The 70,865-nt window shown below is 34.3% G+C and overlaps 10 protein-coding genes and 1 non-coding gene across 12 annotated transcripts in view; 5 read left to right on the top strand and 6 right to left on the bottom strand.

The window, feature by feature from the left end:
- LOC107851848 (serine/threonine/tyrosine-protein kinase HT1) overlaps positions 1-931 on the top strand; it is a 5,383-nt gene extending 4,452 nt beyond the window's left edge. For both annotated transcript variants that reach the window (XM_016696947.2, XM_016696946.2), the window contains exon 3: positions 494-931. In XM_016696947.2, coding sequence (XP_016552433.2) covers positions 494-742 — 249 coding nt within the window. In that variant the 3' untranslated portion in view covers positions 743-931. The remainder of the gene's footprint in view (positions 1-493) is intronic.
- A 12,996-nt stretch (positions 932-13,927) lies between these two features.
- Positions 13,928-15,313, bottom strand: LOC107851258 (GPI-anchored hemophore cfmA). Its single transcript, XM_016696206.2, has one exon. It carries the CDS (start codon positions 15,159-15,161, stop codon positions 14,121-14,123), a length of 1,041 nt encoding a protein of 346 aa, XP_016551692.1. The 5' UTR covers positions 15,162-15,313; the 3' UTR covers positions 13,928-14,120.
- A 5,348-nt stretch (positions 15,314-20,661) lies between these two features.
- LOC107851401 (probable carboxylesterase SOBER1-like) lies at positions 20,662-26,952 on the bottom strand. The gene is made up of 6 exons (XM_016696398.2): positions 26,549-26,952; positions 22,919-22,971; positions 22,427-22,550; positions 22,219-22,340; positions 21,051-21,158; positions 20,662-20,967 (listed from the first exon to the last, which is right to left on the bottom strand). The coding sequence occupies exons 1-6, from the start codon at positions 26,814-26,816 to the stop codon at positions 20,878-20,880; spliced, it is 765 nt and encodes a 254-aa protein (XP_016551884.1). The 5' UTR covers positions 26,817-26,952; the 3' UTR covers positions 20,662-20,877.
- A 1,419-nt stretch (positions 26,953-28,371) lies between these two features.
- On the bottom strand, positions 28,372-33,313 carry LOC107851845 (retrovirus-related Pol polyprotein from transposon RE2). The gene is made up of 2 exons (XM_016696944.2): positions 31,177-33,313; positions 28,372-30,597 (listed from the first exon to the last, which is right to left on the bottom strand). Exons 1-2 carry the CDS (start codon positions 31,773-31,775, stop codon positions 30,543-30,545), a joined length of 654 nt encoding a protein of 217 aa, XP_016552430.1. The 5' UTR covers positions 31,776-33,313; the 3' UTR covers positions 28,372-30,542.
- Positions 33,314-33,801: 488 nt separating this feature from the next.
- LOC107851453 (mitochondrial pyruvate carrier 4) lies at positions 33,802-38,540 on the top strand. Its single transcript, XM_016696477.2, has 5 exons — positions 33,802-33,967; positions 36,381-36,479; positions 36,684-36,736; positions 38,113-38,186; positions 38,323-38,540. The coding sequence occupies exons 1-5, from the start codon at positions 33,913-33,915 to the stop codon at positions 38,369-38,371; spliced, it is 330 nt and encodes a 109-aa protein (XP_016551963.1). The 5' UTR covers positions 33,802-33,912; the 3' UTR covers positions 38,372-38,540.
- A 1,630-nt stretch (positions 38,541-40,170) lies between these two features.
- Positions 40,171-44,989, bottom strand: LOC107851594. Its single transcript, XM_016696664.2, has 3 exons — positions 44,502-44,989; positions 41,793-41,951; positions 40,171-40,552 (listed from the first exon to the last, which is right to left on the bottom strand). The coding sequence occupies exons 1-3, from the start codon at positions 44,826-44,828 to the stop codon at positions 40,394-40,396; spliced, it is 645 nt and encodes a 214-aa protein (XP_016552150.2). The 5' UTR covers positions 44,829-44,989; the 3' UTR covers positions 40,171-40,393.
- A 1,681-nt stretch (positions 44,990-46,670) lies between these two features.
- LOC107851330 (phosphoribosylglycinamide formyltransferase, chloroplastic) lies at positions 46,671-53,264 on the top strand. Its single transcript, XM_016696301.2, has 5 exons — positions 46,671-47,168; positions 48,719-48,830; positions 49,759-49,935; positions 52,060-52,186; positions 52,878-53,264. The coding sequence occupies exons 1-5, from the start codon at positions 46,796-46,798 to the stop codon at positions 52,989-52,991; spliced, it is 903 nt and encodes a 300-aa protein (XP_016551787.2). The 5' UTR covers positions 46,671-46,795; the 3' UTR covers positions 52,992-53,264.
- An 867-nt stretch (positions 53,265-54,131) lies between these two features.
- Positions 54,132-56,283, top strand: LOC107851002 (60S ribosomal protein L6). The gene is made up of 2 exons (XM_016695881.2): positions 54,132-54,746; positions 55,962-56,283. Exons 1-2 carry the CDS (start codon positions 54,198-54,200, stop codon positions 56,115-56,117), a joined length of 705 nt encoding a protein of 234 aa, XP_016551367.1. The 5' UTR covers positions 54,132-54,197; the 3' UTR covers positions 56,118-56,283.
- Positions 56,284-56,388: 105 nt separating this feature from the next.
- On the top strand, positions 56,389-56,477 carry LOC124889965. The gene has a single exon (XR_007048876.1). It is a non-coding gene; the product is annotated as a small nucleolar RNA snoR109 (small nucleolar RNA).
- A 2,109-nt stretch (positions 56,478-58,586) lies between these two features.
- On the bottom strand, positions 58,587-61,186 carry LOC107849634. Its single transcript, XM_016694189.2, has 2 exons — positions 60,620-61,186; positions 58,587-59,543 (listed from the first exon to the last, which is right to left on the bottom strand). The coding sequence occupies exons 1-2, from the start codon at positions 61,023-61,025 to the stop codon at positions 58,888-58,890; spliced, it is 1,062 nt and encodes a 353-aa protein (XP_016549675.2). The 5' UTR covers positions 61,026-61,186; the 3' UTR covers positions 58,587-58,887.
- An 8,070-nt stretch (positions 61,187-69,256) lies between these two features.
- The window catches only part of LOC107849741 (F-box/kelch-repeat protein At3g23880), a 1,824-nt gene continuing 215 nt past the window's right edge, over positions 69,257-70,865 (bottom strand). Inside the window, exons 1-2 of the mRNA XM_016694303.2 lie at positions 70,750-70,865; positions 69,257-70,462 (exon numbers count right to left, since the gene is read on the bottom strand). The exon at positions 70,750-70,865 is cut by the window's right edge and continues 215 nt beyond it. Of these exons, the coding sequence (XP_016549789.2) occupies positions 69,458-70,462; positions 70,750-70,767 (1,023 nt within the window). The 5' untranslated portion in view covers positions 70,768-70,865 and the 3' untranslated portion in view covers positions 69,257-69,457. The remainder of the gene's footprint in view (positions 70,463-70,749) is intronic.

The raw sequence follows: 70,865 nt of genomic DNA, 5'->3' as shown, positions 1-70,865 counted from the left end.
TAACTCTTGTCCGGTGCGGGTAGCTATGTTGTTCAGACTATTCAAAATGTGGGCAGATGCGTGTCGATCCTCCAAAAAAGTGTTCTGGAGGATCCAGCACGAGTGCAACAACATTTTCGGAGAGGCCTAATAACATAGCCGGTTGAACTATTTTCATTTGTATTCCGAGGCAACATTTTTGGAGAGGCCTAACAACATAGCCGGTTGAACCATTTTCATTTGTATTCCGAGGCAATGTTCTTGATATTAGTAGCGGTATGACACTTGTGCCTAACTCAACCCCAAAAGCTAGCTTAACGAGGGGAGGATTACCCAAGTCGATATAAGCAAACCAGCCTATTCCCCAACCAAATGTGCGACTCTAACCCCCAACCTAACACTCCCTCCACGCCTACGCCCAACTGGAGCGTAGACCAGGAGCCCAAACGTGGATGGGCCTGGCTCTGATACATGTTCTTTCATCTGTCTTATAATGTTCTTTCTTATTTTGCAGAACGAACGACCACCTTTGCCAGCCAGTTGCCAACCAGCACTTGCACACCTCATAAAGCGCTGCTGGGCAGCGAACCCCTCGAAGAGACCAGACTTCACTGACATTGTTTCCGCTCTAGAGAAATACGACGAATGTGTCAAGGAAGGCCTCCCTCTGACTCTCCATTCAGGACCAGTTAGTCGAAACGCCATTCTTGAACGCTTGAAAGGCTGTGTATCCATGAGTTCATCTGTAATTGTACATGTCTGATTCTCTTTTTTTTTTTCACCAAACAATAATTGTCAATTTGTATTTGATCATCAAAACCTTTTGGTTCACCAATAGGTTTAGTAAATTACAAGTTGTGTATATAAAAATATTAATGTGTACTTAATCACATTTGATGTAATCCATGTTATAGGATGTTTCAACATTGTTGTCAATGGTCTGTTGGTGGCACTTCATATGTATATATGTACCTAATTGTGTTACATTATTTTGGACTAAAAAAGGGTAGGCCGGTGCACTAAAGCTCCCCGCTATGCGCAGATTCGGGGAAGGGCCCACCACACGGGTGTATTATACGCGACCTTACCTTGCATTTTTGCTAACCTGTTGTTCCATCTTGTTTCATGTTTTTTTTATGAATTTGTTTATTACTCATTGTCTTGAGCCGGGGGTCTATCGGAAACAGCCTTGCTACTTCTCCGGAGGTAGTGGTATGGACTGCGTACAGGTTACCCTCCCCAGACCCCACTGTGTGGTAATACACTGAGTTTGTTGTTGTTGTTATGTGACCTATTGATCACATGCAACAACTTTACTTTACCCTTTATAGATACAACAACAACAATATACCCAATGTAATCCCACGAGTGGGCTAGAGAGACTGCTTCCGAAAGACTATCGACAGAACGATGCATTACTAGAAAAGGCGGGAAAGAAGAAAATAACGACAATAAAGTGACAAGATGAACACATCCAATGTAGCAAAAGGTAGTACATATACATTATATGGATAAAAACTATTGGATTCACGTGAACTCTAGACAAGGGCGGAGCTAGCATATACTCAAGGGTTCGACGAAGAATTACACTATCTATCTATATATGATTAAAATTATTTTTTATGTATATTTAATAGATGTTAAACCCCCTTCGACTAGTTCATGTGTGCACTTTTGAATCTGCTTAATACTAGCAATTTATATTATCATGTTAACTACAAACTATTAAATAATAGATCAACGAAGAATTACAAACAAAGATTGTGATGGAGCGATAAGTACTTCTTCATTCTTGATCAGAGGTCTTGTTATGATCGGATAGAAATAAGCAAACCACAAGTAAAAACAAAATAAGAAGAACACAATGGAAAAAACCAGAGCCGGAGGAATTTCACTATAATGGAGAGGAGTACAACGAGGAGAATGACGTATTTTCTGAACGTCCAAAAACGATCCATTAATTACACTTATATAATACGTGCGTACAAATAAATCCTAGGCTAAAAAACATGCAGGTTCATACCGCCCGATCCCAGAGCCCACCACTGACCCCATGAAAAATCACAAACATAAGTCGCACCGCAAAACTTTTCAGGATCGGATCAACAGAATTTGGGTCACAAACTCTAACAGGTCTCGGCTTTGAGTCTCCTTGGGTATGGAGTTGCCTTTGTTAGGGAGCGTTTTACTCTCGAATGTGGGACTTTTTCAATAGTAAATGAATTTAATCGGACTTCAATATGAGTGTCGGTATGAAAAACAAATTAAGTAAGAATCTTGTCTTGTAGATAAGACATGTCATTTAGGGGTTGGTAAACTCTTTCAGTTCAGCTATTAGAGTTGTTGAGTGGTTGGATAGACTTTTTTCAAACTATTAATGACTCTTGTACTATTATACTAAAATATCATTAAAATTATTTTATTTGCATAATTGAAGATTGGCTTATTTTAATTTGAGTGTGCCAATAATAGGGGTGTACAGATCAAACTGTCAAGTCAAATTGAACCGATGAATCAAATTGAACCGAGAAAAAAAACCAACTTATGGTTTGGTTTGATTGATTTGGCGTTAGAAAAAAAACCGACCATTTTTTGTTTGATTTAGTGTTGATAAAAAAAAAATCAAACCGAACCCGAATTAAATATATATATATATATATATAATATTTAAACTTTTTTATACATAAAATATTAATTATAATCTACTTTTAAAATACTTTTTCAACTAGTTTTAGTAATTTTCAATAATTTGAAAATAGATGCAGATATATATTTAAATTCGGGCTTTTAAATTGTAATATTTGTCCATTAATTGTTAATTAAATGATCCAAAACCCAATATAAATTTAAAACCTAAACTTTTCACTCTTAATCTCACTTTTTAGTTTCAAGAGAGTTTTTTCGCTCCTCATTTTTTCATAATTATGGTTTTTCATTAGCACATGAGTGAAAACATATTTGATCTAATCTTCGATCACAATATAATTGTAAAAACTAAAGATTATAAAAAAAATCCGAAAAAAAATAAAAAAATCGAAAATCCCGAAAAAACCGACTAAAATCTAAACCGAAAAAAATAATTTTGTGTTGGTTTGATTTGGTTTATAATTTTAATAAACCGACATGATTAGTTTGATTTTTTTTAATAAAAAACGAACCAACCGGAACTATGTACACCCCTAGCCAACAACATCAATAATAATAGCACATTAATTTAATTATTTAAATTTAGTTTTAATAATTAATTCTTCATAGTTAATTACTTGAGATGAGATTCATGCCATTTTTTAACTAATAATCCCATTTTCTTTATACAAGATGAATTTTATATATAAGGATAACCGAGTTAGTTGAGCAGGTGATCTTTCAATGATGGATCACATATTCAAAACCTCTTTTTCGGTTGAGTTCGTAGCATAGGCTAGCTTGCCAAGTGTAGTTTACGTTTTTGTTGTGGTTTGCAGGCTATCACACTAGAGTAGACTTCACCCTATACGCATGCTACTACCCTGAAATCGAATTTACCCTCCGCACACTCGAAAAATAGCAGTTGTGGATTCCTCTGGTAGTCGTAATGATATGCTTGTAGTTTTCTGTTCTTGAATTCTTGTTGATATATGTTGTTTCGGATAGATCGCTTGTAATATTATTTTGTTGTGGTATTGTTCTGTTACTATTTGTTGTTATGTTACTCCTTATTATCTTTTATACCTAGGGGTGGACCTATATCGAATTTTTTGGTGTTCTGGCACCTGTTAAATTCGATAAAGATTAGGTATAATTATATAAAAAAAATATATAATATTCGATATAAGATTTAGAAAAGCACTCAGTAAACCAAGAAGATAGATGGGTCCTTAAGTTTTCGAACGGAATCTTAAAACTTTGGACGTCAATATATGTTCTAACCTTTCGAACACCCACGATCCACAAATCTTGAGTCCGTCACTGTTTATACTGCTTTTACACAGGGGCGGAGCTACCCTTTGCCGAGGGGGTTCATCTGAACCCTCTTCGGCGAAAAATAATGCTATATATGTATGGTTAAAATTATTTTTTATGTATATATATTAGATGTTGAACCTCCTTCGATTAGTTCGTAGGTTCACTTATGAACCCCTTAGTGAATATCGTGGCTCCGCCACTGCTTTTACATCTTTTTTTGGATTGTATTTGTTTTGAGCAGAGAGTCTATCGGAAACAGAGTCTCGATCTCTACCTTTCTACTTTTCCCGATGTTATCATGTGGGAATACAGTGAATATGATGTTATTGTTTATTAATCGTACTATATATGACACTTTCTAACCTATTAAATTGCAGTGATAATATAAAAATAAAAATAAAAATTATACTATACTATAGAATTATATGTAAGTTGAATTTAAAAAATAAAAAAATAATCAAGATACTAGAAAAGTATACACATGTTCAATATTGTTGTTGACTTTCAATAGTAAGAATTATATTGTTGAACAATAAGTTGACTCTATTTTCTTGGTAATTAAGTTTTCCCATTCAAACTAGTCTTTTAAGTTTAATTTAATTTGGACTTGGTCTTAATCTTTTTTATTGACTAATTATATACTTAGACTTCCATTAATGACTTTCACTTTCTTATTTTATTTTATTCTATTTTTAGATACACTTCATTAGTCATAATATTATATGCGGATTTGATAACAATAATATATTCAGTATATATAGTTCTATAAGCGTCTGGGAAGGACAGAGTGTTAGAGTATATAAAGATCTTATCGGCACCTATCTTAAAGGTAGAAATGTTATTTCTGATAAAATCTCAGCTTAAAAAGACAGTCTAAAATAATCCTGAAAAAGAAGTAAGACAAATATTAAAAACATCGTACAAAAAATAACAAAAACAACAAATTCCAGTTTAATGATGGTATTATAATAGGGGATTCTAATTTTAAATCTTAATAAGAATTAGTTAGAGACAAATTATAAAGCGATATTAATTCTTTTTCGCGATAAATTAGCAATAAATTATATTAAAAAAAATATTAGCTATAAGTGGCTTAGCAACAAAGTTTATAACTAATTTCAGTTTTTCTTTTTTAGTGTTTTAAGAATTTTAATATTGAACCTCTCTATTAAATCGAAACCATTCTGATAAATATTAATAACTACGTATTCAGTATATTCCACCAAGTGGGATCTCGGGAGGGTAAATGTACATAATACATATCACTACCTCAGAAATAAAATAGAGAGGTTTTCGATCGACCCCCGATTCAAAATAAAACAATGCTAAAAAAAAAATCTAGACAAGAAATAATAAAAGGACAAAATATCATAGAAATCAACATATTCAATAATACCATATACAAGATACACCAACTAGTACAACAAAAGATCGATACAAAAAGGGCAGCCCAGTGCACTAAAGGTACCGCTATGTGCGGTGTCCAGGGAAGGACCCCACCACAAGGGTGTATTATACGCAGTCTTATCTTGTATTTCTGCCAAAGGCTGTTTCCAAGGCTTGAACCCGTGACCTCCTGGTCACATGACAACAACTTTACCAGTTACTCCAAGACTTTTCTTTCAAAAAAGAGGGATGCAACACGAGGACTTTCCGGGGGGTCACCCATCCTAGTATTACTCTCGCCAGTGGCGGATCCACCTTATATTTAGGGGTTCATCCGAACCCCCTTCGACGAAAAATTATACTATTTTTACACGGTCAAAATATTTTTATGTATATTGTCACGATCCGAACCGGGGCCCTTGCCGTGACAAGCATCCCGAACCATAAAGGCCCGAAACACCCTTCTCTATCTGGTAATCATGCACAATATTCATAAAATAAAAGATAATGAGGAAATAGAAATCTGAAACGAAAACATGGTCAAAATTTGAACATGATCATAATACTGAAACTGAAAAATGTGTCTGAATAACAATATCTGACTCAGTCTGCGAAATCTCTACTCTAAACTAAACAAGCTGTCTGAAAATTGGGACAAGGCCCCCAGTAGATCAAAACATAACCAATGATAAAAGTCTGACATGACTAGGCCTTCTGAATAATAGAAGGCTCACCACCGCAAGGTCCGGTCTGCAATCTGAAAATATCTACTAATTAGCTAGACCTCTAGACTGTGCCTCAGAACCTGGAAGGAGGGGGTCAGCACAAAAGTACTGGCACGCGAAGCAATCCAAAATAGAGTAATTGAACATATATATATATATATATATATATATATATAATATGAGAGCAAAGTTTTCATTAAACATCATGCATAAAATAGTTTCTGAAAACACATGGGCACTTTCTGAAAACATATAACCTGTCTGTAAATTTAAAATTCTGATTTGTGTATTCCTTTTGAGTTAGGTGGTATCCCCTACAAGTATGATATTCCACGGGCGATATGGAATCCGTCATTGACTCGGCAGGAAAGCCTCCAACCCGAGTGTGCCGCGGGTTGGAGTTCCTGAATCTGATACGCCACAGGGCTCTAGGCCAGTGTAATATATAAACCCGGATCGGCAAATCACGGTTTTGGGCAACGAGTTGTCTGAACTCATGTCTTCTTCGGAGAACCACCTAAGCTCTCTTTATGCCCAATTTTTATCCTGTTCTGAAACATGCATGTTTATAGTTTCAACATCTGGAAAGTTTGATTTCAAAGATGCATTTAAATCTGTTCTAAATTATTCTGACAAAATCTGAGTTGGTGTCGTCACACCAAGACTTGCAAGTCCTATTTCTGATCCATAATGTCATAAGCATGATCTTTCATGAAAATATAGTTTCAGACCACCCAAATATGTAATTTGCATAAGAGATTTCATGTTCCGAAACTCAAGTCAAAACCATGCAAAAACTTTCATCAAACATATGGTGGTCATGTGCTTTTGACAAATCTGTGCACTCTTTCATTATATGCATAATCAACATTCACAACCCTCTCTTGCGTGTTAAAAAATCATATCATGCTTTTCAAAACGCATTCAAAACAATTCGTATCATACGAAAATAGAAAAGCTCACAACACAAGAGGGATTCATCATAATTCATGCTCTCAAAACTGAAACACATACATACATATACATATAAACTGTCAAATCATTTTGGGGAAGGCCAAAAGACCAAAACAATGTCATTAAAGCATTCTAAAAACATGAATATGTTCATAATTCAAAAACCCCATTCTAAAACATGATTTTTCTATGCCCATGAGAATTTAGGAAAACCTCGCGTACCTCTATTTAAAAAATTGAGGGATGGTCCTTGAAGCCTACAATGTGGGAATTCTAAATCTCCTATTATCTTCCAAAGCCCACGGTTGAATCTTGAGTTATTTCGGATTTTTGTTTGAAACCCTAAGGGGTGTTCTTGAGAGAAAATTTGAGAAAAGGATCATATTTTGATGAATTGGGGGCTAAATCTGGTGTTATAGACGAAATTTGGATAAGGTGAAATGACTAAAATGCCCCTAAGAAAACAAACAAAGTCGAAACTGTCCCTCAGTTGACAAGCTGACAGGCTGAAGTAAAACGGGTATAACTCCTTACTCAGATGCTGGATTTGGATGAAAACAATTGCATTGGAAAGAAGACTCAAAGAACTTTCATTTGATAGGTAGCAGCTCTCCCAGTTCATATATTCAGAGAGTTATGATCGTTTGAAGTTGACCCTGAAATGCTGAAAACTGGGCAATAGGCTATGCGTTTTGCTACTGTTTTGAAATCCAAACCCAGCCTTATGCATTCCAAAAAATTTTGAAACTTATATGAGATGTACTATGAGCTTGTCCGATCATAACGCAACTTGAAAATCTAAAAACGGAGGTCGGAAAGGTTGAAAAGTCGCATCCCAAAGATTGCCATCTAAAATGACTCTAAATCCTCATTACAATTGGAAAATTTTTCAAGTTTTTAAGTCTAAGAGCACTCTATTAAAAGTTAATCCATGCACGACTTTACGGGGTGTTACATATATATAGTAGATGTTGAACCTCCTTCGACTAGTCCGTATGTTTACTTCTAAACACCCTCAATGAAAATCCTGACTCCACCACTGACTCTCGCCCAAGCACGCTTAACTTCGGAATTCTGATGGAATCTGGTGTGTTAGTGCTGGTATGATCGCATCCTACAACAAAAGATACAATCATTCTAAATTCATACAAACCTTCTACCCTATTCCTCCTCTTTCACAACTTCCTATCTAGGGTCATGTCCTCGGTAAATTGAAGTTACTCCATGTCCTGTCTAATCACCTCCCTCTAATATTTCTTCGGTCTGCTTCTACCTCGCTTGAACCCATTCCTAGCCAACCTCTCACACTTCCGCACTCCTCATCATCACATGATCAAACCATCTCAGCCTCGCTTTCCTCATCTGCGCTCACACCGATGCCATTCCCTCGAATAAAAAATCTAGAATGGTATCTTAGCTATTAAGTACGAATTAAATTTTACATATTGAAAATTGAAAGTTCAAAAAAAGAATAAGAATCAGTCAAAAGTCAAAGCAAATTTGAGAAAACTAACAATAGTAATCATCATGAATTCAAAGGTGGCAAATAAAAACCCAAAATATTAGTAGTTTATTAGCTAGAAGTTTGTCTCTATTTGAAGAAGCTTCATTAGGCCAAGTCAAATTATTAATTTTGAAAAGTAGAATTCTTTTTTTAAATTTCTCGTTCGATATTTGATACTTATTTTGAAGCCTAATTAATTAGAATTTGATACTTATTTTGAAGCCTGATTAATTAGAATTTATATCGGGAAGTTTTACTTTAGGGTTTTATTAGACAGATACACTTGCCATGATGGTCAAGGACAGAGCTAAGAGTACAAAGGGTTCATATCGGATATGAATTTTGTTCACTTAGGTTAATTTTTTTTAATATTGATATTGAATTTCATTTGACTTTTTTTAACTTATGTAATTCTTTATATTTTGAAATAGTTTAGTAAAAAAATAATTACTTTATTTGTGAATATGACCCTTGCTTCTATGCGAGTCCAGAACTGAAAGGGACAGTTTTTTTTAACATTACAAGTCAAAACAAAAGTCCTTACGTTTATGTAACAAAAGTGACAGTTCGCCCATTTTCGTTACTACCATCAACTCCGTCACGCGTTGATGACCATAAATACTCGGATAATATATGAATGACACACAATTAATCTCCAAATAAATCCATGAAATCTCGGTAATGAATTATATGAAACTTAATTCAAGAAAGGGATTGTTCATTATGTGAACAAAATTTCACATTTATAGTTGAAAAAAGAAAAAGAAAAAACATATAATAAGGTAAAATGTAGAATACTATTAAACATATAACATTTTGAGAAAAATCATACGAATTTTATTTAAAGCGAACCATATTACGCAATATTAAAAATATTTTGGACTTAACCTAACCAAACAGAAATGAATTGAGTATATGGTTTTTAATTTTTAATATATAAACAGGCATGATTAATTCCTAAATGATGCTTAATTATTATAAGTCCAAGTATAAATTAAACACTGATTAAACAATATTAATTCCTATTTAAACTGTCAAAGTAACCACAAAAGTGAAAGAATTATATCATTGCTTATGTGATACAATAATTCATTCAAAATAAGTGTTCAATAACTATAATAACTCTAACGTGATTATGCGTTAGTAATATAAAATACTAGTGAGAGAAATTAAAGTTTAAAAATCCAAAAAAATTCATCAAATCTTAGAAATGGTAACACAACAAATTTCATTGCCTTTTTTTTTTTTTTTTTTTTTGAAAAATAACATAAACATACGCCTTAATTTACATGTTTTCACAAATTCTCACCTTTATAAAGTAATTATAAAAATTTTAATTAATTATGTATCTTCGTTGTATGTATCAGGAGCTAATTATTTATCTCGACGGACTCAAAATTTGAAAAATATATTTGTAGCTAATTATATATCTTTACAAAAGAAAAAAAAAAGTATCTTCGTTGAATGTATTATGTATCTCAACAAATCAAAATAAAAAAAAATATATCGAGAGCTAATTATGTATCTCGACAGACTTAAAATTGACATTTTTTTAGTAATATGTAACATATCAGAATTTTCTGTAATTAATATTCAAAATATCAAAATTTTATGTTGTTTTTTTTCCTTCACGATTGGTCAAATATATATTAAATATATTTGTTAAGGGCCTTAAAATGCTCACTTTTAATATATAACAAGTTGTCCTTTTACCACTAAACCTCAAATATATGTGATTTCTTTTAAAAAATATTAGCCCCTTATTTCAAAACTTTTTTCTTTAAAAAAAAAAGTAGAAAACCAATAAAAAGAAAGCTTATTTTGAATTTAAATAATTATGTAAAAAAGGAAAGAACAAATTCCCCTAGGCTAAGATATAAAAAAGAAGAATATTTAAAAGGCAATTTTGGAATTAAGTTTCTTAGTGCTTTTATATTTTAACTTTAATTTGTGTTAACTTTGCCGACCTTTTTAATGCTTTGTTGACATCACTTTTTCACAAAATAAAAATAAAGAGCAATTTTTTGAGAAAAAAAAAAGAAAGAAGAAAGATGTGAGGTCTAGCAAATAAAATCTAAATAATCATTGTAAATTAATTTAGAAGTAAGTATTTTTCAAAGAGACATTTGAAAAATATAATATGAAATTGGCTAATTGTAAGAAAATATTTCTATAACAAATTTTATTTAATTAATTATTTATGACTCGGTGTTCAATATCCCTATTGAGTATTTGAATTCACGTTGCACAAGTCGGGTTCATTAAAGCGTAGAGATATCTAATTTTGAGATCAATATTTATGTTATATCGATGGTGTGTAATATTTAACAAATCTATCAATCTCGAAACAACTTCAGACATGTGGCATCTGAAATCGGAATTAACAAAGAGTAACTTCATACACATATGACTGAAGTTCGATTGTTTCTGTCTGATATATGTTTATCTTTAATTTGGTAGAAGTAGGTCGAAAACATATTCGAGGGAGGTGATTAGGTATGATATGGAGCAGTTACAACTTACAGAGGACACGACCCTTGATAGAAAGGTGTGGAGAACTCGGATTAGGGTAGAGGATCAATAGATCGGAGTTCAGCCGTTATAGTAAGGAAGGTGCTTTGTTTGTATCTGCGCGCGCCTGGAGTTTCTTGTTCTTTGTGTTTTGATGATATCTATGATTTTAGATAGATAATTTATAGTAATACCGTGTGGGTGTCTTATTTCCGTTATTATCTAACAGTGTGTTATCTCATTCGGTGGTGATCGATTTGGCCCGAAAATATCCCGTTCGCACCGTTTCGCCCGTTTGACCACCCAAATGGCCTCGCCCGCTCAAACGGACCACACTAGGACGCTCCCCAGCCTCCCTGGCAAAATTCGATCAATTTTCGGTCCACAGTACGCCCGAATCCCGGACCCACCCCCAGAACCGTGGGTTATAGCACACTGATTTGGCCCTAAATGCCCGTTCGCGTCGTTTCGCCCGTTTGACCATCCAAATGGTCCCCGCTTTTGTGTTTTTGTTTGTTGTATTGTTATACGTCCTGAGCCGGAGGTCTATCGAAAATAACCTCTCTACTTCATCTAAGATAGTGGTATGGACTGTATACACTTTACCCTCGTCAGACCCCTCTTTGTGGAAATACACTGAGTGTGATATTGGTGTTGTTGTTGTTTACTTTGGTAAAGAGAAAAAGATATTCTACAAATAAGTCAAGCTTACAAATAGGTTTCAACTAATAAGATTCTCAATGTTAATTGAACCTTAACAAGAATATTGAGATTATTTCAAGAATTAGACAACTAGCATTTTTTTTTTCCCCAAGTGTCCCTAAGAATATATTTCTAGAACTACGATAATGCCAAATTGCATATAGATATACATGATAATTATATAATACTAAATAGTTGGTATTTAGATTGAAATGGTAGATAATTATATCACATCATGATATTGAAATTTTTACTCTTTGGATTTATTTAACTTCTCTTTTTTTTTTTTTTTTGTTTACATTGATCACATCAAACTTACCATAGATTATTAAAAATTCAATAAAAGTTGGTAATGATAGTACTACCAAACCCACATTAACATTTGGTATTACTCCTTAGGTACCATTTTTCTTTTTATTTTTTCCTAAAAAAAATGTAATTATGATGTCCAAACCAGATTGTGACACTAAATAATTTCAAAAAAAATTATTATATCTCTATAAACATAGAGTACATGGTAATTTTGTTCACCAATATGCTTAAACTTATAGCAAAAATATCACTTAGTATTTTTTACTTTCACCAAAATTTAAATCTTGTGTATGTTTTTTTTTTTCTCTTTAATAACTATAATAATATCTTTACTCAATTTATACGCACCTCGATTGATTTTATCACATATTTGAATATGAGCATTTCCTACCAACACAAATATATAGTAATTCTATCCCACTAAAACTTAAAATCTCATAGTATTTTACCTTAAAATCTCATAGTATTTTACCTTAGTACATTTTTATAAGAAAGTTATATTCAAATGTGGTGCACTAATTACTTTTTTAAAAACAATAGCAAAATTATTTTTTAAAAAAAAAAGAAAAAAGAAAAACAAAGGCACACAAAAATAGACCAGAAACATGAGTGTCTGAGTCATTCCTAACAATATGACAAAATTTTGAAAAGTGTCCAACTTTGTTTCCTCGAGCCAAATGAAATGTTATAAAGAAAAAAAAGAACATGAAAAGAAAACAATTATTTGAATATTCATATTATTGCAAAAAAAAAAAAACAGTTTAAAAATTACTGTTATTTTCACTGGCCAAAAAAAAGTTGCCACCTTTCTCTATATCCAAGAAAGAAATTTCAAATATGACTAGCTTTTTTTTTTATTTATTTAAAATTCCAAATTTCAAACCGTCAATGGATAGACCTAAAATTCTCCAAATTAACATCCTATTGTAAAAGTAATAATGTACATAAAATCCCTTTTAGTGTTGACAATCAAGAACTTACATGTTCAAAAGATGAAAATAACAAAAATAAAAATGAAGGGAGGGATTGTTAACTTTCGTAACGAACAAGATGAAAGAAAAAAAAAAACTAAAATGATTCTAACATATGAAGAGGAGGTACAGGATTGCACGCTATTAATAAGGCGTGTGAGGTTAGACGACATGAATTATGAGAGGTAGAAAAAAGTCGAAAGTATGATAGAAGACGATTAAACAGATCATGACACAACTCAACCTACACGTAACATTATATAGGAAGATTTAAAAGTAAATATTAAGATAAAAGAGTTAGTAAATAGTCGAATATTATTGCACTTTTGCATGGGAGAAGAGGTACAAAGCTATTTAGTAATTAAATAATTTCTTATTCCTTAATGTGTATTATAATTTCTTACTTCAATCTTGATAATATGTAGACAAGATAATTCTTGCAATCCTACTACGAAAACAATTCTTTTAAGCCAAGAGTTCAATCAAAAAACAAACTCTTTATTCATAAAGATAAAGACAACAATCAAATTTTCCTTTACCCTATTTTAATAAAGATACAAATCAAGTCTACATTCATTCTATCGTCCTCGTACCCTATTTGTATGGATTACACTAATATGTGAAATGAAAATCCAAATAAATTACTGTCCTTGAGCCGAGGATCTATTGAAAACAGCCTTTCTACCTCCTCGGAGGTAGCGATATAAATTGCGTACATCTTACCCTCTCCAAATTTCACGTTGTGAAAATACACTGGGTTTGTTGTTGTTGAATATCCAAGTAAACCAAAGGCCATTTCACATTGGCACAAAATAAACCTAAATAATTCTTGAAATTAGATGCAAAAAAAGTTTTATTTATTTTTCATTTTCTTAACCTAAACTACAACATAAGCAACATTTAACATCAAACAAAACCTATGTACAAAAATGTGAATGTAACAAAAAACCAATGAAGGTGATGATCATTCAAAAATACTAGCCAATATTTTACATCGGTGAAGTAAAGAGTATTTTACAGACCAGAAACAAAAAACAAAATTAAAATTAAAATTAAAATGGAACAAAAAATAAACAAACTTAAATATTTTCTTGAAAATTAATTCCAAAAAAATATTTTTTCTCATTTTATTTAGTTCCAAATACCCCATATCTTTTCACCAAGAAAACTCACAAACTTTCTCACAGAGCCTTTCTCACCACTTTCTTCTTCATCACCATCTACAAAAGTTTCCTCAACCGGGTCATTTTGACCCGACCCGGACCCTGTCCCGGACCCGGACCCTGACCCGTTTTTGTTCAAAGTAAGCTCAGATGATGACTTTTTCAGCTCATTACAAGACCCAACACTACTACTAGATGACCCGGACCCTGACCCGGACCCTAACCCGTTTTGCTTTGATGAGCCGTTTTGCTTTCTTCTTTCTTTTTTGCTCTTTTTGCTATGTAATCCATCTTCATAAGCATCAAGAATCTCATGAATAAGTTGTCTATTTGGTGAAGAATCCCATTTTACCCAATAACTCATGTAACAGCTGAAACAGTAGCATTTAAATGAAGTTACATGGTCAGCACCACCACCTACGCCGCCGCCGTGTGCGGTGGTCATACCTTTCGAATAACCACCGCCGGAGTTTGCTGATTCTGAGCTGGGTGTAGCTGACTTAACTTGGGTCGTCCTCCGATTGCCTGAAAAATCACCGGAAAGTTCATTTTCAGTTCCGCCGCCACCTATGCCGCCATGTACGCCGCCGTTCGCGGTGGTTATACCTTTCGAATAACCACCACCGGAGTTTGCTGATTCTGAGCTGGGTGTAGCTGACTTGTTGTGGGTATTCCTCCGATTACCGTAAAACTCGCCGGAAAAGCTGCCGGAAAGTTGCTCACCACCACCTCCGCCGCCATCTACGGTGGCGTTAACGGAGGTTGAGGCGGCAGGAGGTATGTTAATGGGTGTAGACTTGTGGGTAATCCTCCGATTACCGGAAATCTTGCCGGAAAACCCGCCGGAGAAGTCGCCGGAAGAACAAGAAATGAGATAAGCTAGTACTTCTTTATCTTGTTGAGATAAAGCAACAGCAAGAGTGAAAATAGCAGCAGGTAAAAATGAAAGATGGTCAGAAACTAAAGGAGGAGAAGGATGAACTGTGCCTTTTCTATAAAGTTTCTTCATAATGGAAAAAAATGGAGAATATTTTTGGTTTGTTGAGAGGTTTGAAGGGGTGGGGTAGTTAGGTAGGGTGGGTGGTGTAAAGAAGAAGAGAAGAGGGAATGAGGGTTTGTGGTTTGTGGGGACTTTGAAGTGTTTTTGGTAAGAGAGAAAAGGGCATAGATATTGATGACATAATGGTTTTTTTTTTGGGGCGGGGGCGTGGGTGCGGGGGGCGGGGGCTTGGTAAAAATACATTTATATTTAATTTTATCTCTATTTTAGGAATAACAGAAAAAATATTTTCGAAAGATTTTTTACTTAATTAAAGCATGATAAAAGAAAAACATAAATAAATGACACAGTGCATAAATATGTTTTTTTAACTTTATCTCAAACAATATTTATGACGTTTAATTTTAAGTATGTATAAGTACGCATTTTAATTTGTATAAAGTTGAACAAATCGATATACATATCCTATGTGGAGTCCTATATGATCAATTTTTGTCCTACAAGGCGTTCTACGTGTATTATGCCTTATAAGACGTCTGTGTCTACTTGTTTAATTTTACATAAGTTTAAATGTCTACTTGTGCACATCCAAAGTTAGAGGTCATAGGTGTAATTCGAGATCAAGTTAAAAAACATGTTTATGTATTATGTCTAAGTAAATAATACAATAACTAAAGTAGTGGTTGGTTGTTACATTGCTCATTAACTCTGTGTGAGGTGTGGCTATCTATTATTCGTCGGATAATTTTTAAGAAAGTAGGAAAAAATATAATATCATAAATTAAAAAAAAAAAACATTGTGCGACTATCTACGAACTCTCTATTCTAACTTTCAATCTTCATATTCTCTTGTTTAGAATTATGTCCTCGATAATTAGAAGTTTTTCAATCGATAATAATGATCTTAATTGGATTTAATTAAAGTTACTAAGAAGTCATATAATCAATTTCAACTTGGGATTTAAGGAGGATGGTACACGAGATGAAATAAATAAAAAATAAAACTCATGAGATGAAATATGTTATGGAATTATTTTATTTCGCCTTTCATATTTCATATAACATAATAAATTCACTTATACCAATTGGAGTTCTCCCGTTACCATCCTCGTGAGGGTGGTCTACAAAGTTCACAACTACTCGTCTTACTACAAGACGCTTATCTAGCCAATGCTAGATCTGACTCTATACAAATTTTTCTGAATTACCTCAATATTTCTCACTTATCCAACTGTTGTTGAGCAGTTTTTGAATATCAAACGAATCTCCCAAAAAAATAATTTTAATGTAGCTGATTTCTCCTCTTTTACAATAAATTTCACTATAGCATTCATTGCCCTAGCTAAGTGTTCATCCTTTTCAAATGTACTTTCTATATTTACTATTAATACAAATAATGAGATATATTTTTTAAATTAGCTGTATCTCATATCAAATAATAAATTAAAATTATTTATAAATTTATTTTAAAATTATTATTCTTCTTATCCCACCGATCAAACTTCTTCTTTTTTTCTTTTATAAACTTAGGGGTCGTTTGGTAGAGTGTATTGGAATGTTAATGCATGCATTATTTTAATATGTATTAATAGTATCTTATTTGGTATACCTTTTTACCTTATGTATAATTAATGCAATTAGTTATACACTCTGTTGTGTATTGAGGTGTGTATTATTAATACCTCAAAATTCATGATATTAGTAATGCAATGGATCTAATGCATGCATTAAAATGCTTAAAGACCCTATTACCCCTCAAAAAAAATTTCGCATCCTTTTCAGCATATATATTGAGGGTGTTATGTAAAAAAAAGAATTTTCTTTTTAGAAATTATATAATTCATATTTTTTTTAATATATCGAACCAAACACTACATAAGAAAAATATAAGTATAACTAATGTAAACATAACTAACACAAGCATTACTAATACAAACATTACTAACATACTATATTTTATATTATTCTTATACACGCTACCAAACGTTGAGGGAAAGGGTATTGGGGATTGTTCACCTGTGGGACAGTATATTTTAGCAGAGTTTAGGGGCATCAAAGTTAATGAATTTTGATTGGTTATTTTGTTAGTTTTGATTGGTTAATATGGGTAAGCAAAAAAAGAGAAAGTCTCTATAGTTGGGGGTGACCCTACTTGTTTACCCAATCTAAATGATAAACAATCTGCTTTTTGCAGAATTTTTCCCTCTCTTTTCTCTCACTTCCAATCAATGAAATGCATTTATTAGAAAAATCTAAGAACAAAATGTTACAAAGAAAAAAAAAAAAAAAAAAAAAAAACTTATCTGTTAGTACTACATCAAAATTGAGGACAATTGAACACAACTTGTCATAATTATTTACCATGGTGATCATAAATCAGATTGACTAAGTCGACCATTTTTCAGAAATAATTTACCTATATTCAAAATATAGTTATAAGTATGCTAACGCTTTGCTTTTTAGGGATCTTATTTTGCGTGATTTAACCGAATATATTATTGTTGTTAATGGTGATCGGAAATCAGCTTTACTAAGTCAACAATCATTCGAAAATAGTTTTTCTATCTTCAAAATGTAGTTAGAAGGTATGCGTATACTTTCTTTTTTACGGATCTTATTTTGTATGATTTCACTGAATATATTGTTGTTATTGTTGTTAATGGTGATCATAAATCAACTTTTTTAAGTCGGCAATCTTTCAAAAATAATTTCTCTACCTTCAAAATGTAGTTATAAGGTATGCGTATACTTTATTTTTTACAGATCTTATTTTGCATGATTTCATTGAATATGTTGTTGTTATTGTTGTTAATGATGATCATAAATCAGCTTTAATACGTCGACAGTCTTTGAGAAATAATTTCTATATCTTCAAAATATAGTTATAAGTATGCATATATTATACTTTTTACTGATTTTATTTGGTGTAATTTCACTGAATATACTGTTGTTATTGTTTATGGCGATCGTAAATCTAAGACGAAAAGAAAACAACGAGGCAAAAAAAAGGAAAGTAAGAAAATAAGAATTGAGTTGAATATAGATAAATTAAATAAGTTAAAGTTGATAAATGAAAAAGTTATTTGACATTTTTTTTACTTTCACACGGTCTAATATGATTAATATATTTGATATTTTTTTATTTTCATACGGTCAGACATATTTTGTATTTTTTTACTTTTTTACTGTGGAACACAATTAATATATTTGATATTTTTTTACTTTTACACAGTCGAACATGATTAATATTTGGTATTTTTTTACTTTCACACGACCGCACATAATTAATATATTTGGCATTCTTTTACTTTCGATCAATCATGATTAAGATATTTGACATTCTTTTACTTTCACACGATCGAACATGATTAAGATATTAGGCATTCTTTTACTTTCACACGATCGAACATAATTAATATATTTTGCACTCTTTTACTTTCACATGGTCGAAGATGATTAAGCTATTGACATTCATTTATTTTCACACGGCCGAACATGATTAATATATTTGACATTCTTTTATTTCACGCAATCGAACATGATTAATATATTTGATATTTTTTACTTTCACACGGTCGAACATAATTAATATGTTTGACATTCTTTTACTTTCACACGGTCGATCATGATTAAGATATTTGACATTTTTTTACTTTCACACGATTGAGATTTTTTTTTTTAACTAAGAATAAGATTTGTGTATGTTTCATGCAGAGGCGTCTCAATAAAATTAGTGGCCTAAAGTTAAATTTTAATGGATTTTACGTATATAAACATACATACAAAAATACTACGGTAATAATTTAGAGTTGTTTTAGTAGTTGTTTTGATGTAGTATTATTATAAGATACAAAAGTAAGGGTTAATTAGTCATTTGTTTGCAATGCATTAACTTGGATGTTGTTGTTAAAACTTTATGAGATAATACCTAATTTACCCCCTGAACTATACGTAAAAGAGCTATGCCACACCTCAACTTAAAGGGGGTCCTATTACCCCCGAACTAACTAAAAGTGAAATTTTCACCCCCTCAATGCCTATGTGGCACATACGTGGCACTTACGTGGCACAACACACTGAAGTGTCCACGTAGGCACACGTGTGTGCCACGTATGTGCCACATAGGCATTAAGGGGGTGAAAATTTCACTTTTAGTTAGTTCAAGGGTAATAGAACCCCTTTAAGTTGAGGTGTGGCATAACCCTTTTAGGTATAGTTCAGGAGAGTAATTGGGTATTTTTTCAAACTTTATTTATTAATATAAAGTTTGAGTTGTTTAGTTCAAAGTTCTAAAATACTTCTCGTAAAAAATGAGATAACTTTCTCTATTTTATTATTATTATTTTTTAGATATTTTTTTAAAATGTATTTCACAATCTTCATTATTATTTCAAGTAAAGTAAAAATTATAGAGTTTCCTATTAAAAATTTTGAAGCCTAAAAATTTTTGGGGCCTAAAGCGAAGACTTTACTAGATTTACCCTTGAGTCACCCCGATTTCATGCTCTCTATATTTCATTCGAGAGATTTCACTAAATATGTTGTTATTATATATATATATATATATATATATATATATGTATGTATGTCTGCTCTAACACCAACTTTTTAATCAAGAGGTGAGATATACCATTCATTACAGTATACTCAATGGCAAAGCAATGATTTTCTATTTTTCATGTTTGGTGCCAAATCCACTATATCTTCACATATAATCATAGGTCATAATTTGTAATCATGGTAACTAAAAACTTAGTGTATTATAGTATAATTTTTCAAAATATAGTTTGACACACATTTAACTTTTTTATCTTTTATTTTTGCTGTATAAAGAAAAAGGTTTCTCAATTTTTCTGAAGTGAACAAAAAAAAAATGTGAGTACTAATGATTCTTTATTATATAAGTAGTTACTTGTAGTTATCACTTTAGTAAGATAATTAATAGGGAAAATAAAAATTTTACATTGTTAGTGTACAAAAGTTAAAGAAGAGAGAGCGTTGGAGTAACATAAAATTTGTCTCCACTTAATTTTTTAGGTCACATGTTTCAGCCGTTGATCGACACTTATATCAAGATTATTGTCTTTCTCCACTTAATTTCTAGTTCACGTGTTTAAGCCGTAGATCGATACTTGTATCAAAATTACTGTCTGTCTCCAATTAATTTCTCAATTAATTTCTAGTTCACGTGTTCGAGCCATAGATTGACACTTGTATCAAAATTACTGCTGTCTCCACTTAATTTCTAGTTCACGTGCTCGAGCCGTAGATCAACACTTGTATTAAGATTGTTGCCTGCCTTCAATTAGTTTCTAGTTCACGTGTTCGAGCCGTAGATCAACACTTGTATCAAAATTACCGCCTGTCTCCACTTAATTTCTAGTTCACGTGTTCAAGCCGTAGATCAACACTTGTATCAAAATTACTATCTGTCTCCAATTAATTTCTAGTTCACGTGTTCGAGCCGTAGATCGACACTTGTATCAAAATTACTGCCTACATCACATCCTAATAAGGAATTTCACAGCATTTCAATTATTTTGCCCAATATTTCATAACTACATTTGTTAAATGAGCCAAGAAAAACACATTAGAACATAAAGCAACTTAACTACAAATTTGTAATATAAAGAAAGTTCATCACACAAACACAATTAGGCAACAAATTTTGAATCCAGGAGGAGTTTGATAGCACAAATTTTCGAATCGAATATCGCGCGGATCTTCAAGAATTGCTCTGAACACGAGTCTTGATCCACGATTCCAGGTTCTTCAACTCCTCGTTGTTTATCGAATGAGCAAGACCGGGGTAAGCCTAATGGACATGGTAGACGATAAAGGCTTATTGGTGATACGTTCGTGGAAGAAACAAACGATGTGAGAGACACGAGTGATTACCTTGAATTCGCAAGTCATACCAGCGCGTTCCAGGAAAGGTGGCCCTGCTTGTCCGGCTTCAAACAGTACCGTCTTATCAGCCATACCATGAGACCACAGAATAGGGGTCTGCGCGAAAGAGTTTTGGCATTAGATACTATAACATGGAAACTGGTCAAGATATATAAATCACGCGGAAAGAAGAGAGGCATGTCATGATTCAAATCTTAACACAGACAAAAGCGTGGAATTTAAGTGGAGAATGATAGAGGAGCAGGCAAATCATCCACTGAGTTTCGAATCATGTAACAGATAGACCTCGAGGATTTCTTGGTTCATGAAAACTAACATTTGGAAAATAACATATCTTCCAATACCACCGCCGTACAGGAAAGTGGTGTTGTTTTATGATCGCACTGCCGAGCATTTGGAGATCTCTTCAAGCAACTAGGCGATCAATTAACATCAACATTGACATGACGTCACACAATTTTCTTGTTTACAACGGTAGTGTTCAATCCAGCTTGCGACACCTAGACTAGCTCCATGGTGTACCTCCCACCAACACATATATAGGTCCACCAAGCTTAAAACAAATGGAAAGAAATCACCTAGTGTTTTTGCCTCTGGTGAGATTTGACGCCACAATAATTTTATTTCCAGACAAAACAGAAATGAGGAACAAGTGCTAAATTCATTCAAGTTGTGTTGTACCATAGTGTTCATATATACATCGTAAGTCTAACAACTTACCCTGTCTAGTCCCACGATGTGGACTCTGAGGAGGGTAGAGTGCACGCAGACTTACCTCTGCCTATGAGGTAGGGAGGCTGTTTCCGATATAGACACTCGACTCAAGGAAAATAATCAAATTATATATCATAAGTAGTGAAACAATTAGCAGATCGGGCATCACAATAAGAAAGTTTTGTGAAATCCATGCCCTTCTGCACACACTTAAGATTCCCTTGCAGCAACTACCGTAAGGAATAGATAACATATGCAAACTTCAAAAAATAACAACAACAACATACCTAGTGTATTCCCACAAAGTGGGGTCTGGGGAGGGTAAAATGTACGCAGTCCATGCCACTACCTCCGAAGAAGTAGAGAGGCTGTTTCCGATAGACCCCCGGCTCAAACTTCGAAAAATAAATTTTAGAAAATTATAGAAGTTTCAGGCAATTACCTTTTTAGCTTCAGGAGTTGTTTGCTCTAATATAGAAGAATTAAAGGGGACCCATCCGCTAAACACGGCACCTCCTCCCAGAGTTTTTGGGTACAGAAGAACGCTTGCTAACGTCAAGGCACCTATAAAATAAGATTTAAGTATAGTTCGAAAGCTTCCGGGATTTAATAGCAATAATCAAACTTGTCACAGAGAGAGTGAGAGAGACCTCCTTGACTAAATCCACATATGAAAACATTATTAGGATTAGTTCCAGCATCGATCTCTTTATCGATCATTGCATGAACATTCTTAACCGCTTTGAGCAAACCACTTTGATCGTTTGGCGAACTCTGGTACAAGGTATTAAACATTAAGTTTTATGTGGAGACAATATCAATGAGCATAAGCACAACTATTTCTTTGTTTGTGAAATTCTAGGACAACGGAAACATATAATCTTGATGGAGATAAAGTAGACTATTTCTGGCATATATTATAAAATATTCGATGATATGCTGGTGTCCCGTATGACTATACGAGACATGTTATAGTTAATTGCCTATACGTCAAGTGGAAAAAGTTTTCCGTATAGTAAGTTCTATCTTGGATTGCTAAGTTTCATCCTTGCCGATAATGCAGCTGGGCATGATTACATGGAGCATTTGAGAAAAGAAGAAAGAGATACGCGTAATGAAAGTGGTGAAAGAGAAGAACTTACAGGTGACACTGGTATTTCATGAATGTCAAACCATGACGGCATGATAGCACCATCTGCAGTAAAGTAAGACAGGAACGATTTAACATTTTAGATATTATCACCACTATTAGAGTGAAAAAGTTGGCAATGCTACCAGTGCAGCAGCCACATGCAATGAAGGGGAATTGAGTCTCCTTCACCGGAAAGTACTGTGTAAATCGGGTAAAAACAAACTTTCCATACATATATAAGATTTTTGAACCCCTTTAGTACAAGAGAAAAACAGGTTCAAATCCCAGGAGTGGTGTTTCTGGATTTTTCTGTAGCTCCTTGTCGGAACTTCTGCCTCCAGTATCGAATGCTATGAATTACCGAAACCAATTCCTTAGCGTATCCATTTGGATAATGTTGTTGACATCCCGGTCACTTAGCTACAGCTATGCACGGGATCCGGGAAAGGGACGGACCATAAGGGTCTATTGTACACAGCCTTACCTTGCATTTCTGAAAGAGGCTGTTTCCACAGCTCGAAACTGTGATAATGTAAATTTTTCTTTCTTTTTTTTTTGGGTTAAATTGTGTGATGATAATTAATGGAAAAGATGAAAAGGTTAAGTGTCTGGCGAGAGCAAATTCTGGGGAAGAACCAACAATCATACTGAGAACAGTTGGAACACCAGATAGGTATAACATCTAACAGAAACTTTACGATATAAAACTTGCTTAAACATTATTGTCCCAGTAGGCCCATTCTCTATGTATGAATCGTAGGAGTAGGAAATGCCGTAGGTAAAGCCGTCCAGTACTACATCAGCAAGTCCTCCATGTATTGCATTCACTCATCAGAGAATCCTATTTCACTCCCATCAGGGAAATTTTCCTTGATTTCAAATCTACATATTCTCTCGTGGAAATAAAAGGTCCCGTGAAAAAGAAAGCGAGACCGGCATTAGAGTACTTCAGTAACCAAGATGGTTTTAAAACTCCTGTGTTCTTAAGAACTCCCGTCCACCATTCTTGGACAAAACTTTATGGAGTGTTTTTTACCATCATATCACTTGCACCTAAATCACTGCCACGATAATCTAGTCCTTAAGAAGCTATAAGTAACATCTTCATACGTAATTGTGCACTAACAAAAGTTCCTAAGCAAGCCTCTTGGATGGTTAAAAAGATCTTTAACATGGAGAAATATGCCAAGTCTGGACAGGGGCGGACCTACGTTATAATTTGGGGTGCTCCGGCACCCACTAAACTCGACGCAGAATAGGTATAATTACATAGAAAATATATGAAAATAGGTATAAAATATATAAAAACACCCACTCAAACAAAAGTTGGTTGGTTTCGAACCTCATTGAGCTCATTTTTTATTTTTTTCCAGCTTTTTACTTTTTTAAGCACCCACTATCCTTAAATTCTGGGTCCGCCACTGAGTCTGGATATGCAATCCATCATTAATAGGGAAGGGGGGAGCTGCCAGATTAAAGCTGCCTGCAAACAACTAAGAGGAGAGTTCACAAATGTGCCTTGGAAAGGACTAACGTGTCGCAATGCTAAATGTCCAAAACATACTTTCATACGGCGGCTTAGTCTACTTGGGAAGCTGAGAACTAAGAATAGCTTGCTCCAATGGGGCATGTCTATCAATGGCGCCTGTATATTATGTGGGGAACACCCTGAAACCTTGCAACACCCTACTGTTCAATTGCGACTTCTCTAGTAAGGTGTGATGGGCTGTGTTACGCTGGATGGGATGGCAAAGAGACATCATGGCCTGGGAACGTGAATGGAGATAGGTACTCAAACACTCATTGTCTAATCACATCTCCCAACACTCCTTCGGCTTACCTCTACCTCTCCCCAATACTTCTTCGACCTACCTCTACCTCTCCCCGATACTTCTTCGACCTACCTTTACCATTCCTCATACCCACCATACTCAACCTCTAAAATCTCCACATTGGCACACTTGCACATCTTCTCTTCACATGCCCAAACCCCACCAAGTGGTAGGCTAAAAATGGAATCTTTATGCAATTAAAACACACCATTTGACCCAAAATTTCCAATTCCGTATTGATCACACAGAACCACTAGAAACAAATACAATACAAAACCAGTAACATAGACCAAAAATGGAATCTTTATACAATTTCAACTTACCATTTGGCCCAAACACATCAATTCCACAGTAATCAAACCAGAACCAATAGAAACAAATACACAACACAACCATTAACATACAAACCCCATCAAGGAGCAGACCAAAAATGCAATCTTTATGCAATTAAAAGAACATCATTTGACCCAGACACGCCAATTCCACACTTATCACACCAAAGCTAATGGTAACAAACACAACACACAACCAATATCATGCAAACACCATCAAGAAGCAGACCAAAACTAGAATCTTTGTGCAACTTGAACATACCTTTTGACCCAAAAATGACAATTCCACACTGATCACACCAAAACTAATAGAAACAAATACAGCACACAACTTGTAACATGCAAACACCATCAAGAAGCAGACCAAAACTGCAATCTTTATGCAATTTGAACATACCATTTGGCCAAAAAATGTCAATTCCACATTGATCACACAAGAAACAAAAACATTACACAACCGGTAACATACTAAAAATGGAATCTTTATGCAATTAAGAGAACACCATTTGACCCCAAAAAGCCAATTCTACACTGATCACACCAAAACTAATAGTAACAAATACAACATAAAACCAGTAACATGCAAACACCATCAAGAATCAGACCAAAACTGAAATCTTTATGCAATTTAAACATACCATTTGGTCCAAAAATGTCAATTCCACAGTGATCACACCAGAACCAAAAAGAAACAAAAACAATACTCAACCAGTAACATACTAAAAATGCAATCTTTATGCAATTAAAAGAACACCATTTGACCCAAATAATAGAAACAAATACAACACACAACCAGTAACATGCAAACACCATCAAGAAGCAGACCAAAACTGGAATCTTTTTGCAATTTGAACATACCATTTGGCCCAAAAATGTCAACTCCACACTGATTACACCAAAACTAATAGAAACAAATACAACACACAACCAATAACATACAAACCCCATCAAGAATCAGACCAAAACTGGAATCTTTACAAATTGAACATATCATTTGGCCCAAAAATGTCAATTCCACACTGATCACACACCAAAACTAATAGTAACAAATACAACAAACAACCAGTAACATACTAAAAATGGAATCTTTATGCAATTAAAAGAACACCGTTTGACCCAAAAATGCCAATTTCACACTGATCACACCAAAACTAATAGAACCAAACACAACACAAAACCAGCAACATGCAAACACCATCAAGAATCAGACCAAAACTGGAATCTTTTTGCAATTTGAACATACCATTTGGCCCAACAATGTCAATTCCACAGTGATCACACCAGAACCAAAACTAAAACTGGAATCTTTATGCAATTTAAACATACCATTTGGTCCAAAAATGTAAATTCCACATTGATCACACCAAAACTAATAGTAACAAAAACAAGACACAACCATTAACATACTAAAAAATGGAATCTTTATGCAATTAAACAACACCATTTGACCCAAAAATACCAATTAAACCAACTTACAGTTGCAAGTAACTGGATTAGAAGGAGCAGAAGGAAAAGACCATTTTGTATTCTTGAATTGAGGGGAAGTGAACAATGTCTTAATAGGTTCATTAGCAGGACCAGAATCACCTAATCCATGTAACCAAAGAATGAAACTTCTAGCCATAACTTCAGTTTTTTTAGTGGAAGATAAATTTGTTGGCTCAAAAAGCAACACAAAATAAATGGTCAAACCAAAAGTGATTAAGAGAACTATAAAGGGTTTTAGTATTGGAATGAATTTCATTTTTTTGGTCTTCAATATTGATTATTCTTGTGTATTTTATTATAACCTATAGTTTGGTGGAAAATTTGGAGGTATTTTATTTTCTTTTTGCTTGCTCTAATTTTTTGTAAAAATAAAAATAAAAAAATTCCAAATTATTACTCATTTGCTACAAGTTTTAAAATTTTAAAAGTTAATAAAATAAAGCCTCATAATTTTTCTTTGAGTTAAACATGTGTTTAGATATAATTTTTATTCTCAAATATAATTTTTAATTTAATTTCAAATTATTTAAAATATATATATCGCATTTCTAGAGTCCGAACACATGTTGCGTGTTGTATATCATCAAATTATAATTAATAACCTCTATTAGCATAATTTGTTATTTATTTGATGACCCTCGATGCAAACTAGAAATTTATAAAGATAAAAAATTATAAAAAAAATGAATTTTGAATTAATTTTAAAGGTATGAAAAAATTATATGATAAATTGGTAGCATTTAATATAAATACTTCATGTGAATAAGTTTTTATTCATTTTTTCTTTAATCAGGTTTCTACCTCTTATTTATCCATGTGACAAGTAAAATTATTGTCATTTATTGTCATGTGATTAAGAGGTCGTAGGTTTAAGTCGGAAAAATATTTTTTAGCATAAATACAAAAGATAAAATTAGACCGCATCCAATGAACTTTTATAATTCCATTCTTCCCCTAACTTCGTATATAACAAAAGTTTTAACACACATTTAACATAATGTGACTGCACTATATTATAGATCAACCAAACAAAACTTAATTATACAACAAAAAGAGGATGGACCATTACAAAAGATAAATACTACAAATTATATATCAATAGTGTAATTTGTGTAATCTCATTCTGCCAAACCTATATAGTAGAAAATTAATTAATTAACAAGTTGATATTTTTTTTTTGTTTTGATAACCAAAAGTCAATAATAAAAGTGAAAATAACAAAATGATCCTTTTTGTTTGGGTATATTCAAAAAAGTAACTTAAATATATTATTTTAATTTCCTAAATTTTGTTGAGTATGTATGTTTTAATCCCTATCAAATATTCAACAAACTCTAGCGATTAAATTTAACAAACGTGACCTTTTTTTAAGCAAAAAATCACATTTTGAGATTTAATTTTTTTTCTGCAATTTTTAAACGACTGATTCTTTTTAGTGTTTGTATACATCTTGCTAACATCGTCTAAATTGCCTTGCAAGTTTTACATCTATATATTTGTTAAATTCTTAGCTGTTGTTCTATGGTGCAACTGAATTGATAACGAAGTGAGAAGCAGAATGGAGAAGATGAGGAAGAAACTGAAACTGTACTACATTACAATTGATCAATGAGAATGAAAATTACACCCAAAATATCTTTTTCTCTCACCTATTTATGCTAGCTAATAACCGACTCTCATAATTACAGATTCTATCCTAACTAATTAACCAACTCTGCACCTAGCACTAAGTAGTTGCCAGCTCAGCTTTAGCTATAATATCAAGGTACTGCAGTGCATTTAGTTAATTCCTCAACCCCCCCTCCCCCCCCGCCCCCTCAAGCTAGGAGAAATGAAGATGTTCGTCATCCCTAGCTTAGACAACAAATACAGGTGCTGAAGGATAGTAAGCCCCTTTGTTAGAATACCAGCAGGTTGGTCTGAAGAAGGTAAATACTGTGGTTGTACCAAACCTTGTTGCACCTTTTCCCTAATGAAATGACAATCAATGTCAGTATGCTTAGTACGCTCATGAAAGACTGGATTTGCAGCAATTTGAAGAGCTGATTTACCGTACCGTCACAAAACATAGGAACTGGCAAGAGAACCTTAACATCCAACTCTTTTTGAATAAACCAACAAGCCATACAATCTTAGCGACAGTGGAGGCAAGGCTCCAATATTCAGCCTCCGTTGAACTTCTTGAGACAATAAATTGCTTCTTAGATTTCCAAGAAATCAAAGAAGAACCAAGTTTGATCATATAACCAGTGATTGACTTCCTGAAATTTAGGCAAGATGCCCAATCAGCATCACAGAATGCAATCATAGTATCATTAGATTAAGCAGCCATAAGAAGACCAAGACCAGGCGCACATTTCACATATCTAACTACCCTCATAGCAGCTTTCATATAGGACATTTTTGGAGAATGCATGAATTGACTAAGACTCTGAACAGCAAAGGACAGGTCAGGTCTAGGAACTGTCAAATACAGAAGTCTACCTACTAATCTTTGATAGGTACTGGGGTCAGGAACTGGTGGATCATCAGTGATACCAAAATGAGCATCATATTTTGTAGATATAAGTTTGTTATGCATCTCAATAGGTGATCCTGTAGGTTTGGATCCAGCTAGTCCAACATCTGATATTAGTTCCAGGGCATATTTCCGCTGGTGCATCAGTATACCATCAGCATTCCTGGCAAACTCTATTCCCAAAAAATATCAGAGATCATCTAAATCTTTAATTTGAAAGGTTTTTTGTAGAATTTCCTTAGCAACAAAAATCAACTGAGGGTCATTACCAGTGATTAAGAGATCGTCAACATAAACCAAGATTATCATAGTGTGATCTCCCATTTTTTTGGTCGGTAAGGAATGATCCAAAGGGCTTTGTGTGAAACCAAAACCAGTTAGTGCAGTGATAAGTTTAATGTTCCACTGTCTTGAGGCCTATTTGAGCCCATACAATGACTTTCTTAGCTTACAGACGGGTTGCACACCAATATTAGTAGCAAAACCTTGTGGTAAAGTCATAAACACTTCTTCATTTGGGTCACCTTGTAAGAAAGCATTGTAAATATTCATTTGTTGAATTTTCCAACCTTTAGCTGCAGCCACAGATATCACAGCCCTGACAGTTACCATTTTTACTACAGGGGAAAAAGTTTCTTGGTAATCTATTCCCTCCTTCTGATTATAACCTTTTGCTACTAACCTAGCCTTGTATCTTTCAACCTCACCATTGACTTTGTACTTAATCTTGTAAACTCATTTACAACTAATAGCCTTTTTTTTCTTGAGTAAGTGAAACAATATCCCAAGTATTGTTATCTTCTAATGCTTGAATCTCCATCTTCATAGCTTCTACCCATTTAGGTTGAGCAGCTACTTCTGCATATATTTGAGGCTCAGTTTTCACTAATACACTATTAATATAGGCTTGGTATGCAGTAGATAAATGATTGTATGCAGGGATATCTGAGATAGGGTAGACACAATTTCCAGTTGACTTTGTTGTTGTAATAAAGTCCTTCAACCATATAGGAGATCTGCTACCTCTAGTGGACCTTCTTTTTGAATCGGGAGGTTATGTAGGAGCAGTGATTACATTTTTTGCTGGAAGAGAAAGTGCATCCTCTGTAATTATAGAAGAATCTGTAGGAGCAGCATCTACAACAGAATATGAATCAGGTGTTATGTCTCTAATGTCATGTGCAGTATGCTTGACTGGTAAATCATGAATAATAGGAGGGTCTACAGCTTTAACAAACATATCATCTTGAAAAGAATCAGATGTAGAATCCTGCTGAGAAAAGGAAAATATATCTTCAAAGAAAATAACATCTCTACTAATGAAGAATGTTCTGGCATCACAATCATACAACAGATAGCCCTTTTAATCAACTCCATACCCCATGAGAACTGACTTGATGGCTCTGGGAGAAAATTTATCTTTAGGCCTGAGATTGGTTGCATAACAAAGGCATCCAAGAACTCTTAAGTGTTGTAGAGAAAGTGGTTTTCCATAGAGTACCTCATAAGGGGATTTATCCTGCAAAATAATGGAAGGTATTCTGTTTATGATATATATAGCTGCAGTAATGCATTCTCCTCAGAATCTGATAAAAATGTGGCCTTGGAACCTGATTGCTCTCACTATTTCTAATATATATCTATGCCTCCTTTCCACAACTCCATTATGTTGTGGAGTATAGGGGCATGAACTTTGATATACAATTCCATAATTTTGAAACAATTCTTTACAATTGTTATTAAAGAACTCTATCCCATTGTCGGATCTAAAATACTTGATCCTTTTTCCAAACTGTGTTTCAACTAAAACTACAAAATTCTTGAGAACAACAATCACATCAGATTTTAAATGCAACAAATAAGTCCAAGTCCATCTAGAGTGATCATCAATTATAGAAGAAAAAATCTCATTCCTTTATGTGTTGAGACTTTATAAGGACCGCAGATATCCAAATGCAACAGATAAAAAACACAAGTTGTTTTACTAGTACTAATAGGAAATGGTATTCTTGTTTGCTAAGCTTGTGGACATATATCACAATGATCAAGTTTGAAACTATTGATATTATCAAACACAGTTATTTTGCTTAGTACTGACATAGGTGCATGTCCCATTCTTTTATGTAACAAATGGCCAGACAATCTCTTTACTGCTGCTAAGGATAGACCATCCATATGTTTCTTCTTTGACAACAAAGTATAGAGTCCATCTTCCTCTTTACTAATCTCCTTTACCTCCCCAGTGAAGAGATCCTGAAATATACTTAATCCAGGGAAAAATGTGACACAATATTTGAGTTCTTTGGTCAATTTTGACATGGACAACAAATTGAACTTAAAAGCTGGAACACATAATACACCATTAACAAACTCACCCTTTGACATATCATACTTTCCAATTTGAGACACAGCAGCAGACTCACCATTGGGAAGCTGGACTCCTCCTAGACTGTCAAGTGACATACCATCTTTGATCAATTTATCATTACCAACTATATGATTTGTTGCTCCACTATCAATAATCCACTTTATGGAATTTTGTTCAGAGTCGGCAAATACATTACCTGTCATATTCATATTTGCATCTCCCTCCTTGGATTTGTTTATGATGTTCATGAGCTGGCAATACTGCTCTTGTTTTATTCCTATAAAGTTAGTACTGACATTTCCCAGGTTGCAATTTTTTAACCACTGCATAACCTGGTATTGTTGCTCCTGACTTAGTTCTGTAGTAAAATGATCACCAACTGCTATATTAGCCTTCTTTTTTCCTTTCTAATCAGATGGGTAACCAATGAGTTGACAAACATCAGTAGTGTGACCAATTTTATGACAGTGATCACAAGTTTGTAATTTGTTACAAATCTCCTTTGTATGTCCTTTTATGTTGCAGAAGTCACAATATAGTCCGACTACTGCTTGGAATATTTGTTTTCATATGTGGAGCTACCTCTTCGACCATAACTGGTGTTGTTGTTGTTACCACCACCTCTTCCAAAAATTCCTCCACCATATCCATGATTAGTTCCTCTTCCATATCCTGGACCATTTGTTCTACCATCAAAACCAGAATCACCACTCTTATTACGAGAAAATAAAGTAGTTGGTTCAATACATTCCCCTCCTAGGTAGCTACCTGCAGCTGCAGCCTTTTGACTCTCATCTTGAATTAACATAGCGTAAGCTTGATTAACGGTAGGAGTGGAAATCATCATAAGAATTTAACTCCGAGCCTGGCTATAACTTTCATTGAAACCTAAGATAAACTGTAATAATCTCTGGTTTAACAGATGTGTAGTGTAATCCCTGGACTTGTCACAATTACATGAAAGAGGTGAAACAATCAAGTCAAATTCATCCCAAAGGTCCTTGAGTTTGAAAAAATATGTGGATATAGTGGAAACACCTTGTGTAAGAGTGCAAATTTCTCGATGTAAATGATATATCCTAGTGAGATCTACCTTATCAACCCGCTCCTTTAGATCCATCCATACTTGAAATGCATTTGAGCAAAATAGAATTCCACTTAGAAGATGCTTACTTACATTGCTGGTTAGCCATGAAGGGACCATTGCATTGCATCAATCCCATTGTTCAGCCATCTCCTCAGTATAATCTTCTTATTTTACTGTTCCATCGATAAAACCTTGTTTATTCTTCACAAGTAGCCACAATTTCATTGCACAACTCCATAAAGCATGATTTTTCATTCCTGTAAGCTGCATCCCCACTTGGACTGCTTGGGGAGTATCCAAAGCTCCGAGATACAGTGGGTGGTTATAACTCAAAGTATTAACACTCCGAGGAGCTTGCGATGGCGATTCTGCCATGAATCCTCTGCAACTCGATCTTTAAATTGCAGCTGTGCGAACAAAAAATTACGAAGAGATTTGTTGATTTCGCATCAACCAATATTGAAATCTGTTAGATCCACACACTCATGGCTTTGATACCATGTTAAATTCTTAGCTGCTATTCTATGGTGCAACTGAATTGATAACGAAGTGAGAAACAGAATGGAGAAGATGAGGAAGAAACTGAAACTGTACTACATTACAACTGATCAATAAGAATGAAAATTACACCCAAAATATCTTTTTCTCTCACCTATTTATGCTAGCTATTAACTGACTCTCATAATTACAAATTCTATCCCAACTCTGCACCTAGCACTAAGTAGTTGCCAGCTTAGTTTTAGCTGTAATATCAATGTACTGCAGTGCATTTAGTTAATTCCTCAACAATATTAAAGCTCAAATTGCCTTCCTCTCTAGTTGTTATCGTTTTCTTCATATGGCAAACGTTATCCGTCGCTTGCACTATATTATTCGATAATAGCCTTTGGTGTAGTTTCAATTATTATTTTTTCAAGTTGATGTATATTGTGTTTACTTGAGTCGATGGTCTATTGAAAACATTCTCTCTATCTGATAAGGATAATATTACACGCTAATAACTGTCTCTTCTAAATCCACCTTGTGAGATTACACTGATATATTGTTATTGTTATACTATTTTCGACGTCTAATATAGATATTTGGATTTGACCTACCTTTTATAGATTTTTTAATTACATACTTCTTACATAATTCATGACTAATTTTAACAACCATATGGTTAAATATTTGATGGGATGAAAAACACTTATTTTAACAAACTTAAAAGGCAACAATCAATCAAGGCAATACTTAAGGTATTATTGTTAACATATACTAAACATGAGGGACTATTTCTATCATTTTCTCACAATAATAGAAATACAATAAAGATTTTATTTTTTTCCATCACATATTATACAAAAAAATATTATACAGAAATAAAAAATTTCACTTTCATGGCGACTTCAAAGCTCCAGGCTCTATGGAATCATCCTGCTGGACCAAAAACCAGTGAGCTTTTTTTTTGCTATTTTTTGTATTTTTTTCCATTTATTAAAAAAGAAAATTCAATCTTTTGCTTAGATTTTTCAATTTTTATTTTTTTTGCTTGGATTTGGATCTAGTATTTGACCCTTTTTAGTTTTATTACTTGATGTGTTTTAATTTTGTTTTTTGTATATTTATTTTTATTTGTTTTGTGATTTTGGCTGTTTGATTGAATTAAAATTGGAAAAAAAAGAAAAAGATTGGATTTTTAGGTGCTATTTTTATTGTGTATGGTTGTTATATTATCATTTATTGAATGATATAGTACATCAAGTTGATGTAGATTGTCTAATGAAGGGGTTATAATTTACAGATCTGTAAATTGAGATTCTAAAAATTGGGAAAAAAGGTAGATAGATAAAAAAAGAATTATGGAAATTGCTCCCTTTTTTTCAATTTATTTGGCTGGTTTTGACTTATCGCGAAATTTAAGAAAAAAAGACTACTTTTTGAGTCTTGTGGTTTTAACCTGAAGATATGTAGAATGTATCAAAATGTCTTTTAATCTTGTGCTCTAACATCGGTCATCTGGAAAGTTGAAGTTAAAGAGTTGTCTAAAAGGAAAGAGACATTGTTTTTGAAACGAACTAGAAAGTAAAGTAAGACAAACAAATGCAGTTTGTTTGGCTGGTTTTGACTTGGCGCGGAGTTTGAGAAAAAAGAAGACTTTTTGAGTGTTGTGGTTTTAACCGGAAGATGTGTAGAATGTACCAAAATGTCTTTTAATCTTGTGGTGTTAAACTGGTCATTTGGAAAGTTGAAGTTAAAGATTCGTGAAGAAAAGGAAAGAGACGTTCTTTTTTAAATGGACTGGAAAGTAAAGTAAGACAAACAAATTCAGTTTGTTTGGCTAGTTTTGACTTGGCAAGGAGCTTAAGAAAAAAAAAAAGACTTTTTGAGTCTTGTGGTATTAACCGGAAGATATGTAGAATGTACCAAAATGTCTTTTAATCTTGTGCTCTAAAATCGGTCATTTGGAAAGTTGAAGTTAAAGATTTGTCAAGAAAAGGAAAAAGACGTTCTTTTTTAAACGGACTGAAAAGTTAAGTAAGACAAACGAAGTGAAATAGAGGGAGTCACAATTTTTTGTTTTATTGGTAAGAGTTTCTTAGTCTATCGGGAACAACCTCTCTACTTCATCTGAGGTAGTGGTATGGACTGCGTACACTTTACCCTCTCCTGACCCCACTATGTGGAAATACACTGGGTATGTTGTTGTTGTTGGTAAGAGTTTCTCAGTCTATCGGAAACAACCTCTCTACTTCATTTGATGTAGTGTTATGGACTGCGTACACTTACCTCCCTAGACCCCACTCTGTGGGAATACACTAGGAATGTTGTTGTTGTTTTACTGGTAAGAGTTTCTCAAAAGCTTGTGTCTTAGGCCATAGGTTCGACTCTTGTGTTAAGCGAACTAACTATGATATTTAAGTGGAGATGGTAAGGGGCTGGTCCATCATCCCCGACTTACGAAGGCTGCGGTTGGACCAAAAGGGCGGCTCCAGACAGAATTTTTGGCATTAACGGGAAAGTTTGTTTGAAGCTGAACAGTCCATTCGCTTGTTCTGCTTCGGCAAAGATTATGATTCACATCTTCAAGTGACTTTTGATGCTTAGTTACAGTTACATTCTGTTTAATGTTTGCTCGAAGTCCTTATTAAATTGGTTAGGATATGTATGTATTTGGAATGAAATGAGCTCGAATAGAGCGAAACGTTTATAGAACATTCATATGATTGATGTCAACTAGTTGATTGATTGATAATGTAATGCATTTGTTGCTGCATATCAATGGGTAATCATCTGTAATTTTCACCAAGAAGATTGCTCCCGGAGCTATTCCCATGCTCCATGTCTCTTGATAGTTAACATTGTGTAGATGCTGTTTTCTTTACTCGTACATCTTCTCGAGTCTCACAAGCATCGATTAGTACAGCTTATGTTAGAAAGAAAGTAAGCTGAAATTTTCATCAAAAATATAAAGTAAAGTAAGTTCTTGAGATTTTTTGTATGTTCAGAGAAAGCAATAGAGCATATGAGGAAAAGTTCGTTTTTTTTTTAATTAGCAGTGTATCGACTGCTGATATGCAAAATTAAATGACTAAGCATTCATAATGGATTAATAGTTTGACAAAAAGTTTCTTCAATTTTTGTTTTTGTGATTCTGTTGTAATGTATGGATGTTTTTCTACGATGATTGGGAGGCTGGGAATCATTTAAATGGTTGGCTAAAGTTGTCGTTCTTTGAGCTCACCTATAGCCACTGCGCCGTATGTACAAACATACTTTTTTCTTGTTATTTTGCATTTTCAGGTTGGTATATTTTCTTGTCAACTTCTTTTGTTCACCGATTCTTTCACTCGTTGTGTTCTTCTAGTTCATTTCTGGGCGCCAACCTTCAAGTGGGGCATCAGTATTGCAAATATTGCAGACTTTGCTAAACCTCCCGAGAAGATTTCATATCCTCAGCAAATAGGTATTTCTCACGTCTTGCATTATTTGATCTTCTTTTTTTCTCTCGATATATCATGTATCCCGAAAAATATGTCAATATGCATCATTGGTCATTGTTGTCAGGCTTAAACTTTCTACGATGTATTATCTTCCATTTGTTAGATCAACTAGGATTTTTGTTTCTGTTTGGCTTTAGTTATAAGATAAGTTATTTTGGTTATTGCAGCGGTTACAGCAACTGGACTTATATGGTCTCGCTATAGTTTGGTAATTACTCCGGTAAGTTCAATATTACCCTGAATCTCAGTACAAGTTTATATTTTTATCGTGTTAGAGTGTGATTAACAGGCAATAAATCCTTTCTACTTTGTATTCAGCCGAATCTTTATGATAAGTAAATTATATCCTTTTCACATTTCTAATTTTTATTAAAATCCTTTATCACCGTGCCTAACACTTTACCTTACAACAACAACATACCCAGTATAATCCAACAAGTTGGGTACGCAGGCCTTACCCTACCTTTGCGGAATAGCGAGGCTGTTTCCAATAGACCTTGGCTCAAAAGAAAAGTAACAATTTACCCTATTGGGGAAATAAATAGATAATAGTAAAATACTGATAGGCTATCATCACTAACGGCATCTGTGGGCACTCTTAACAGTGGTTGAAAATTTATCTTATATGTTCTTACGGAGTGCTTTCATTGCTTTTAGTAGTTCAAACTTGCAGCAAAATAGTTACCGAGTATGGTTTCTAGACAAGGTCAGATGTTAAAAGTGAAGACTAGTTGAGGATTGGGGAAAGGTTAAGAACTGAGAATTGCACCGCGGAGGGGTTGAACAGTACTTTTATTGTTGAAATGGAGCTGTGTTCTGTTGCTCTTTCCGCCGCCAATTCCTCTCGCAGAGGCTAGGGGGATGGGGTTGGGTAGTGTGGATTCCTTGATTGGCGACTGCAAGACAGTTAAAAAGGAAAGAAGAGAGAATAACATCCCCGCACAACCTGCTTCAGATGGAGAAAATGGTGAGACCATCTTGCGGGGAGCATGAAAATTTGTAGCATGATACAATCTCCACGGCATCAGCATATTATTTAGATGAGTTACCTTCAAACAATCTCGATCTTAAACAATCTTGTTCATATATTGACGATTTACTTATCTTAACTGTCCTTTTTTGGGTTTCTACTTTTTAATTGACTGTAAGGCTTAATATCTTGAAAGGCTTAACTATAACTTATCATGATACATGAGTTAGCCCCCCGGGACTTTGCTCTAGTGGTAAGAGTGCGACTCGTGATGTGTGGATTAGCGCACATCACTAGTTCAAATTATGCCACAGTTGAAAAGTCCAATATTTAAAATGGAGAAGGGTAGACGGACAGACCCCATTATCCCCGACTTTCAAACCTGTACTCCGCTGGCCCTCGGGAATCTTCAGTTACCAATAAAAGAATCCAAAAGAAAAAAGCTTTTTGTCGAGTATTTGTAATGAACGGAGTTTAGTTTAGTTTTCCCATTTTGCATTACGACATTGAAGATACTTTGAAGTTTGATGCAAGATTTCTCTTTACTCGAACTTTCTTCTTTACTAGCGTCTTGGTTTATGGCATCGTTTTCTCTTTATCATGTAATCCATAACTCTGAATTGCAGAAAAACTGGAACCTCTTTAGCGTAAACGTGGCAATGGCTGGAACAGGCTTGTACCAGCTCTCACGAAAAATCCGGTGAGTCAGTTCATGAAAGGGTATCCCATGATAGCTTTGTTTTTTTTCGTTTACACAGTCGGTTTTTTTTCTTGATTCAGTAGGCATTCTTGTTGCACCTATAACTAAGTTCGTTTTTTCTTTAACCGCGATTCAGGCATGATTATCTCAACGAGGAGCAACAACCCGCGCTAGCTGAAGAATGACGACGAAAAATGTGATTTGTCAGGATTATCAAATTCCTAAGCTTTGAATGTTTTCCTATGCAATTTGATGTTTTAGTTCTTCTCTGCTCTGCACTTCTTGTGATACTTACCACTGTCAATGTGGTGATTTGATAAGTGATTGAGTGAATTAATCACAGTTGATTATTCATTTTTCTGTGTCAACTTAGTCGAGGTCGACTATATGAATCTCTTTTTTTTTTTTTATAACCATGGTGTTCGGGCTAGCTTAACAAAGGAGAAGAAATCACCTAGTATTTGTCTCTGCTGAGAATGAATTGAACTTGAGACCTCATGGTGCGGATTCCACTTTATTATTCATTCTGAAGGGACAAATGTCGTGTGGACGTAGAAGGGCCATGGATCGTAATTCTTTCCCAACTCCATAAATTTCAAGTAAACTTAATCGCACTCGTGATATTTTTAAAAAGTCCAAGTAACAAAATAATTTTTTTAGATAATTATGTTGAGTGATAACGAGGACCAGTGATTGAGCGAATTCGACAATAACAAACCCAGTGTAAGCTGTCACGTTCTCTTGTAATCACATTGTATCAGTCGACTGATGCCTCATATACATAGATCTGTTGATTCTGCATGGGAGAATAGAGGTTATGATACTGGTGCTAATTGCCAAAACAACAACATAGTGGGTGTTGCTCCAGTATTCTGGGCTAGAGAGGTTGTTTCTGATATTAGCCCCGGGCTCAAGAAAATCATTTTGAAGAAACATATATATATGCATGCGAGAGTAGTAAAAAGCTATGATGAAAGCTGCTATGACAAGCCTTGTGCTAATGTAATTGAGGAAGGTTACTTGAATACAAGTTTCGAATACCAAGCTCGATCACCTACTGGTGTTTTTATTTGTACATTGATAATTGTGTGATGTAAAGTCATTATTCAGTTTATCAAATTACAAACTCTTTTATTTGATTGATGTAAAAATTTATTTTGGAAAGTCACTGATGCAGTGGATAGGATACTGAGATGTACCAGCTAAGGTGGGAACAAGTATTTGGTCCATCTAACCACAAGATTGGTGTGGTGGTTCAGCACCTCACCCCTTAAGCAAGAGGTTGGGGGTTCGATCCGTGAATGGAGAAAATTCTGTGGTTAGTTCCCTACCGCACACCTCTTGTGAATGGAAAAAACTTTGTGGCCAGTTCCCTGCCGCACACCAAGAGATTGGGGATTCGATCCCTACCTCTGGTGAATGGAGAAAACTCTGTGGTCAGTTTCCTATTGCACACCTCTAGTGAATGGAGAAAACTCTGTGGCCAGTTCCCTACCACACACCTCTGGTGAATGGAGAAAACTCTGTGGCCAGTTCCCTACCGCTTAGTGTGCTGACCGTGGAACGGAGGATTAGTCTCACGACTGCCGACTGTTGGGATATCTTGGGAAACTAAAAAAAAGAGTATTTGGTCCATCTGCTTCTCTTTTTCTATCGGTACGATATGGTTAATTTCTAATGCTTCTTTTCTAAATGGCATGTTTATCAATTTTTCTTGATTCAATAGGCATCTTTTATCTCGATTGACGCATGGTTGTTTTAACAAGCAGCACAACCTGTGCCAGCTTAAGAATGATGATGAAAATTGTGATTAGTCAAATATTATCAAATTCACGTAAGATCTGTCGGAAACAACCTCTCTACTCGTGAGATTATACTGGGTATGTTGTTGTTGTTGATGTGTATGGCGATTTGATAAACGAAGGCAACAAACTTCGTTCCAAAGACATTAAGGATATGCATATGTTTGCAAATGGGAGTTTTATAAGAAATCAAACAAGGTTATATTTCATTCAACCAAGTCCAATATCGTAAGAGTATTGTTTTACTACAATTCCGGTGAAAAAGAATATGAACTCAGTCAATAAGGAAAACTTTTTTTGTGTCTCTATATTCTAGTACAATGGCTTTTACATTACACTTACCTTTAAAGTCATTGTCAATTAAGGAATAATGCAGTTAAAAACGCCCAACTGATTCGAGTAGCATTACCCGGTGCTACTGGAGTTCACTCTGTCCAATTTACCGTCTTTTGTCTGATTGGTTTTCATGTCAGCATCGTTTTCCTCATGATCTGTGAAGCCTAACGACAAGTCCAGTGTGCTTTCGTTTAAATCTTGTCTTTCTGGAGGTTGATCCTCTGGATCCTGATCATGCGTAAAAAGGTAAATAAAAGAAGCTCATGCACATTATAGTCACGAAGTTAAGAATACAGCACCAGGAACAAACAAAACAGAACAAAATCAAGAACGCTAAAAGGAAAGATGATGCTGCGTGGTTGATAAGAAAGTATACTATTGTATTCATTTTCGAAGAAAAAAGAGGCGAAAGGGGAAAAGTTGTTGGCATGAGAACTTCCCAAGAATTTTGTGAAGGCCTTCAAATAATTTTCCATGTGTCCTAGGGAGATCTAAAAGTACGGACTACGGATTGTATTTCATAAGTGAGGTTTCTTAATCATATCCAGCAATCGAAAAGATAATTAGTGTTACTTGAAACAGAATTCTCCCATCCCTGATCCCCTCCAATCAACTGGAATCTCTTCTAGGCCCCTCTATTTTTGTTTCTATTTCCCTCCAACCTGCAACATTTCTTTCTCTTTACCCGATAAACCAGCAAGGGATGACCAGAACTTCCATTGTCAACATCAAAAACTTCACTCCGACACACACTTGGGGAAAAACAAAAGCCCTCAGCTTCACTGCTATGCAACACACAGCGGAGAAAAAGAGCCATGAGCTTCTAGAGAAGGGTAAGTGAAGCACCGTATTCCTGTTCTCTGAAGCGACTTCTGGCTCCAGCCAGCATCACGAGTTTTTGGAAGAGACAATGGAAAGCGTGAAGTATTGATCGCCATCTTTTAGTTGTCCCCAAAATCATCATTAATTCAAGAAACTTGACCAATTAACCAATTTTCTACTGCCATATTAGGAGGCTTCCGTTACTTTCTTGGTGAGTTTGATTCTTTTGTTATAAAATAAACCAATTAATGCATCCATTTCTATCCATAGCAGGATCTATTTCGTTTTAAACAGCTTTTTCTGAAAAAGTCTAAGATCAAACAAAAACTTGATAACATAAAAAGACTACAACCATATGAAATATGTTTTCATGAATTGAACAGAACCCGAGTTGCACAACCCCACAAAATATTAAGCCCCATGACATCAATTGCTTGATTCAAAGTTGAGAAAGAAAGAGAAACAAATATTAAGCCACTACTTCATCTTCCCCAAAATCTTATTTAAACAGCTTCATACTAGATTTTTTGTATAATGAATTAAGAATAGAACTCAAAAAAAAAAAAAAAAAAAGATAAAAATGGTCATGTCAATTATGTCCCTATCAAAGTTCATCACCTTGAGAGAGTGGAAGGTTTTAAAGTACCTTATTTTCTTCCATTGGCACATCATTGATATCAGGCTTTTCATCACAATCATCAGCTTGAGATGTTGGCTCCACGGTAATTGCATCAGCCTCCATTGGTTTAGTTTCAGCCTCATCCTGGTCTGATGTCTCGTTCTTTTGATCATCAAACAGCGCGACCTATTTCAATCATTTTAAAAATGAAACTATTAACACTTCTTTTTTTGATAGGGGATTAATAAAAATATGAACATTACTATTAATAGGCAAAAATCAGAGCTATTCCTTAGACGTACCAGAAGCAACCCCTGACTTAGGGAAAATATGAAAAAAAATATTTGGCAAACACCGAATACTCAAGTTCAACAAGAAGACCAATCTGCTAAAGGTATTAGATGCGATAAGTGGTAACAGTAGTATCTACACTTATCAGTGACAAGTGATGATTACTAACACAGGAAAGGAAAATATTCAAATTCCAAACGAAAAGAAAGACCAGGTAAGCTTTTTGATCAGAAAATTGACAAGCCCTATACTCTTAATTAGCAGTTGTGACTTAATTTGACATTGCCTCATTACATCTAACAGACGTGTATGACCGCTGAAGGAAATCTGTTGAAAACTAAAAAACCTTCAATATCATCGAGGTACTCTAAGGGACCAGCAACTACAATGGCTCATATTATTATGGCTTCACCTAGCTGCTAGAGCAACTCTACAAGTTAAATCATCTCTTCAGGATTCAAATAACCAAAAAAAAAAGCACATAGGCACATCTACACACAAAACAGAAATAGTAATTAAAGGCATCAATCTTCGTACACAATCTCAGTCTCTCTCTTCCCACTAACACACTCACTCTGACCGGAACATATTAGCGATCTTATGTAGTTAACTTTCTTATTTGCTCTCATGTATAGCTAGTCTCCAGATTGACATGAAAAACCAACACGCAACATAAGAGAACAAATTATGGGCGTCTAAGAGTACTTCTATGGCTTGTGCCATGACAAGAGGTATATGGGCAACTGAGAAACTGAGAACGGACAAGACAGAAAGATTGAGTCTTACATACTTGATTGATAATAAGATGAGAGACAAGAAAGAAGATGCCTCCAGTGGAAATGAATGATAGCTTAAAGGTTTTGTCAAAAAAAAAACTTGCTTCTTCATCTGGTAGGTAGCAGAACCACTATTCAAAAATGATATATGATCAACGACAAATTCATGATTTATCAAGCATTAGAACCAACTTTCAGATAAAATACTTGCAGCCTAAGAAGTAAAACAGTTCTATAGTTCTTACTCCTCAATAGAGACTGAAATTTCTACATTATTTTTATCAGTGAAAGATCCATGGCTCGCCAACCTAAATAGCTTAGTATTTTCCTAATCTCACAATTTGAAATCCAAATTAGCTTTTGTGTTCAATCAAAAGCAGTCCAAGCAATTAAACCAATTTCTCCACTTCTTTACATAAACCCAACCCGTAACATCATCTATACATTATTTTCAAACCCCTATTTCAATAAGGTTCTAAAATATATTACACAGGAAATGTCAACCACAACAACAACATACACGGTAAATCCACAAGTGGGATCTGGGGAGGGTAGAGGGTACGCAAGACCTTCCCCTTACCTCGTGGAGGTGGAGAGGCTGTTTCCGAGAATATCATCATAGTTTAATTGGTAGTAGCAGGCTACGTACCTTGTTTTCTAGGTTCAATATCTTGCCTTCAAGCAACTAGACAGTGTATAAAACTTAAATCGTTTTAATAAACCTGAATCCCAAATAGTTGCCCCCCCGCCTAATATAGCATTGCATTGTTTTAAAAAGCATATAAGAAAATTTACTCCCTCTGTCCCAATTTATGCAGCATAACTGGAATTTCGAGATTCAAATTTGAGCCACATATATTGGGACCTGGAGCAAATCAGATGATCTATAATAAGCAGTATAACAACAACATTCCAGGTGTAATCCCACAAATTGGGGTCCAGGGAGGGTAAAGGTGTACGCAGACCTGACCTCTACATTAGAGGTAGAGCGGTTGTTTCCGGTAGGCCCTTGACTTCTAGCCAATACATTGATTATAAACGATTATACATATATTACACAGATTAAACATGTACCATACCTAGATTATACACATATTATACATATACTATACCTAGATTACACATACATTATACATCCGCCGGCTATTTTTAGTCCAAAGAGTTAGGTAGATGGCTATTTAGATTAATTCTTCGACACTTAGGGATCTTCACACAAATTGTCAGGCAGATTTACTATTTATTTTTTCTAGCTGATGTACAACAACAACATACTTGGTGTAATCCCACAAATTGGGGTCCGGGAAGGGTAATTCCACTAGACCCTACTTCTAGCTTATATACATTGATTATAAACGATTTATACACATATAATACATATGCCAACTATTTTAAGTTTAAGCAATCGGATGGACGGCTATTTAGATTAATTCTTCGAAAATTCACAAATAGCCAAGCAGATTTACTGTTTATTTTTTCTAGCTTATATACATAGATTATACACGTTACACAAATTATACACATATTATGTGTCCGCCAGCTATTTTTAGTTCAATCAGTTGGATGTAGGACTATTTAGATTAATAATTCTTCAAAAATTAAACCATATGATCTATAATAAACAGTAAAATTCATTAAATAAATAAACTTTGAAATATAATTAATTTATTACCGGTATATATTTGAATTTTCGCTTTCGAGGTTCCGATTCATCGATCGGAACGGCGTCGTCCTTATCAGAGCTTTTTGAATCGCCATCCTTTTGGCTAGCAGTAATTGGAGTCCACTTCAAAAACACGAGATTAGAACCGTTAGCGCCGTTAACTCTACCGTTAAATCTGCCGTTAACTCCGCCATTAGCTGGCGTTGATTGATTATTGCTTTTAACAGAGTTAATGTGAACCCATTTTTTCTTCCATTTACGAACCGGACCGGTAAATACTGTAGTTGGACCGTAACGAGTTGATGAACGGCCGAATCTCGCTCCTACTCCTTCCATTCACGGCGGCGGATCGGCGGTACTCACGGAGGAGGATTAGTGATAGATTAAGGTGGCGGATCGGAGATCGGTGGTAGATCACGGCGGCGGAGCGGTGGTAATTCAGGGCGGAGTTTTTTTTCCGATCGCGGAAGTTTTTATTTTCATTTTAATTTTTTTGAGCTACGGGTATTTATAGTTTGGCTTTGTGAGAGATTTGGAGGGAATGATCAAGTGTGTTGAGGTGTATGATGAGGAATTTAGAGTAATCTGGACCGTTGATTAATGAGTAATTTATTTTCGGATTAATAGATAATTAGCCTCATAAACTTATTGAGTATTCTATTTAGATACTTGAACTAAATTTTGTTTCGATTGAATAGTTTAACTCCTAATAAGGTTTTCAATTAGACATATCCGATTCAAATTTGAAATTTGCGTTGTGTGTTCTCGTTCGTCTATTTTTTGTACTTTTGTTACTTAATTTTCTGGAGTGTTTTGGATTTTTTCTTTTGATTCGAGGATCTACATGAAATAACCTCTCTGCCTACAGTAAAGTTAAGATTTGTGTACACTTTACCCTCCTCGAGACCTGTGGGATTATATTAGGTATGTTGTCGTTCTTATTAGGTAATTAAGTTAACCACATAAAATATGTCGTCTTCTTTAATTATATTCATTCACTTTAATAAGACGTAAACCTTCAGATGTGTCTACTAAAGTGAATGTGTATAATTAAAGGAGATGCGATAGTTCACGTAGTTAACTTAACTACCTAATAGAAGATGAAAATATGTTTATTTTTTGTTTTGAATGAATTAAAAGCGTGTAACAGATTTTATTAAAGTGGAGGTGCTCAATTTAAAAAATGACTTAATTCAAGTGTCTAAATGAAAGATATAAATAAGTTTAAGGAGTTATCTATTAAGTCTTTATTTTATAGGGTAATTTGGAGACTTTAATTGCATTATTAAGTATGTATATTCAAATAATTTTATCTCTCAAACATTAAGTGAATTGAACCCACTAATTAAATGGACACTAATAGAAAAGGATTTAATAAGAAAATCCAATTCCCTTTTATGGTACTCACTCATAAACACATTTTAAACATTTGATTCATTTAGCAAAATCTATCTCTAAAATAATTTGTTGCCTAATATAAACAATTAGGTTGCTATAACTTTTAAGTTTTTCATAATAATATTTTTAGAATTGTCATTTAATAATATTATTAAAAATGATCATTACAAGTGAAAATAAGAAAATTATTCAAAATGTGAGCAACTGTTGTATTATGTAAGAAACATCTTAAATTCTACTCGTAAAAAGATTTGTATATCTTCAATACAACTTTCCTCCATAATTTTTGAAAATAAGTAGTTGAATTTTATGTAATTAAAACAACACATATATAATTATAATACTTGTCATGAATTATTTTTTAAGAGTCAAATTCCATAATTAGCTAGTATTTATTTTTCACCACGATGATATTTGCTGCTCCCGACAACAAAAATGCATGAACCATTTTATAAAATATGTGTTCAAATAGTCTAAAGTCTGATAGTTAACTCTCGATCATTTCGATTCTCTTCTTCATTACTTAAAAAAGTAAATCACCAATTCAGGTACAAGATAGTATTATTACCACATGAATAAATAGTACATCCAATCCATAATCGCAATAATCCAATTAGTATTAAATTAATTGATATGATATTATAATATTTAATTTTGAAATTAATCTCTCGAAAAGTGAAATACGATAACTAATACGAGACGGAGAAAGTAAATTTTTTTTAAAAAATTAAATTAAGAAAAAGTTTTTTTTTTTTTTTTTTAAAAAAATATGCTAATTGCACACCCAAATATAACACACATAAAATTTCCTTCTCCAATTTCTTCCTTGGCCGCACCACCACTTCCCCCCACCCTCCTCGTCCTTCCGCCGCCAACCTCCGCCGTCAACACCGCCGTTCACCAACATGGAAGCTCAAAATTTATCTTTTTCACTTTCCTCCACCATACCCACTTCACAAATTCAAATCCAAAAAACCCCTTCCCTTCAATTTTTACTGAGAACTAAAAAAAACCATTCTTTAAACCTTAAAGGGATTTTCTTGAAACCCCATTTTTGTTTTTCACCTAAAAATAAAAAAATTGAGTGTAGGAATTGTTTGCAGAGAGTTGAAAGTGAAGGTAGTACTGTTCTTGATGATGGTGTTAGTAAACAAGTTAGGAAGAAGAAGTTGGCAGTTTTTGTATCTGGTGGTGGTTCTAATTTTAAGTCTATTTATGAAGCTACTGCTGATGGGATTGTTCATGGAGTAGTAGTTGTTTTAGTTACCAATAAACTTGGTATGGTGTTTTAGGTTGTTGTCTTATCGTATTGTTTTGTTGTAGTTTCTGTTATGTTGTTTTTGTTGTTAGTTGTTTTTTGAGTTGAGGGTCTATTGGAAACCACCTCTCTGCTTTTGAGGAAGGTGGTAGAATAAGGTCTGCATATACTCTGCCCTCTCCGGACCCCACTTTGTATATTGCTGTCTTTTTAGTATTGGAAGCAACCTCTCTACTTTTGAGGTAGGTGGTAGGATATGGTCTGCATATACTCTGCCCTCTCCGGACCCTACTTTGTATGTTGTTGTATTTTTAGTTGGATTTTGGTCCCTGCCTATTTTAGATTTTGGTAAAGCCTTAAGCTTTTATAGATTATGAGCTGAGAGTGTAACAGAAACAACCTCTCTATCCCATAAAGATAGAGGTAAGGTATGCCGTAGGCGTACATTTTACCCTTCCGGGATCCCACGTGTGGGATTACACTGGGTATGATGTTGTTGTTGTTGTCGATGATGATGTATATATTAGTTGAGATATTTATATGTGGAGCTAGCTTCATCCGAAAATTATACTTTATATACAAGGTGAAACGTATTCATATGTGTATAAATATTGTAGATGCTGAATCTCCTTGACTTCTTTGTGTGTGAACTTCTTTATATGTTGAATCCCTTATGTGAAGTCCTGTGTATAAATATAGTAGATGTTGAATCTCCTTGACTTCTTTGTGCATGAACTTCTTTATACGTTGAATCCCTTATGTGAAATCCTGGTTCCGACACTAGGTCATATGCTTTCTAGGAGTGGTCTAGCTTTACTGAGAGTATACATTTGGAGAATATAGAGAACTTCTAATACATACATTTGGAGAATAGAGAGAACTTCTAATACTTCTTACTTAAATTTGCATCGTATTGGTATGAGATGAATTTAAATGGAGCAACATGGTCATTGAATCATATAGCCGACCCCAACTAGTCTGAGACTCGGGCATAATTGTTGTTCTAGTTATTATTGTATTTCAGGATTATTTATTGTTGGCTTTTAGGTCCCTACCTATTTGAGGTTTTGGTAAAGCTCTGAGCTTTAGAGGAAAACTTTTAAATTCCAATTATTTACATTGCAACTATCTTGATTAATTTGCCAAAAGTGAAATTTGTGTTCTTTGTTTATACTCTAGGCTTCATCTGTTTTCCTTTTCTTGTTTCTTTGTTCTGAAATTTTATTATTCTTAGGTTTATTAACAGTTTGCACGTTGAAGCTAGTGTGAATTCATGAATGTGTACGGTGTGTTGCCCATTGGCAATCATTATTTTTGGGCTCATGATGAGAAGTTTCATGATATAATATCAGCTTGATAAATTTTTGGTGAAAGCACTTCGAAATTTCAGCACACCCTTTGTACGGATGATGTATGCAGATGTTATCGTTCCCAAAAATAGCATCGCAGCTTTTGAACTGTCTAAAACTCACATTTAGCCCATTCTATACCTGAAGATATGCGTATTCAATTGTGTTACTCTAGTTGTTACTCGTCTTTTCATTTAGATTCTTTTTGTAATTAATTGCAGATTGTGGAGGTGCAAAATATGCAAGGGAGCAAGGCATCCCTCTTATTTTGTTTCCTAAAGCGAAAGATTCATCTGAAGGTTGGTCGACGGAGGATCTTGTGTATGCTCTAAGGTTTGGTCTTCTCTGTTCACGACTCTTCCGTTGACCTGACCATTTGAGTTGTTAGTTTGTGCAAAAAAGATGTGGTCTTCCTTGAAATTAGGCTGTAACGTAATCGACTCCTCTTCTTCTGGGATAATCAGAAGAAGAAGAAACGTCATCTGAATAGGAGGAAATTTACTTGTACTGCTACTGTTTGCTGAGGGTATTGATTTTTGAGATATTTTGAGCACAAAAGGTAGCTGTGGTTTAAGTTAAGTTCTTGTCCTCAATTTGGCGGTACTTCTTGTTTTCTTAAGCTACACACCTATAAAAAAATTCATGTTTTTCTTGGTTGTATTTATTGTGGTCGCCTTCTTTCACTGTTGTTCTTCTGCTCACCAGTGAACTGCTGTAAAAATTTCACCTAATTTTGACACTGATTCTGCTTATTTGAAACTTTAAGAGTTATTATGTCGAGTGCTTTCTCTTTGCTCAGCTTTATTTTGGTCTTCCTTTTCATTTTGCCCTTGCTTTCTTCTACTTGGTGCAAATTGACTATTACAGACAAAATGGGAAAGTAAATGTGAACAAAAGCATGTGAATCATGATTAACACCTATATTTCTTGCATATCTTCTCTCTTCTCTGTGTACAGATACTTTTCATACTTATTAGTCATCTAAAGGGGGATTGGTTAGTCATTTAGTGTATGGCTTGAATATCGTTAATTGTCTCCCTTGATTTACCGAAGTTATTTCTTCATATTCTTCTTATCTTGAGCCGGAGGTCTATCGGAAACAACCTCTCTACTTCTTCGGAGGTAGTGGTATGGACTGCGTACATCTTACTCTCCCTAGACCTCACTTTGTGGGAATACACTGGGTCTGTTGTTGTTTGTTGTTGTTGTTGTTATTTCTTCATATTCTTCTCCATTATATTAAACTAACTTTTGTTTACAGAACCTGGAATATCGACTTCATTCTTTTAGCCGGGTACTTAAAGCTTATTCCTACTGAGTTGGTCCAAGCCTTTCCAAGATCAATATTTAATATTCATCCGTCGCTTCTTCCAGCTTTTGGAGGCAAAGGTTACTATGGCATGAAGGTGCATAAAGCAGTCATAGCTTCCGGAGCTAGGTATGTGTGACGTTTGATATCGAAATGGAATTATTCTTGTTAATCAAGTATATTGCTGCCCCTTCCTCTTTAATTGTTCAATTGTTCTTAACTTCAACCCCAAATATTCTTTTCCATGATAAGTAGGAAGTAAAGGAACAGTGTCATGTGGATCGAAAGAGTCGATTTCAAGTGCCATTTTCCATCCTTTGTCTTTAAAACATCTCGTCTTTGAGTTTCTTCACTAGGCCTGGACAGCCTTAAAGTCCAGCGTTTTTAAAGGAAAAAAGTACAAAAAAGCGACGAAGTTCATGGGGCTTGTAGTGAAAAACAAGAAGTAAAGTGCACAATATACAAAAAATCTAAAAATACCATTCATATAAGAATTTAGTAACATACTAATTCATTTGTCGATAATAATCCAACTCCTCAAACCTGAGATTCAAAGAACCGTCCGTGTCTTGTTTGATCATGTTGTGCATCATTTTTTGAAGTCCACAATGGTCTGAACGAAACTTCACATCGCTTCATTGATTTAAGCAAGGAGGCTATGCTGCTCGGACTCGTCAAAAATGTCAATGGGTGCGTGTCGGATTCGCTAAAACTAGTGTATATTTTGAAGAATCCGACATGGGTGCGCCATCAAAAATGAAGAGTCCACGCAACTTAGCAAGGAGGCAATGGCTTTTAATAACACTAATGGTCCTTAATTTGATACTTACCCTTATCTTTTTTGTTTCTGTGCAATGATGAGTATAACATGCTGGCCCTTATGGGACTTTCTTTATCCTAAGAGAAGCGGTTGGGTTGACGAAACTTTTCAGTTTCATGAGCTTGAGCTTTCAGCAACAGCCAATTATTCCTTTAGTCTTTTTGCGAAATTGGGTTATTAGTAGTACAGACATTTTCTTTGTCATTGCGTCCAACGATTCTGCATTTTCATACGGTTTTCTGATGGAATGCTTGAGCTCCTAGTACTTTGTTATTTTCTGTTGCATTTTTTGGGGTAATGCCTCATAAAAAGTTTAATTAAGAAGCTTCCGTACTCCTATGCAACATAAAATGTTTTATTTAGTCATTCCCTGTTAATTACTGGTAAAGTTGCTGCCATGTGACCAGGAGGTCACGGGTTCGAGCCTTGGAAACAGCCTTTGCAAGAAATGCAAGGTAAGACTGTGTACGATACACCCTTGTGGTGGGGCCCTTCCCGGACACCGCGCATAGCGGTAGCTTTTGTGCACCGGGCTGCCCCTTCTATTCCCTGTTAATTACTGGACAGTCGACAGTCATATTCTTTTAATTGGGACTTTGTTATGACGTGTGAGTACTAATCCAAGTATATGTTTGGTGTAAGCGGGCTGCAATTTCTATTTTTTTTAAGTATGCATCAACTGTACCATATTATAAAGCATGTCTGTATATAGTTGGATTTATTATTCCATTGATGTACCATATTAAGTGGAACTGACTTCAGTTTCGTCTAAAATACAAGTATGATATGAGGGGATGAGATATATTTGTGGTCACTGTTCAGAAACACGAGCCTAAAGAGGGCATGAACTTTCCTATCCTAGAGTGATCTTACGAACATGCAGCGTTAGCTGTTTGTTTGTAGGAGGCAAAACGAAAGCACGCTAGTTAAACGCGAAATAGTACCACCATTCAGCATATCAGCTTGTGAATTGCAAATTGAGTGCTTAGTTGAAGATAAATACTCGACGTGACTTTGTGGTTTCACAGTAAGTTAAGACACAGTCAATGCTTTGCGGATTGGAAGTACCATGCCAGCGAAACGTGATTTAGGAACATTTTTTAGAACTTATCCGATAATGTTGCATCTTTTTCCTAAAATATAGAGATTCACATCGTCCAAGCAAACCATTTCTGTTGCTAGTTTTACTACGAAGATTTATATTCACATTTTGAGTGGAGAGTCTTGTAATAAACTGTTATAAGATAATTACTTTCATCATTTGAGCAAGAATTGGCGATTAACTGTTTACTTGACTGTTCCATGTCGATATTGTCACCCGTAACCTAGATGCTGCATATTATTAGTTTTTCCGGCCATTAATGCTTTGGATCCTCATGTTAGCTCCAAACATAAGTGATTTACTTTTTCTGTCTATTATTTGCTATCTGTAGGTATTCTGGTCCAACAATCCATCACGTTGATGAGCATTATGACACTGGACGTATTCTTGCTCAAGGGGTCGTGCCTGTGCTGGCTAATGACACAGCAGAAACACTTGCAGCAAGGGTTCTTCAGGAGGTCATAAATTTCTTTTTTGCATTTCTTGTTATGAGTGTATGATTGTTGTCGTGATCAAGTTTGATTCTTCACGGTGCACGTATAAAGTAAACCTCTAGGTCTTCCCCATGTTTCGGGACCATTACCTTCCGTTCGACTACCAGTCCCTCAGAAACACGTATGGTTCAGGAAAAGGATCTCCTGAACATTGAATAGTTGTTGTTTAACCGGGGCGCTACATTAATAACTGGCCGTTTTGATCCTTTGGAACAACTCGCTGAATTTAGTAGATCGTTTCAGGAGGCCCTGATGACCATAGATCGAACTGATTACAGTACGATGGTTGGCTGTTCACAGTCTACCTGAACCTACCTTTTTTTGGGGGTGGATCAATATCAGCAATGCAGTTCAGCCAAAGACGAACTTAATTTTCATTACATATCTACTTTTCTGTGTTTCAATGCTCGTATAGACATGTTTCTTTTCAATCTAATGTATCTATTCAACATGTATGGTCTTAGATTTATAACTCGAGTTACCTATCAATGCTCCTCCTTTCTAGGGTACCACTAATGCCATCAACGCTCCTGTCGAACTGTCTATATTCCAGCTACCTAACCGAATCCAGCTTTTATGTTCTTGTTGTTGTCGCTCGTCCATCGCTCTCTTTTTTTTTTTCCAACCTTTGCACTAACACTCTTTCCTTTAACAGGAGCATAAACTCTACGTAGAAGTAGCCGCAGCATTATGTGAAGAGAGAGTCGTGTGGCGCCAAGATGGTGTCCCTCTCATTCGGAGCAAAGAAGATCCTGACCACTACAAGTAGCCAAATGCTTCATAAACGAAGTCAGATGTTGGCAACTCCACAGATAGAAAGTATCATTACTGAGCTTTGTGCTGATACGAACATGCCTCGTGGAAGCCGTACCAACGTCCTTAGTTGTTCGATTGACCATTATACCGGAGAAAATTCAGCGCGCTTCATGTTTTAGACGTATGTTGTACCTCTATATAAGCAAGCTGTTGTACCAATATGTTATGGCAACTTTTTTATGTTTTCATATTTGAAAGAAATAGCTTCTTGTTGCTGGATATTGAATCAGGTTATCTTTTTGTATGTTTCTCATTGATGAACAAAACACACATTATTGTATACACACAAAGTGGGGTCTGGATAGGATAGGGAGTATACACAATCTGTATCTCTCTACCTCAGAGGCAAGGCTATTTCCGACAGAACCTCGGCTCAAGACAGTAGTCTAAAAAGACGTACTAGAAGAACAAACAACAATAGGTCGTAACAGAAACAAAACAACCACGCTATTACTACCTTGATCTACTAAAAACATCAAGCATCACCAAAACTCCATGAACAAAAAATCAAATTGTAGCATGATTAATCATGAAAAAATAGCGTTAACATGCACCTTAACTCTCCATATTTACACAAATCTCCACTCTTAAAAAGTAATTACAAAAATTTCGACTAATTATCTATGTTTGTTAGATGTATTGGGAGCTAATTATGTATCTCGATAGATCCAAAATCAAAAAAAATATATGGAGAGATAATTATGTATGTTTTAATAAGGAAAAAATATGTATCTTCGTTTGATATATTATGTATCTCGACGGACAAAATCGCAAAAAATATATCAGAAGCTAATTATGTATCTTACAAAGAAAACAATGTATTTTCATTGGATGTATCGGTAGCTAAATATGTGTCTCAACAGACCCAAAATTGTAATTTTTAGTAATTATGTAAAATGTTAGAATTTTCTATGATTAAGCTCCAAACTGTTGGGATTTATGTTGTTAATTAACCTTAATCAATCTGTTCCAGTCCATAAAAAAAATTGGGCTCTTAGTCCATATAGGCCCACAAACAGAAACAAATGGCCCAATATCTCAAGCCCACTATTCACAATCCTTCACTCCTCCATATATATAAATCACACTTCAACGTTTAGGGTTTCATTCACTCCCTTTTCACTGCAAATTTGGCCTTTCCCTTTAACAATTCACAGCAATGGCCGCCAAGAAATCCCCTCGTAACCCTAACCTAATCAACGGCATAGGTAAATTCTCCCGTTCCAAAATGTACCACAAAAAGGGCCTTTGGGCTATCAAGAAGAAAAACGGCGGCAAATTCCCCACCCACCCAAAATCCACCGCCGCCGTTGCTCCGCCCTCAACCGCCGCCGTCAAACCACCAAAATTTTACCCAGCTGATGACGTGGCAAAACCCCTCATCAACAAACACAAGCCGAAGCCCACAAAATTGAGAGCCAGTATTACACCTGGTACTGTGTTGATTATTCTAGCTGGGAGGTTCAAGGGAAAAAGAGTTGTGTTTCTGAAGCAACTGGTGGGTTCTGGGTTGTTGTTGGTTAGTGGCCCGTTTAAGGTTAATGGGGTTCCATTGAGGAGAGTTAATCAAGCCTATGTGATTGCTACGTCGACTAAGGTTGATGTTAGTGGAGTTAATGTTGACAAGATTGATGATAAGTATTTTGCTAAGGAGGTTGAGAAGAAGGTGAAGAAGGGTGAAGGAGAGTTTTTTGAAGAGAAAAAAGAGGTTCGCTTTACATTTTTTTGCTCATTTTATCTTCATTTTGTAGTTTAAGGTTGGATTTTTTTTTGCTTAATGGATGGATCTTTTTGTTTATTGTGTGATTATGTAGTGGATCCTTGATGTTGGTGAATGCTTTGATCTTTTTTAGATCATTTTCTGTTAATGATTGGACTTGTTATTCATTTTGTTGTTGAACACTTGCTTAGTGGATGGATCTTTTCTTTAAACTGCGGTTACGGGATTAGATCTTTTTTGTTTATTGTATGATTGGGCAGTTGTAGGATTTGGCTAGTAGATTTGTTGTTTTGGGTCAATGTTGTGAACTGTTAATGCTGATTGCTGAGCTTAGATGAATTTGGGTGAAGATGATTCATGGTTGAGAGGTTATGTCTCATTTATGAGATGAGAAAGATGAGTGTGAAAATTAGCAAATATGTCAAATTTTATATACAACTACACCATGCAGATTGTGTCTTGTGCATCTGTAACAATGACTCTTGTTACTGGAACTTGGTCGTACATGATTAGATTGATTTGGCGTCGGGGAAGGATTACTTTGATTTGTTGCACCTGAGCTGAGGGTCTTTCGAATACAGCCTCTCTACCTCCATGCTGTAGTTGTGTAATGTATGCCATCACTTTCCGCTTATACATGATTAGGTTGATTTGGTGTCGTGGAAGAATTACTTTGATTTGTTGCACTTGAGCTTAGGGTCTTTCAAATACAGCTCTCTACCTCCACGGTGTAGTTGTGTAATGTCTGCTATCACTTTCCGCTTATACATGAGTAGATTGATTTGGTGTCGGGGAAGAATTACTTTGATTTGTTGCACTTGAGCTGAGGGTCTTTCGAATACAGCTCTCTACCTCCACGGTGTAGCTGTGTAACGTCTGCTATCACTTTCCACTTCACGGGATAGGTGTAAGGTCTGCAATCACTTTCCCCTCCGCAGACCTCACTTGTGAGTATATTGTTGGTATGCAGAAACATGTTTAGTGAGTATATTTGTAGGTAAGAAGTTGTGTTCATTCATGTAATGAGAACATAGAATGAAAGTTAGCATATTTCACGTCTATGATAGATTCAATGTCAGTAATTCAATACTATTATTTATAAACGTGCTTGAACATGAATGATGCCAGAAAGGCGTGGATGCAGCATTGTTCAAGGCCTTTCGGTGTTCTGTATTTTGATCTTTTCTATTTGTTTTTCTGTAGGAGAAGAATGTGATTCCCCAGGAGAAGAAGGATGACCAGAAAGCCGTGGATGCAGCATTGCTCAAGGCCATTGAGTCTGTTCCTGAATTGAAGGCTTATTTGGGTGCTAGGTTCTCACTCAAGTCGGGCATGAAACCCCATGAGCTTGTCTTTTAGACCAGTTAATTAAACTACTCTTCAAGAAATTGATTTTGTTAGATCTGTCTTGTTTTATGTTCTGTTTTGGACCTGTTTTTAGTTTTTGTATTGAAGATTTTGTTGGTTATAAACATCTTAAGATGAAATATGCAATATGAGATCTCTCTTTAAATTTGTCCTGGTATTTTGTTTGTTAAGGTAAATGCTTGAGCAGTGTTTAGTTTATTGAAAGCTACATTGTACCAAGAGTAGGGTGAAGTTGAATACCCTTGAATCTTGACTGCCACTGTGGCTGTAGCAATAGATTTTTATCTGAGAAGTTAACTGGCCGGTTGCTGCGATCAATCAGCATATCTGCTTACCGAACTACTAACATATTGCTTGATATTTATGACTCATCTCTTCTACGTTTGTGTCATTGGTCGATCTATGACAGCTTATCTGACTGCTGAACTTACTGTGTGTGTATGTATTTGTCTGCTTGATGAGAAGGGGAGAAAATGGAAAGGCATAGAATTTAGCCTTTCTAAGAGACCCTTGTCTTAAATCAATATACCTATGCACTTTCCAGGCTCACTGCCTCTGTACCGGCAGTGTGCGTCTATAGGTGCTTACAGCACAAACAAAATACAATTTTTTTGCCTTGAGTATTTCGATTGTGTGACTTGTGTATTCATTAGTATTACCTTTAATGTTGTCAAGCGCCCGATTTTCTTTATTGGTGATATATGTTGACATTGATTATGTTTTGGCAAAGCTTGCTTGTTCTTTATCAAAACAATACATTTTTGTGCAAATAGTAGGACACAATTTATGTAATGCACCCAGGGGTTAAAATACTATACATTTTTGCGAGATAATTGTATTCTTCACGTCAAATTGAAACGACGAGTTTTGACTCGATATTTTTGAAGTAATTTTTTGGCTAATAATATCGTCTTGTGTTTTTCCATAGAGTTAATTGTTTTGTATTTGATCTTGTAATTCCATTCTATGTTGGGTTAGTAGTCAATTGTTTGAGTGAAAATTGTTGTAACTTTTAAGGGTTGTCTATGTACTTTATATAGCTTGAAGAGGGTTACATCACCTAGAAATATAGCTAGTATGGCTAAAAGAACAAAAACAAAAAAAGTTGCTCGATGCATTAAAACTTTTGCTGTGTGCGAAGTTTGAAGAAGGGCCACAAGTTTAATCTATGCACTATGCAGCATACCTAAAGCCTGTCAGAATTTTAATTAAGGGGTTTAAGAAAATTTAGTCGAAGGGGTTTAATATTTATTATAAATTCATAAAAAATAATTTTAATCATGTATAAATGATGTATTTTTTCGTTGAAATGATTTCAGATGAACCTCCTACCTCCGCTCTTATTTGTAAGAGGATAAGAGACTCTTTCTACGGTTTGAAATTGATGCCATATGCTACTACCAATGCTTAACCTTGTCAATCTGCGGCTAGAGTTTTGTATTCAAATTTTATATTTGTATTCAAAAATTTATTTAATTTATATAAATAATTTATCAAGAGTTCAATAAACCTTTTTTTTTTTAGAATATAGAACCTTTTATCTATAATATTAACTTGTTTACATCACTTTTCAGTGGACTTGCTCGAACTTTAATCTTCGTCATTTACTTGCCTACCCCATAATATATCAAAATCAACAATTAACCAACAAAATCACCATACTTGTTGGAAGTTCTAACACCAACATCAACATACCTAGTATATTCTCACACAGTGGGGTTTAGGAAGGGTAGAGTGTGCGCAGACCATACCACTACCTCTGGTGAAGTAGAGACTGTTTTCGATAGATCTTAGACCGATAATAGTATACCAAACACAAAAGATAAGTGCATATAAACTAGTACAGTATGCAAAATAAACTAACACCGCTAGTCACAAGATAATACTACAGACATAACACCACGAACAAGAAACTTCAGACACAAAAAACGCTCCTCTACTATTTCCGATGCACTCTCACCCCCTAACTTTCTGTCCTAATCCGCATCCTCCGCACTTTCCTATCAAGGGTCATGTCCTCCATAAACTGTAATTGCTCCATATCATGTCTAATCACCTCCTTCCAATATTTCTTCAGTCTACCTCTACACCGCATAAAACCATCCGCACTGGAGCATCAATGCTCCTCCTTATCACGTGCCCGAACCAATGCAATATCACTTCTCGCATCTTGTCCTCCACCGAGGAAACTCTCACCTTCTGCCGAATAAAATCTCATTTCTCATCCTATCTTTCTTAGTATGTTCACACATCCATCACAACATTCTCATCTCCGTCATCTTCAACTTTTGAATGTGGTAGTTCTTAACCGAGATATATATATATATATGCTCAAATAAAAAAATATAAAGAATAAAAACATAGATTTGGTTCTTGTGTTCTCAGTATATAATATGTAATTCAAGAAAACAAAATATATGAATCATCAACATGTATAAGTACATAACTATATACAAATTAAAACCCTCAACCACAACTACTTGGATAAATATAATTTTTTTTTCCTCCACCAATAAATAATATAATTTAACTTCCCAAATTAAACTCCACACACAATCAAGCTAATTGCCTACACAAGAATGTCTTTCTAATTCTTAACAAATGAAACAAACTTATATTACTATCCATCTTTTTTTTTTGGTTCCCACACCAAGCGTCCGGCATCTGTATTGGTATCTGACTAAATTTATCGCTCCCTCAAAAAGGTAATCGATCTGATATCATAGACTCGAGCCCAAACCTTCGATTAAACTTCATGATATTATCCATTCAATGCTGCAGCCAAATTTCCAATTTTAATGCCACTATTAGAAGCAACAATATTCCCTCTACAATTGAATACTCTGGTATGATGACTATCAAAATCGTGAGCATCAGCATGTAGGTTCCAGATCCAAGTGGTAGTATCAGACCCTTCAGCTATTGCTCTTGAAAAACGACCCGGTCTAACCCATTCCTCAAAAGAAGTTTTCACAGGATCTCTATCTACCGAAATTTCAACTTCTGGTTCCGACGATCGAATAATCGGCACAAATCCAACATCTCTCTTCTTCATTAAATCAAAATTAATCTTTTGATAATTTTCATTTGTTGTTCTCTTATAAGATCCAAACCATTTAGCTTCCATATAACCAAGTCTTCTCCATGGTGGCACATAAATATCCATTTTCTTCATTGATTTCTTCATAGCTCTACTCATAATTCTCACAACTTGCTTCAACTCTTCCACTTTACCAACAAAAACATTAGGGAAAATATCTAGCAACTTTGCGTAGCAACGCGTTGCGCGTGCAATTTCAAATTCTCCGGCTAATGAAACCTCGATTATGTAACGATTACTCGACATGTTAACGTCGATATACTCGTAACTTCCTGATGTACGATTGCTAGCTTTCTCCCACTTCGACTTGCACAATCCTGTAAAAGGTTAAATTACACAAAATAAGTTAGATATATCAAAGATTTAATAACTTATTATATACATCGATAATGCATCTTAACATATCGTAATATAGATAACCTCCTTTATTTTTCGTGTCAGTAATTTCATAATTACACACTTTTATTCACGTTAGTTGTCACGTTTTGCCTCATGAAAGTCAACCTGACTAATCTTCAGAGAAAAATTGACTCTTAAAATATTGATCAAAGCACGTATAGTTTGATGCTCGAGAAGCGAATAAAAATGAATGGAGGAAATATAAAGCACCTTTTAGCTACAAATTTTATTGCTAATTTCATTATTAAGCCCGAACGATCACTTACAAAAACAACAGCAATAACATATTCAGTGTGGTAAAATGTACGCAGTCCATACAGTGGCGAAACCACAGCCAACGAAGGGTGGTCAGATGAACACCCTTCATCGGAATTTTTTTCGAGTATATAGGTTAAATATCGATATTTATGGTTATATACATGTTGTTGCACACCCTTGACAAGCTAAAGAAGCATAGTTCAGTGGTCAAGAGTGTGCATTTCTGCATCAACAACCCAGGTTCGAACTTTGGCAGGTGCAACAGTGCTTTATTTTCTTTGCTTTTTAAACAAAGTCTGGCTCCGCCACTAAGTTCATACCACCACCTTCGAAGAAGTATACAAGCTATTTTCGATAGAACCCCGCTCAAAACAAAAAAACAGTAAATAAAGTAGTAATAGAACATGAAACAAGATGAAATAATAGAAATAAAATGCCCACAAAATAGTACTATACCCTATCAAACCGCAAGCACCCACCTCACCAGCTCTCCTAACTAGAGAATCCAACCTATGTGCAAAACGCTACGACTACTAGCAAGGCTACCCAAAGCACACTTATCTATTGGCTACGACTCACCCACGCGTATTAGCCCTCTAACCTAAATAAAATAATCAATAAATCTTAATTAATTTATTGTTTAACTATCAAACTTGTTCATTGCTAATTCCTTTTTTTTTTTTTTTTTTTATCTCTAAGTTCATAAAGTCTATTTTAAAAAAAAATAAATACTTACCAACATCGAAGCCACGATCGCGCAATCGACTCATCAACCTCCGTTTAAACTCTATCGAACTCCGCTCATTTTCTTCATCATCATCCAATGCATTTTTCACAGCATTAATAATACGTCTCTTCGAACCATCATCACAATCAAACAAATCCTTCAAATTTTCCTTAATCTTCGATTCATCGAAGCAATTATTATTATTATCATCAACATTTACATCAGTAATCTCTGTTAATTTATCGTCAACGATTACCTCTCCTTCTAAAAAAGAATTTACGAGCTCCGATAAATTCATCACGCTCTCCGAGGCCGGAGAGTGCTCGCTGCCGCTATTTTCGCGTATTCTTGCTTTTGCTACCTCATCAAATGCCTCTGTTACTCTCTTAAACTTCATCGGTACGAATCTTGCCATTTCTTTTGATCCAAATTTTTATTTTTAATTCGAATACGATTCGAATTTTAAATATGAATCAAATATTTATGAGTAGTACTAATGTCGCAATCATGAAGGGAAAATGTTCACAGAGATTAAATGACTAATTTTTTTTCTTTTGTTTAGAGTAAAGATGAAGACATTATGTTGATAAAGTTACACACACATATATATAACTAATTTATTTTACTATAAAGTATAGATTCGAATATTACACACTAATTTGGAATAAGGTGAATGATTAAATGTATGTAGACATAATGTACGAACAAGTTCATTTTTAGCTAAGTTTTATATTTATTTGAGGGATAATCCAATAATAAACTGTTCTCCGCATAAAAATAAAATATTCCACCAACAGGTGGTTATAATTTCGAGTTTTTGTTAGGGAGCGATTTTTCTTTAGTCGAGTCTAAATGAGTACCGACAGCGGTAAACTCGGGATTTAAGGATTGTGGGTACTTAAAAAAATTAAAAAGCTGAAAAAAATAAAAAATCATCGCAACAAGGTTCAAACCCGGGACATTCCTTTAGTGGAGAAGCTTAAGATCAGCTTAAATGTCAGTGCATCTAACCAACTTTTGTTTTAATGGGTGCATTTATATGTTTTATACCTATTTTCGTATATTTTTTATGTAATTATACCTATTTCGCATCGAGTTTACTGGGTGATGGAGCACCCCAAAAATATATGTAGGTTCGCCCCTGACAGGGGCAGATCTACATACAATTCAGGGGTTTCGTCCGAACCCCCTTCGTCGGAAAATTATACTATTTTTACATGGTCAAAAATATTTTTATGTATATATATAGGAGATGTTGAACCCCCTTCCACTAGTTCGTATATTTACTTCTGAACCCCCTCAGTGAAAATTCTAGCTCCGACACTGAGCCCCTGAGTACCGAACGAGTAAAAAGGTCTAAGTATTATGAAATCTCTAAACTAATTTTGCAATATTCTGCATATAAATAAAATATTCTTCAACCATGTGGTTTTCGCTTCGATTTTTGTTAAGGAACGGTTTTTCTTAAGTCGAGTCTAAATGAGTAATGAATTAAATATCTTAGACAACAAATTATAATATATTCTTGATTCGTTCAATATTCATGAGAATGATTAGAAAAAAAAAAATGACACCATAGGGACCATAGATGTTTTCATTATTGAGTCAAGATTGAGATAGTTATGACTTGAAAAGGGACAAAGTTGAATATTCGTATTGAAATTCGATTAGTCTAAATTCGCGTCGTGTAGGGCCCATTCGAGGAAAGCACTAATCTCTATCAAGAATTTTTTCATACTCAGGGCTCGAACCTGTGCTTTCATAGTTACTACACCTTGGTGATATGGTGATATATGTCTGTTATGATCGAACAGAATAAGCAATAAAGAAAAACAAGATGAACACACAGATTTACGTGGAAATCCTTGCCGAAAAAATCACGGGCAGAGGCAGAGGAATTTCACTATAACGGAGAGGAGTACAATAAGTAGAATGACGTATTTTCTAAACAACAAAAAACAACCCACTAGTTGCACTTAACGAGTGTACAAATAAATCCTAGGCCCAAAAACATACAACATGGGTCGCACCGCGAACTTTTTAGAGCCGGATCAACGGAGTTTGGATTACAAACTCTAACAATGTCATCAAAAAATTTGAAGGAAAATGGAGTATGGTGGAGCTAGAAGGCAACATATGAGTTCAATTGAATTCAGTTTTAAATTTTAAATTTAAAACATAGTAATTAACCTTTCAAAATCAGCATTATAAAATTCAAAACTCATAAAATCAAAGTTTTAAATTCACCAAAAGACCAATATACCAACCATTTGGTAATTTTAAAATGACAACATATATAAAGAAAGCCGATTGTGCTTTCACACAAACTCAATAACTTTTGTTCAAATTCTCTATATATCTATTAAGCAATTCACTAAAATTTTAAAAATATTTAACAATAAACCCGATAATTACTATACCATTAAGTTAAATTCGTTGTTATAAATTTTAAATTCTGAATCAACCTCCGTCAAGTAATGAATAAGATAAATTCATTATACACAAGTACATTTGCCCCCCCAAAAAAAATACTATATAGTCATAGATGCAAAAATTCGAAGACGTAATGCTTGTACTAAAATAACAATTGATTTTTTTTTTTTTTGGTTTTAGCCTAATTTAGATATATAGATAAATTCAATGAACTTGAAATTTTGTCTAGATACGTTGAATCTCAAGTGATTAATAAAGCTAAGTTCATGATTTCCCTACTGCATGGATACCTAATAAATAAATAAATATTTGTGATTACATGTGAGCTATTATATGAAATAAATAAGTCCAAAAATATGTAGTGGAAATTGTGCAAGTACATAAGGTATACAAAGTATAAAGCAAGTATAACATTAAGTAACTGAAAATTATGAAATTTTAAGTTTAAATTTCATAATATTAATTACGTGCAAACTGATCCAAAAACTATATATGTTGAAGCATGTAGCTAAAAGTAAATTATATGGTAGTAGAGATCAGCCCAATTGCTAATTCCCTTTTTAAGGGATAATCTATTATTTCAAAAATTATCGTTAATCGAATGATACATTATGTATTTCACTTATCTATATTTATTATTATATAGAATTTTCTCAAGTTTCTATCAAACAGATCGAAAAGTTCAAATAAAAGCACTCTCCATTTTTAATATATGATATAGTTATTTAAGTATCTCGACAATGTAAATGAGAGATTACTATTAAAGAAAAAGTAACCGGCTCAACCAAAAAAAAAGCTCCCATTAATCACTAAGTGAATCAGATTTGTGTTTGTGGGTCAGGATAAATATTACAGATGCAGTGAATTTAATGGTCGATAAGCATTCCGACTTGATAAAAATTGTCTACGATAAAAATTGTACCCAATAACCAATTTTCACCATACTATTTAAGCTATATCTAATTTTCACAAATTTATTAAACTAGTAGCTAATGTTAATATCTTAGTTTTCTGACTACAGTAGTCGGAATAGTTATAATTATTAAATAATTATTTTTAATTAGTGTATTAATCTTCCTACCACTATAGTCAAAAATATTTTTCCGACAAGCTATATTCCGACTGCCATGAAATAGTTGGAAGGTTGTTAAAAATACCTTATTTTTCGATTACAATAACTGTCGAAAAAATACTAATTTCTAGTAGTGTACATTCTAATTTAGGGGTTGATATAGTCTAGAAAATTTTCTTGGTTCTAGCTACCATCACTTTCTTGTTTCTTAGATTCACTTTTTCACTCTTTTTTTTTTTATAAAATCGCAATCGCTAAATCATACACAAATAATAGTATGTAAATACTTTCTCGTATTTAATGTATTTACTTGACAAAGAAAAATGTCTTGACGAGGAGTGCTTTACTCCCCCTTTCTTCTCATTAATTTTATCTAACACGAATAAGAATTAGTCAGAACAGAGAATTATGATAGCAACTAGTATGTTCTTATAATAACACCAAATTAAACTATGACAATTACTAAGCCAACATTGAACATAAAATAATACTTCTATCTTACGTTCCTCCACTTTTAAAAACCTTAAAACCCCCTCTCCAAAATATAATTCACCCTATTTCTCACCCTAAATATCCAACATATGATAATTTTGTAATTTGATAAAATTTGATAGATTCGCCTTCGAAAACAAAAAGTTCTGGTTCGAAGGCAATAATATCAACAATTTAACGTCCATTTGAGGTATCCATTATATGGTTATTTGCTGGACTATTAATTATCGTATTTCTGTAACGTATATTTGCCTAGCTGAACCACTGCGTGAATACACTTGCACTGGCGTGCAAGAGTCTGAAATGGTTGAGGTGGACATTAGCGTATTTCTATAACATATATTTGCTTAGCTGGATCACTATGTGAATACACGCGCATTGATGCACAAGCGTCTGAAATAGTCGAGGTGGACATTACCGTATTTCTATAATATATATTTGCCTAGTTGGATCACTGCGTGAATACACGTGCACTGACGCACAAGAGTCTGAAATGACCTAGGTAGGCAAATATATGCTATAGAAATATGGTAATAAATAATCGAGAAGATCACAAGACCGTCGCAAAATTAAGGCTTGTTACAACAAATTTCGTCAAAGTTTAAGTATATTTCTGACTCTTTCCCCTCTGTAAACTTTCGGTCTATATTAGCACATCGATTTTTTGAAAAATCATCGACACTCACTTACAAGGAAAAATATAGCCAAACCAAACTATAAAGCTAATTACTCCCTCCGTTTCATTTTATGTGTCGTCTTTTGACCAGACACAGAGTTTAAAAAATGGGTAATAACTTTGTAAAGTTTAAAAAATTGCCCCTCTTAAAGTTTACTTTTTAACTGTCTTTTCTTGTTAAGTGGGTCCCGATAAGACTAAAATGAGAATGTTACCATTAAATAGTTACCAAATAAGGAAATATAACATTTTTTTGGGAACGAACTAAAAAGAAAACGACACACATAAAATGAAATGGAGAAAGTATTAAACAATAGATATAATTTATCCAAACATTGTATCAACAAAACAAAACATTATGAAATGATGGAAAACAATGATACAAATAATAAGTAAGATTACAAGATTGTACATGATAACCTAAAGAAAGAAAAAGTGTCTCGATCATACATAAGAAACTAATAAGTAAGTGATTTTGAAGAGATCAAACTTTCATAAAAAGCGATTCCTATAAAGTAGCCACGTTGAGGCCAAAAAAATCTTCTTTCAATTGATTTTATTCAACAATTGATCAAAATATTAATAATTAATTAATAAATAATAAAATAAATTAAAATTATTTTTTTAATTAATAAATCGCATGAACTTAGATCAATCAAATAACTATTTATATTAGATAATATTAAAAAATTTAAATACTTATATATTAATATTAGTTGATAAAATTTTATGCAACATAATCCAAGAGATTGTATTGTAAATAAATAAGTAACTTCTTATTAACTTGGAATTAATCTTGGCCACTATAAATATACAAAATATTCACAAGAGATTAGCCGCAAAAATAAAACACTATGTTATGTCACAAAAGCTATGTAGCGAGTATAATATAATAGACTTTGATTTATATACGAAAATAATTAAGCAAAAGAGGTATTAGCAAAAAGATCTTTAATAGCTTTATTATTGTAACATATATGAAGATCTATTCAAAATTAGAATAGACCTTGTTCTATATATGAAAATAACAAACTAAAGAGAGATATTAGGAAAAAAAAAAAAAGTAAACAAAACATTGGAAATGCTTTGTGACAATTGAAAAATTGAGTTGAGAAGATAAGCATAGGTAGAGTGAAATAGATAGGTGAGAAGAGTTGGAATGACACATAGAAAGCAAAGAGAACCATGTGAGTGATGGTTAGTTGTTTGCCTACCTTATATACAAAAAATCTTAGGGATTTTGATAACGCATAAGCCATTAATTTATTATTATTCAATGGCGACAATCGGATTTCGTAATTTCCTAAAGAAAATTAAGATGTTGTTTGAAATTGTTGTTATAAAATTACTTATTTGAGAATTAAAATATTTTCTTCGTTTCAAATTGAGGTAGCACATTAATTAAGAAAAATAATTAATTAAATGTTTAATTTACCTTAATTAAATGTCTAGTTTACTATAGTACCCGTATTACTAGAGTCGTCAATATGGGGTCAAGGACCGATGGGCCAGCCTGGCCCGACCTGTAATTTGATGGGGTGGGTTTTAATTTTTGCAGCTCATTTAAGAATATGGCTTTTTATCCCGGCGGGAATAAGCCCATGGCCCGTAGGGCTTGAGGAATGTGGGTTGGGCTAGCCCGTGGGCTGGTCCGTCAGTTAAATAATAAATAATTTAAAAATAAAATAAAATACTAAAAAATAATAAAAGAGTTAAAAAACAATCAAGTCTAATGATAACCATTGACCGGTTCCATTAACAAAGAAAATGGAAACGAGAAAGTTTCCTACTTTCCTATTTAATAAATAATAAAATAATTAAATATCTACCACTAAAACATAAAGAGTACATTGTACTCTTCACTTTCCTAATTTCCTTAGTTCAGCTAGCCGCCTCCTCTTTACTATATCTCCCTCAACGCGCCATTTGCTTTCAACCGTGATGTTTTTGATTCAGTAGTGTCACCGCTTCGTTTTCTTCCTACTTTGGGTGATTCGAGCTCTGGCTCCCTTTTGATTAACAAACATTAATACTATGTGTTATTTTGTGATAAATATTTATGTTTATTAACAGTATAAAATTAAATTATAAAATATTATTTTTTAAAAAGTGGGCTGACCCATGAGGCCCGCAGCCCATAGGGTAATAGCGTGAGCTTGGTATTTTTTAGCCCGTCATGTAAATGGGCCAGCCCAACCTGACCCATCAAACTCAAAGCCCGTATGGGCTGGGCCAACCCGTACTGACAGCTCTACCTATTACCATAATAGGTAAATTAAATTTCTCGTGTCTGATGTATTTACTTGACAAAGAAAAACATCTTGACGAGGAGTGCTTTATTTCCCCTTTCCTCTCATTAATCTTATCTGACACGAATTAGAATTAGTCTGACCAACGAATTATCAACGACTATCTTCTTATAATAACACTAAATTAAACTATGACAATAACTAAGCCATTATAAAACATAAAATAATACTATTATCAACTACTATGTTTTTATAACAACACCAAATTAAACTATGACAATAACTAAGCCAACATAGAACATAAAATAATACTTCTATCTTAGGTTCCTCCACTTTTAAAAACCTTAAAAACCCCTCTACAAAATATAATTCACCCCATTTCTCACCCTAAATATCCAAAATATGACAATTTTGTAATTTGATCAACTTTGATAGATTCGCCTTCTAAAATAAAAAGTTTTGGTCTGAAGGCGATAATATCAATCATTTAACGTCCATTCGAGGCATTCATTATGGTTATTTCATATCCCCTTTATTTTTTCGTATGATATTTTTTTTTTTGCAAGAATAAAAACATATATCTCAATTATGGGTTCAAATCTTTGTTGTCTCCACAAAAAAAATTCAGAAATTCATCAACCAAAAAGTAAAAATAGTACTAATAGTACTCTTATTCATCAAGGAAAATCTTTAAACCAATGTTTTTTGGATTCACCAAATAACATAAATAACCCTAAAATTAGTAAAGGGATTTATGTATCTTCATCACCATGTCATCATGATCAAGTTAATAATTCCAAATTTTATACACCAAGAATTAGCTTTTCATCACCAGAAGCCATGATGAATAAGGACTTGTTTGGTACTCCAAGAATTAGTTTCTCAGAAAGAGTTAGAAAAATTGAGGAGATTAATAATAATATTATTGGTGAAGAAGAAGAAGAAAAAGAAGAAGGGTTGATGAGTAGAACACAAAGTGGGAAATTGAAGAAAAAGGTTACTTTTGAGTTGCCTCAAGAAGATAATGATGATATTATCATATTCTGTTCACCAAAAAATACTTTTGAAGAATTGATATGATTAATGATGATACTTCCTTTATATCTTGTTGTTTCTATAATACTTGTACAGTTTTTTTTGTTATTATAACATTGACAAGTTGATCTATCTATAGTACTTGTACAAAGTTATTATTTGTTAGTAATAATGTATTTTCAATAGGGTAGGCCCAAAAAAAAATTGGATAAGTATAACTTATTGGAGGACACTTACGATTTTGCATATATTATGCGAGTAAGTTCACCTACTGCAAACTCAGTTAACATTTCAGATTCAGCTGAGGATTATGCTATAGACTCTACCTTAGAGAGTTGGTGAAATTGCATGACGTCCCTTTAACATCATTTCATTTCATATAGGGGTACTCAATTTGGTTACTGAGCTATCAATCTACTTATTGGGTTTTTGGATGAAAAAAGCAATTATGGGTTATGGACTCTATCATATAGGATCATTAGTAGGATAATGTATCACTTTATTTGAACTAATATAATATATCTATCTTAATATTTTTGCACTGTGATATTAATATGCTGTGTCTGTTTTCAGTTCAAAGGAGGAGTTTTGTAGTTTAGTTGATGCAAATCAATAACATGGAAAAGAGAATCTCTATGAATGCCCAACTTTTGTGGTAGATAATAACATTACTAGGAACAATATAGTCAAACCAAACTATAAAGATATCATTAAACAACAAATATAATTTATCCAAACATTGTATCAACAAAACAAAACACTATGAAATGATGGATAATAATGACCCATACAGTGAGTAAGATTACGAGATTGTACATGATAACCTTAAAGAAAGAAAAAAGTGCCTCGATCATACATAAGAAACTAATAAAAAAAGGATTTCAGAGAGATCAAGCTTTCAGTAAAAGCGATTCCGTAAAATTGCCACTTTTAGACCATGATACAAATGATTGATCAGACATCCTAAATGCAGTCTCACGAGATCGAACATGACGAAACCAGTATAGGCATTTACCATCTGCAAACCAATATTTTGGATTGAAATCACAAATCAAGGGATCATAAATAGTAAACACGAGATTCCAAGATTCCTTGACACTGTAATCTTTCATTACCCATAACTTAAAAGCCTCCGACTTATAAACAGAAGAAGAATAAACACACAACATTTCATTGAATACTGAAACGCCAAATCTGAAGATGCGCGTCGGACACAATACTTGCTCTGGCAATGGTATTTCTCCATACACTTCATTTGAAATACTAAATGAAACCAAAGAAGCTTTTCTTTCAGTCACAACATCATATTCTCCAACAGCAACAATCCAATGAAACGTCATGTGTACCATTGCCAAAGACGACGTATCTAGCAACAAATTCCAACTGGCAACAGGATGTTTATCAATTTTTCTCCACAGACCATATTTCATATTGAGAATTTCACTAGATGAACTATGATCACGTACGTTAATGTTTGCTTTAAGGATCTTATAATCACCTTTAGTTGATGCATAACCCAATCCCAAACGACATCCGACCTCTAGAAATTCTGGATTTGGAAGTAGTATTGATTCTCTCGTGGAGGGGTTCCATAGCAAAAGTATGGAGCGTCTATCATGAGTACCATCGATAACCTGGATAATAACCAAGCCATCATAACAACAAGGGAGGACGCAACACGATGGTATAAAGCTTGAAGGGTATACTTCACTAATTAGAAATTTTTGGGAATTTTGGTCGTGCTTGGCATGATTGAGATGCTGCATTTCAAAATAAGGTTCGGAGATCAATGCTCTCGAAACTTTTGACAAGCACTTGAATCGAAGAAGAGACTTCACAGGTAACCTTTTGAGGATGTCCATAAGTATTTCGTCTTGAACGTGAGTTGCCATGGGCTATAGAGAAAAGAAAACACAATTAGACTATATTTTTCACAAGTATTCAAATATTAAACAAATTCAACCAAGAGTTTACACAACTTTTGAAGAATCCAAACCGTCAGTTAAGTTGCTCGGACTCTTCAAAAATGTCTGCCAACACGAGTGCAGCAACATTTTTAGAGAGTCGGAGCAACTTAGTCCATCAGCAATATTGAAGAGTCCGCGCAACATAGCCAAGTCCAACCAGCAATTGAAATAACTAAATAGTAAGTTACATGTTTACACCAGTAATTAAAACTCACCTCATCAACATCATCCATGTTTTCTGTATTTCCATTGACGCTTATATGATTGTAAAGATGAACCTTTCTTCTCCATTGAAAAGATTGAACTTCTCAAGATTAAGATTTTGTGTTGC

The sequence above is a fragment of the Capsicum annuum genome, chromosome 12 (assembly GCF_002878395.1).
Source record: "Capsicum annuum cultivar UCD-10X-F1 chromosome 12, UCD10Xv1.1, whole genome shotgun sequence".
Classification (NCBI taxonomy): domain Eukaryota; kingdom Viridiplantae; phylum Streptophyta; class Magnoliopsida; order Solanales; family Solanaceae; genus Capsicum; species Capsicum annuum.
This window is presented reverse-complemented; position numbering and strand designations above follow the sequence as displayed.

Coding starts and splice junctions, on each gene's coding strand:
- LOC107851845 (XM_016696944.2), bottom strand. CDS start 31,775: ATGCAGTGGTTAAAAAATTGCAACCTGGGAAATGTCAGTACTAACTTT. Junction 30,598..31,176: donor AGAATGGGACATGCACCTAT/GTCAGTACTAAG, acceptor ATTATTTTGCAG/GATAAATCCCCTTATGAGGT.
- LOC107851401 (XM_016696398.2), bottom strand. CDS start 26,816: ATGAAATTCATTCCAATACTAAAACCCTTTATAGTTCTCTTAATCACT. Junction 22,972..26,548: donor TAATCCAGTTACTTGCAACT/GTAAGTTGGTTT, acceptor ACTTTACTGCAG/ATGGTGCTATCATGCCGTCA. Junction 21,159..22,218: donor CAACTCCTGAAGCTAAAAAG/GTAATTGCCTGA, acceptor TCTTTCGCGCAG/ACCCCTATTCTGTGGTCTCA.
- LOC107851258 (XM_016696206.2), bottom strand. CDS start 15,161: ATGAAGAAACTTTATAGAAAAGGCACAGTTCATCCTTCTCCTCCTTTA.
- LOC107849634 (XM_016694189.2), bottom strand. CDS start 61,025: ATGGCAAGATTCGTACCGATGAAGTTTAAGAGAGTAACAGAGGCATTT. Junction 59,544..60,619: donor CGATCGTGGCTTCGATGTTG/GTAAGTATTTAT, acceptor AACCTTTTACAG/GATTGTGCAAGTCGAAGTGG.
- LOC107851002 (XM_016695881.2), top strand. CDS start 54,198: ATGGCCGCCAAGAAATCCCCTCGTAACCCTAACCTAATCAACGGCATA. Junction 54,747..55,961: donor TTTTTGAAGAGAAAAAAGAG/GTTCGCTTTACA, acceptor GTTTTTCTGTAG/GAGAAGAATGTGATTCCCCA.
- LOC107851594 (XM_016696664.2), bottom strand. CDS start 44,828: ATGGAAGGAGTAGGAGCGAGATTCGGCCGTTCATCAACTCGTTACGGT. Junction 41,952..44,501: donor GAAAATTCAAATATATACCG/GTAATAAATTAA, acceptor TGATTGAAATAG/GTCGCGCTGTTTGATGATCA. Junction 40,553..41,792: donor TGCCAATGGAAGAAAATAAG/GTACTTTAAAAC, acceptor ACGCATGATCAG/GATCCAGAGGATCAACCTCC.
- LOC107851330 (XM_016696301.2), top strand. CDS start 46,796: ATGGAAGCTCAAAATTTATCTTTTTCACTTTCCTCCACCATACCCACT. Junction 47,169..48,718: donor TTTAGTTACCAATAAACTTG/GTATGGTGTTTT, acceptor AATTAATTGCAG/ATTGTGGAGGTGCAAAATAT. Junction 52,187..52,877: donor CAGCAAGGGTTCTTCAGGAG/GTCATAAATTTC, acceptor TTCCTTTAACAG/GAGCATAAACTCTACGTAGA.
- LOC107851453 (XM_016696477.2), top strand. CDS start 33,913: ATGGCGACTTCAAAGCTCCAGGCTCTATGGAATCATCCTGCTGGACCA. Junction 33,968..36,380: donor TCCTGCTGGACCAAAAACCA/GTGAGCTTTTTT, acceptor GTGTTCTTCTAG/TTCATTTCTGGGCGCCAACC. Junction 38,187..38,322: donor CAGCTCTCACGAAAAATCCG/GTGAGTCAGTTC, acceptor ACCGCGATTCAG/GCATGATTATCTCAACGAGG.